A 72,089-nucleotide genomic window follows, 5' to 3' on the forward strand; every position below is an offset into this window, starting at 1 on the left:
GAAAAGTTGAGCAGTCGCATATTGGATTTTGCCCTGTTCAAAGTGGCGCAGCTAGCGAAGTCACACGATAGTGCGGTGAAACCGCCCAGCCGACAGGTTTTTTTTAAAAATAGGCACTTAGATCTACAGTGAGGTTATGCGCCCAGGGTGACACATAAATAGGCGGTAATTATTGATTTCGGAGGCTTAATTACTAAAATTGACTAATTAACTTTTTATTGGCTGCAGTAACCAGATATATTGGGAAGTTAGACGCAATCATATTTCTAGGCAGCTTCAATTGGCAGAATTCTTCTGGTGTATGCGTAGTCCGAGATATCAAACGGCGAATTTTAATTGCCGTTCGCATGATTACGCATGCAAGACAGTCTGCACCGGCGCAAAGCTCCTTCCTTCTGTGACGTGCCTGCTGTGTACGGTGTTTAGTTCGACAAAGGGGTGGAGGCCTAGGAAAAAGTGACAACTGGCACCCATTCATTCTTGGCTGGGGGTATTGCAATCTGCAGTACTCGGAACCGCTATCGAAACAGAACAAAGGGGAGAAGCTATGCGTCGGTCTTGACTTCTAGCATGGGTAATCATGCGAACGGCAATTAAACTTTGCTGCTTCATATCTCGGACTACAAATGCGCTAGAAGGATTCTGGCAATTGAAACTGCGTAGAAACACGATTGCGTATACTTTCCAATACAAACATGCCTGGTTACTGCAGCCACTAAAAAGGTACATAATCAATTTTAGTTAATTAAACCAACTACATAAATAATTACATGCTAATTATGTGTACCCCTGGTGGTCACTGTAGAGGTGGTCTTCGCGTAAACCTAAGAGCTTATTTAAAAAAAAACACGTCCACTTAACTTTGATCACCCTCTATAAACAGAGCTCGTGCGATTAGAACCTGCATACGGTACAAAACACCTCCATTCCTCACGATGTCATCAAGAGCACCGTCAAGTATTTCAGACTTCCTTGCACCCTCCGCTGCGCCTACCACCTGTCCATCAGCAACACTAGACATATCGAGCGTCGTCAGCATCAGTAAATTGAATTTACCTTCCGCGAACCATACCTTGAGACTGAAGTGGAAGCGGGAAATCGAGCCGTAACACGTTTTTGCACCGAACCTTAGTCGCGCAAGGAAATGGCCAGCATAAATGAACTTACCGAACTCTCTTTGTCCGGGCACCGGAAAACGCCGTCGTTCGTCGATCCTTTGCAGCAGTATTTCAGCTTATCCGTAGCCTCACGTGTTTCCAAAGTGGCAAGCAGGATATCCACAATGCTCAAACACATGTCACAAAACAAGAATGAAAGTGCTCCTTTCCAAATATGCCACTAGCAAGCCATTATTTTGACTTCACTATTCATTATCCTTGATTTAGCGTATTCGGTTAATATTTTTGTGTCCTCTTTCAATTGTCCATGAGTGCACATGTATATACAGCACAGTGTTCGGTGGCTGGGCGCGTGTCCACGCATGACCTTCGGAATTCCGGTGATTGGGCACGGGCGGTGCTAGACCTACGACAGACGTCAGCCGTTCACCTTTCGAAGAGCAGGAGCATGCAGATTCATAAGCGGACCAGATAACGCACGTTTCCAAAACAACTTTTGAACAACAGCTGCCCACGGAACACGAGTACTCTAGAACTGGACAAAACCCATTCATCATGTGTACCCCTGCAAGCGGAAACAAAGCGGTCGCCTGGTGGCCGTGCACAAGCTGATCATCTTTTGTAAACCCGCTTTCAAGCAACAAGCGAGTACTCGGCGGCGGGAAACCTGCCGCCTGTCGTTTGATTGAACGTTGCTGGAGCAAGTGCCGTTCATCGCCCGTGGATGATCCGCCAGATAACGTCTGAGTAACTTTCGCCGAGGGGAAACCGTTTTGACGCTTAACGAGCGAAAGCTGACAAACTTAAGAACATTGGATGCCGAAAACGTGCGCAGATGATGGTTGCCGTTTTCAAATCTTTAATCTTAAGTTCAGCGCTGGCCAGTTTGTTGCCGATGGCCGAGCATTCCGCAGAACAGCCGTAGGTTGGCCGGTCAAGAATCGGACTTGCTGTGCTGCCTAGGACAGAGCCCTGCCTCTCAGTACGCTTTGCCCACGCAAAGCCTTCTTCTTCATCTCTCTCAGCCGCTCGTCGAGGTATCCGCCCACCGTTCCCATCACCACCCCCAGGTATCGGTATGTTGTGGCGTAGGGGATCGCCTGCCAATGCACGGTCAGTGGCTCCGTCTGCCCCACCGCATCCTGGTCTCCCCACCGCAGTACCGCGCACTTCCGCGGACTAAACCGAAGCCCAAGGCTGCCCACCTGCCTGGTGCAGATGTCCAACAGCTGCTGCAGGTCAGACTGCGAACCAGCCGTTAGCACCAGATCGTTCGCATACATTAGGCTGCACAGCGTCTGGCGCACCACCTGTCCACCGTCCAAGTATGACAAGTCGACGCCGAGGCCGCGCTCTTCCAGCTCCTTCACTAAGTCGCACAACAGCAGCATTAAAAGCAGCGGTGATAGCGGGCATCCCTGACGCAGACCTCGCTCAAGGGGCACCGAGCTCGATCGCACGCCCTGCCATTCCACCACCACCGCCGCCCCGAGTAGAGCCCCCGCAGATGGTTGACAACCTCATTTGACAGGCCCATTCTACGCAACCGGGTCCAGAGCATGGCATGGCTGACACAGTCGTAGGCCTTCTCCACGTCCATGAAGGCTATTCATAGATCTCTGCCCTGTGCGCGCGTAATCTCCACACACTGTCTGATGACAAAGAGGTTGTCTTCCAGTCGCGCCCACTCGTTAGGCACTGTTCCCGTCCTCAGCATGTCACTCAACATCTTCCGCAGTGCCAGGCGTTGTTGGGGGCCCAGTTTCTTCAGCAATGCTGCAGGAAGACCATCCAGCCCAGTCGCCGTCCCCGCTTGCATGTGACTCAGGGTGTGTTTCTACTCCCATTCGCCAACACAGCCCAACCACTCCTCAAGTTCTGCTGTTTCCTCCTCCTCAGCAGCTCTGGGAAAGTCGTCTGTGTCCGTACTCTGGAACATCTTCCTGACCTGCTCCGCCATTAGGGCGCATCCTTCCTCCACCAGACAGCTGTTGACCGGATTCCTGATGGCGCAGGTCATGTTGAGGCGGTGCATACCTGTGTGCCCGTTGCAGATGCCGCGAGAATTTTCTGGGTGCGTCCCGGCCGCTTCTTCTGAGCTCGTCCAGAAACTGGCGGTTCACTGCCAGAATTTTCTCTGGCATCATGGTTGCTGCCCGATGTTTCCTCACCAAGTACTCCGCCCATCGGCTCTCCCTGACACTTTCAGGCTGTCCCGCTCTGACCGCCTGTCGATGTGCTCGGCACGCCCCTTGTTTTTCCTTCACTGCGGTTTGCACCTCCTGGTCCCACAACCTCTTTAGCCTGTATCTCTGCCGTCGGCCCTTACTACGTGGTTTTTGTCCAGCTCCTTGTGGACCACTCTTACTAGTTGCGCGTATTCCGTCACTGGCGTCGTTTCCACGTTCTCCACAATACGCTCAATGTCTTGTCCAGACAAGCGGTACCTCTGGTTACCCTGGTTATCAGTTGCGCTCCCTCGTTTCCCCCCGAACTCCAGCAGCAGTCTGTTGTGGTCGCTTCCAGCACTACGGTCCCCTAGTTCGTCGATGACCGTGGTTGTGAGCCTGTGATAAAGCACTGGTGACATCACTGCGTAGTCGATAGTAGATCTGCGGTCTCCTGTGCACCATGTAGTCTGCCACACGCATTTGGGTTCTAGGTTACCCAGAACAAGTCCCAGCTTGTCCACCATGTCCAGAAGTTGTCGGCCATTTGCATCCGTGGCCCCATCCAGACTGTCCACATGCGCATTAAAATAACCCATGACGAGAATGTGATGGTCATTTCGTAAAGACTTTATGTCGTCCTGAAGGCACCTCTAGAGGTCCTGGTTCCTCTTGCTCGCCTTTTGCCCAGTCCACATGTATACTATGCCCACCGCCGTCTTCTGGCCTGCGAGTATGCCCGTTACCCACAGGTGCTCTTGGAGATCGGGCCTGTTGCGCACCCACCCACTGTTGGGTGTAAACAGGACTCCGACACCTCCGCCCTTACTCTCTCCTGCAACCCTGTTTGGCCCTCCCAGCACAGGCCTGAATGGCCTGGTGGACCCTCCGCTTAGCGGAGATGAGTCTCCACCACGACGTACAGACCCATCCTCTCCTCTTCCATTGCCTGGTATATCTCTTCCCACTTCCGTTCCGTCCCGCCTCCATTTATGTTGAGGAAGGCGATCTTCTCGCTCCCCTTCATCCTCCTACCTTTCCTCCGTCTGCGTGGGGTCCTTTGGGGTCCAGCTTCTGTGCTTCTCGACAACATGGCTAGACGGGTTTCCCACGGAACGTTCAGGTTTACTGCCACTTTCTGCCTCCCGCGGGGGAGAGGTGCTGTCGGCGGCCCTCTACTAGCCTCTCCATGGCCCTCCATAGGGCTTCCGTACTGGGGTAGCGTCCTGCTCTTCTGTCGTTGGCTATCCGTTTTGCTTGTGGGCGCTGCACCCACAAAAAAGGGGTTACCGCCTCCGCCAACACCCTGGCCACCTGTTGCCCGCCTTCGCTCGAGTAGCGAAGACCATCCTTGGCAAAGCAGCTTGGGCTCACCACCTTCGCCAGGTCCAAAAAGTGGGCCCCGGACTTTTCGCACAACGCATGAACTTGCCCATTTACCAGGACTGCCTTTGCTTGTACCCCCGTACCTTTGGCCGTAACCTCAGGTGCTGAGCACACAATGAGGCTGGTCTCCTTTCCCTTCCACCTGTCCAAACGGGTTATCAGCCCATCCGCCTCTCCGCGCAGCACCTCGTCCAGCCCCACATTGAGCACATACGACCTGGTGACTTCGCGGGCCTGCCTTTCGTATCCTGCAATGAACTCGTGAGCCTGTATCGCCGTCGCTCCCTTGTTGTATAAGAATTCTACGCTGTCTGGGGGCCCGACCTCCTTTACCAACGCTGCTGCCACCCTGCCGACATTTCCATCTCCGACCACTAAGACCTCTCTGAACTCCTTCAGGAGGTCTGATTCTGCTGTGCTACCCTGGGCTACGTCCCGTCGTCTCCTCAGATGACCCTTTCTCCTCCAGCGGTTCCACTCCAACGGGATCCCCACTGACCGGGGCCTGGACTTCCACGTCCGGGGTCCCGCTGTTGCCCTCCCCACCCCTTGCTTCTGGGTTTTCCGAGTTTGCGCCCCCTTCTATCACTAGCGGCGTCATTCCTTTCTTGACTCCTGGGTCTGAACAGCGCCGGTTTTCCTCTGAGCCCGTGTGTCGGTCAGTCGTCGCCCTCCTGGCTTCAATCTGAGCAATTCTCCCCTCCAGCGCAGCAACCTTGTTTTCCAATGCGTGTAGTTTGGCTACGTCGGTCACCTTCTCTTCAAGGTGTCGCACTCTTTGCTCGAGCTGTGCGATCCGTGACTTGTCTTCTGTAGCCCGTTGTATCTCCGCGTGCATGCCGTCGAGTCGGGAGTAGAGCTCTCGTGCCACTTCCTGGCTGGCATTTTGAATTTCGCGCAACCTCAGGCACATACCGCACGTCACTTCCTTACTAGGGTCCACTTCGTCTGTGTTTTCGCTCTCCGTTGACAGCCATCCGAAGATGGCACACTTGGCAATTTGCCCATTGAAATCCATGCTGTCCACTAGCGCCTCCTCTCGTGGAGCGGCAGATTCCGGTCTCGGACTTTGGTCTCCAGTACCGCCACCCAGTGGTGCCAGCCTTGACTGCGGTAGCCTCCGCGTATCCGCCAGGCCTAGCCACTCGTCTCCGCACCGGGCGATGTCACTTCTTACACCCGGGCTCCCTCCCTGCTGCGCCCCACCGCTCCACCGACCCTGCGAACACTCGACCACCCTTGTCCCATTCACTTCACTTCACGCACGAAAACAGCCTTTCCCTACACGCCGCCCACGCACATGTCGCACGACTACCACGCACCACACACCACACACCACACGTCCGCCGCTTGCACAACCTTCCGCTGCCATTCATCCGGCGGCCACCCCCTATCTAGAGGTCCATTGTTGCCAACTTTGTTTCTTCCCGTTCTACCAAATATAGCGGTCTTTCATTCCATTTCTATGTCCACGTTTAGTGTTGCCAAGAGCAATTGAGACAGGCGTCAAGTTAGTTTAGGCATCATAAAATCACTGTACTAATCTCCCACCGTCAACTTACTCGTGATGGTCGACAACAAAATCTGGCCTCATGAAATCACCGTAGGACTCACTCGCCTTTCCGACCGTCTGTATGGGTGGTGTTAAAGCGCAGTGTGCAAAAGGGCGGTGTAGAAAAAACTGGCGCAAGTGACGGTAACTGTGGTGTAGAAAGCGCCGAAAGTGGCAAGGAAGGAGCAGCAGACGACGCCCCGAGACCGATCTCAACTAGGGTGCCTCGATGCGCGCCCGGTGCTTCGATGCGCGCCCGCTCCGCGGAGGGTGGCGCCACTTTTTGAAGGGGTCGCCGCCGCCAAGACCGGTTCTCGGGAGGCGCCGTCACCATTTCCTTGCATCGCGCCCCCGCCGACTCCCGCGCTAGGCGCGCGAAAAGCGGCACTCTTCACAAAGTCTCTTTGCAGAATGCCTGGGTGCTGCGTTCTCTTGTGTTCTAACAGCGCTAAAAATCTCTGGAGCATGTTTTCGTTTCCTAGAGGCCCAAAAAGGCGGCTTCTGTGGACGGTGAAGATCAAGCGGGGCAAGTGGCAGCCCACGAAGCACTCCTGCATATGCAGTGTAAGTACCCGGCTTCTCAGCAGTGCCAAATCCATTTGGGGCTATTGTAAGCATGTCTGTGTGGCTGTTTCTTGATACCAGACGCACGGTTTTACGTGTTTATGTTGGAGGTTTCATCATGCTTTTGCGGCTTTTTTATATTTTGATTGATGCAAACCGGGGGGTCGATATAAAACGTGTGGCGCTTTGCATCTTCAGTCATTTCACTTTGACCGCCGCGGTGGCTCAGTGGCTAAGGCGTTGCGCTGCTGAGCACGAGGTCGCGGGTTCGATTCCCGGCCGCGGCGGCCGCTTTTCTGATGGAGGCGAAACGCAAAAACGCCTGTGTGTACGAGATTTCGGCGCACGATAAAGATCCCCAGGAGGTCAAAACTAATCCGGAGCCCTCCACTACGGCACGCCTCATCGCCTGCGTTGCGTTGGCGCGTTAAACCCCACAATCAATCAATCAATCAAATCATTTCACTTTGTACCACAAAATAAGGCGCTCGCTGTAAAAAGGTGTGCGACCTTTCTCAGCCCCGAAGCGTCATCCCGGCGCATCACGCTTAGTTTACCAAAAGCCCATTTTTTGGCAGTGTGAATGATATATCCCAAAGCGTAAAACTGCATGCGACGCGTTATGGTCGTGTTTCTCCGTGTTGCCTCAACTTAAGGTCTGTTATAAATCTTGTTGTGCGCAAAAATTATAATATTTAGGACATTTATTGTCGCTTACCATGCCATAAAATTAGCGCATGGAGGTGAAAAGAAATGTACCAATACACCTTTATTTTGTGAATCATGTGCGGATGTGAGCCGATACGAGTGGATGCCAGTTTGTTCGATTTGATTGATTTCACGTAAATTATCCTTATTTGTCGGGAGAAAAAGGCACCTAGATTGACAATTTATCGCGCAGGCTCACTTTGAAGGATCCTGTTTTGAACAAAACCGGGCAGATGGATGGTAGGAGCTGAAGCCAAATGCTGTGCCCACGCCTTTCCCAATCAGAGGTCGGCATTTACCATTTCATTCACTGCGTGTTTTCGTATAAGTGCGCACATACTTAAGAAATTGGTCCAAAGCTGCGAAAGCCACCCGGAGACACAACGCAGCCTGAGCCCACATCCAACAATGAAGAGGTGGACATCCCCGGTGAAGAACTTCACGCATCATCAGACAGCGGAAATGCTCCCCGAGTCAACTCACACGGTATCACAAGAGACGTCATCGGAAAACCTCCAACTGAACAGCCCAGGTGTCGAAGCTTTGAATGTTGGAATTCCAAACTCGGCAAATGGAAATCTCACAGCTAGTGAGACACAAAGGGATTGTGCTGAGTTGAAAAAGCAGTTGGCAGACCTGGAAAGAAGATACACCGTACTTCAAGAACATCACACACATGCTAAGAACGCAATTCAAAACCTCAAAAATCAAGTTCGAGAACATTCGAGCGTAATCATCATTACCTGTATTATAACTGCAGTGAAGTGTGTTTGCATGATTTTGTACATAATGTATTATGTATCAGCAGTTGAGGATGTCGTTCGTCACTTTGTAATAGTGTATTTTTGCTTCAAGGTATTAAATGATTATTCCTACATCCGTGTAAGCCTTTATGTTTAGATTGCAGCCCAAGGACTCTGGTTCGATTCTCGGCCGCGGCGGCCGCTTTTCTGATGGAGACGAAGATACAAAACGCCCGTTTCTTCGAGATTTTGGCGCATGTTAAAGATTCCTAGGTGGTCAAAATTAATCCGTATCCCTCCACTACGATGCCTCATCGCCAATGTAGCGTAGGCGCGTTAAACTTCACCCATCAATCAGTCACGTTCAGATTGCACAGTGCATGCATGACGCAGTTTGCCGCCAGGCAATCCTATATATGTAAGTACCGAATAATAGTTTCAGTGGCTGTAAGCGTGCCAGACATTTGCACTTGAATATGCAGCAGTTCCCTTCCTTTGCGTACTCCGCCTACTTTCTGCTATGTTTATATGTAAACGCAACGACAGCAAGTTCACGGCGCTGGTATGACACGACGGCGAGAACTTTCCCGCCGTGTCACCTATCGTAAAAAAAGAAAGGCATTCACCATACCTTCGCTAATCACCTCAATATAGACAATCCTTCACCAAAATCTTACGCTTCTGTTCATCTACCTTAGAAAAAGAATGTATATCAAAAGTAAAGCCAAATCAAGCCCACACTGTTAGCGAGACCAGCACTACAAAGGCGCGTCACGCAGCAAACGCGCGCCCCGAGCCTAGCGGATGCAAGAAAATGGCGATCGCGCTAGCAGACGACGCGGTTGTCCTCACCCTTAGCGGCGCGGGCGCGCATCGAGCGACGCGGGCGCGCATCGAGGCACCCTAATCTCAACACCACCGCAGTGCCACCGCCTGGTCGGCGGGAGCACTGCCTGCCCCGGCGGTACTGAAGGCCGCGCACTTTGCCAACTCGCCTAATCTAAAAACGCTGCACGGCACTCTTGCAACAGTGCGGTGGAGCTAACGTCACACGCACTTCAGGCGTTCCGAAGTGAAACTTCTCTTGTACGATCAGTGATGATCGTGATTGCACTTCCGACGGATGGCCATTTAATGACGGCCTCTGCAACTCATTTGCGGCTTCTTGTAGCCAGTGAAGTAACAAAGCCTGGTCAAGACTCATCAAAAGCAAAAATTGCGGTTCCCAAGCACCTTCGGAGTGTCAGGGTGTGACGCAGTCTACGGGAATGCGCCCACAGTGGCGGCGTCACAGCGGGGTTCGCGATGCATTACATACTATGGGAGATATGCCGCGACCGCTGGCACACAAAATAATAGCCAGGAAAACGCAACAGTGAGGAACGGAACAGTGGGGTTCTACTCTATGCACATTGCGTTCCAAAACTGTACATACTTTCGCATTTTCTTTCTGGAGTCATTATTATTTCTGGATTCACTTAACACAATGTCAGCCCTCAAAGAAATCTCATAAGTATCATATTCGACCAGAGACGAGCTTGCAGTTTTGAACTAAAAGTCGAAAACGCGTTTCACAGGTCTTTCCCTATGGCCTCTGGTCATTCCAAATGTTTAAACTCACTAGCTGTTTTTGTTGCTTGTCTACAACAAATTATGAGTAACAACAACCAAAAATACGCTTAGCAGTACCAGACAAAACACAGACACACAGTAGAAATGCTACGACCGAAGTTACTTGAGAAGTGAAGTTTCAGGGGGCCTTTTGCGTGATATTAGGCTTTTTTAGGAATATTGCGTTCTATCAATGTGGGGCGAACTTCTTTTTAAAATAGTAATCTCAGAAAGGTTGCATGATTCCTCGTGTTGATCATTGTTAACCCTGGCCAGCAGTTGAGAAGGCTCGGGATGTTCTTTCTAGCGGTTCATCTACCGGGGCCATTCGTGTATTGTAGACGCAGAGTAGTGGTGGGTTCAATCTCTGGAGTTTGAAATGCTTCAACGCCTCGCCAGTACCTACCTTTCGAGCGAGGCCGACCTAGCCCACGAAATATACATCGTGACCAAAGTACTTACAAAAACTTCTCTTGTCTTGTAAAGAACGGCCAACTCGTTTCTAATCGCAACCAGTGCTTTTTATCAGCAATTCCGTGGTGTCGGAAGCTGGTACTGTAAAACTTGGATTCTTGTCATTTTATTTTCCCTCTCTCGACAGCGGTGTTTTGTTATTTACAAGATTGTACATTCGGCATATGGAACGCTCTGCACGTAAGATCGTATGTTATCGAATTGACTTGGACTCTAAGATTTGATAATACCTTAGACGCTTTGCTTGATATGCCACCCTTACCCAGGAGAACCAGTGCTCCTGCAGTCAATGTCTGAGCACTTGTGCACGGTTGGGGCACAGACCTGCACCTATCATGCATTGAAGTGAAAAATGCCTGTTTGGGGAGACATTGACACGCGATTATCGGTGACGTCGGCGGGATATGCACTTTCCTCACTCCGGGTGTACCCTGCGCTTTGAATACACAAGGCGTTATATTGACCGCTGCCCGGCATTGCAGTCTTTTCTACGGTACTCAGCTCTCTATCCACGAAATTGGCAAAGGTTTCTGGAAGGTATTAAGTTTTACATGAACGAGGGTTGTTTACTGGAAAAGTAAAATTGACATTGGCACTAAGTGTTGTAAAACTGGAACTTGGTCGTATATATGCAGCTAAACAAACCTTTCACGAGTAAAGAGTAGCCACGCTGGGATCATCATAGAAGGCGAAAAATCATCTGTTAGAGACTTCGTTGCGCTGCCATAGTGTATAAAGCCAGCAATGCGCCCGTGAATTGGCCGTGCATCAGTAGTGTTTCCAATGCATTCGGAACCAACGCCTACTGACAGACCGCAGTGGCATTTCAAATCGCCATGCACTAACGTTGTTTTGCGTTCAACTGCTTAGGTATTATTTTTTACGTTTTGTTGTTTTGGCGGTGCAGTTTTGCGTTTTGCTGAATATTTAAAAAATAAAAAAATGGAACTTTGAAAATTCAATCATAGTCTATATTACTTTAGCAAAGTGTAGGTACGAGCTAGTTGGTAATACATTATAACTTTGTTGACCGCAGCAAAGTTATGGTCATTATTACGTTGGCCATCCTTTAATGCAGCCCAGCAAAGATTTTTAACGTTTTACATCGCCTGATATATTATTTTCTTGAACTGGTGTCATTACGAGCATAATGTCTTATCAGTGGCAGCGCTCCAGCTTTCATATTCAACAACGAATATTTATTATTCCCCATTTCCGTCTCTGCCTCAAAGCGAGGGTCGCTGTGTGTGTGTCTCTTCTATAATGCCGCATATCCAATGTGAAAAATGTCTATAGTAGCCTCAATATTTTTCAACGTTTTTAAGCCAAAAGATATTACTGAGCTCATTCAAAGAACAACGTAAATATATATGCAGCGTAGGTAGTGTGCATAATTAAAAGATGTGCGCTGGATTTGGTCAAGTTCAATTTCAAAAACTGTTAAAAATACAATTGCTCCACGACGCGCAAGGCTAGCGCCTGAGCTGGCGCTACTCTGGCTCCAGCGATATTTCTCAAACGTCCCAACAGACAACCCATTAGTACAAACGCTGCAAATTTGAACTGTGCTAACTTCCAATAAATGGACCGACACCGGAGGGGAACAGCGTGACAGGTGCGCGGGTAAAGCAGGAGAGGCAGTTAGGTAGCAGGGGCTTCGGAAGGCTATCGTCTTCTGACGACATTTGCAATGGTTTGAGAAGATGCGCTGCCATTCATGTTTACGATGTAAGAGGTGATTAAAGGAGACATTGATTACAATACCTAAAACCCCAAGAAATACACACAGCGAATAAAATGGGAGATTGCGTGTTCGTCAATGGCACGAATTCGCCTCTAAGGCATCTCTAATTACTTGGGCAGGCACAGTCGTGGCGGGCGTACTTGCGAGGCCAGGTCACCAGCCGAGGTGCTTGTTGGTACGACGTGTGCGACGAACACGGCATTCTTGGCAGCGCCGCTATGCCCTTCTGAGACCCCCTGATGAGATGACTTACTTGCATTGGAGAGGCCTAGTGCCTGCTTTTGTGGACAACCACTGAGACAGAGGACGGGACCGAATGCCCTACTGTCTTGTTTCCCGGGCACACTCCACAATTCCTACGCTCTCCTATTTTCAGCTCGGGAACACCTCTGCCGCTGTTAAGCTGTCATTGGCCACTCAGTATTGGCCAGCGCCCGGCGTATGCTCGTGTGGTCATTTGCAGAGCGAAGCGCTGAAGGCCACGGGAAATAAACTGACGGCGCGTGCTTTGAGACGTCTGCTATTTCTACTTTACTGTTTTACTTTTCATCGGGCCTTTCTTCTTGTAGCGTGCATTGCTCCTCTTGACAGAAGTGCACTATTTTTCACACAGTTGGGAAGAGGCACTAAGATGGAGGTACAAGCATTGCAGTTCCGAAGGCATGCGTGAGGTCATTACGTTCGCAGCCCCTTGTGTTGCGCATGCAGTTTTCAGAACATAACAGATTTTCAGTTACACATTCGGTAGAACAAACAGAAAGCGCAAGGAGAGTACATAATTACCCGGTGCTGAAGTAATCCGAAAAACAGTGCCACCAGAACTAGCTGAATAGTTCATCCTTAGCTAGGGGTTCGTTTTTCGCGTGCACAGATATTCTAGATTTTCAAACGGTCGCTCACGTGCAATTAAGGTGTCCATTCCATATTCCCCGGACCAACCCTTATTGTATTTAGTCACCACATTTTAAGACAACTATGACTAGTTATAAACTTTGTAAAGTTCAAATCCATGTCCTTGGATCTTGTCGGGTGTAAAATTATAGGAGTTGCTGACGCTAAGCATGTGCGGAAAACAGAAGTGCACAACACTGAACCATAAAAAGGGCATAAAATAACACTGAACCATAAAAAGGGCATAAAATAAGTTTAAAGAGCAGAACCTCACTCCGGATGTTAAAATGGTCAAAGGCACGGGCATAAGGGGCCGCATAAAAGGTTCTGAGACACGTTTTACTCAAGCTCAGGACACCATTTTAAGATAGCGCTCGCTTTTAACGGGATCAGTTGAAGCTCAGAGCGATGGTACTCGAATGACATCGGTGCTCGAATGGAGCTTGGGAGTAGGCAAGATGGGTGAAACATAGCGAGATGTATACCGCTGATAAAGAATAAGTTAGGTATTTCCGAACGCAATAGTTATGTAGGCAGAAGTTTAGGCAAATGTCTATTTTGTTTCTTGCGCCTATATCCTGCCATATTGGCATATTCGCACGAATTAGAGGTTATGACTTGTATACCGATTTTATTGTGCCAAAAAATGTTCATTTTTGTGATTGTGCCTTAATTCTCGCAAAAGCCGATGAATTAACTTTTTCATTACTATTTTTGAAATCGCACCCTATATGCCTACAGGCCTTTACGTATACCATTGGTGTCAACCATGTTTTGTTCGAAGTTGATTTTTAAAAATATCATCAGCCCGGCCACTAGGTTACGGTGTGGAGGTGCAGCACTCACACCGTCTGCACATGGTTGGGTAATACGCGGCCGCCTTGCACAACAAACATTATACATCTTTACATTTCGTACAAAACAATGAGGGAGTGCAGATGTTATGTGTGTTCAGCTGTTTCCACAGCATCACGAACAGAAGCACAGGTTAGTTGCTCCAGTTTGTAGCAACGCCATCACAGATCCCCTTTTGTTTTTCTTGTGTGGTGGCGGCGCCCACGCAATATATTACACGCACCCTTATGATGGATTGGCCAAAAACACAAAAACATTTGAAGTCCTTCCAAAGATGGAACTTTTAAATGGGTCCGGAAAGAACTGTGAACGGTAGTCAGAAGGTCAGGGGAGGTTGTGGAATTGATACATGTAGATAAAACTACATATACCAAGAGCCCACGTTTGTTGCTGTTTTCGATACTGTTGAAAACGATTATTGAGAAAACAAGGGAGGAAATACGGGCCAAGAGGTGGAACAATCGGTAGCTATCCGACACGGGTAGAACGCAGGCCGTTGATGTAGCCTTTTCGATTACAGTGAGGGCTTCCTGTAACTTGAACGCGCTCCAGCGCACCCGTCAAAGTGCACCCGTTCTTACAAGAAGTATTGTACCAACTAGCCCAGGAGCAAGCTCTCATTGACTATAGAATGTAGTACATTGGCCTTTTTAACGAAGCTGCTAGGAAATATTTTATCTTATAAATAATACCAATGCACCGGGATATATCCGTTTGAAGTTTGTCAATATTATGGGACCAACCTAAATATTCATTGAACACAATGCCAAAGAATTTCTGCGAATCAACCTGTTCAATACATTCGCCTCGGAAATTGAGGAAAACCTGTTGCCCTAAACGTTTTGGTGCAAGCTCGAATAATCGTATATTTTGTTTTATTGTGTTTAAATTCAATTTATTGTTACTGAGCCAAATCGACAAATTTTAAAAACATACATTTCTTTGTCTTTCTAGCACAGCTAGATCTCTGCCAGAAAAAAAGACGTTTGTATCATTTGCATACAATATTATATCCAGGATTAAAGGCAAGTTGGCGTTGTCATTGATATACAATAAAAATATTATCGGTCCGAGAATAAATCCCTGTGGCACACCGTACTTAATTTGTCCAAAGCTGGACCTGGCGTGACTAATTTCAGTGTAATAAAAGCGAATATGTAAGAAACTTCTGATTATACTGAGACAGGTTCACCTGATTCAGTATTTCTCAAGTGTCTGAAACAAATCGAAACACTCGGTCATACTGGATCAAGTCCCCAAACTAAGTATGCGCGAAGCCAGCTACAATTACGTAAGGGACTTCCTCGGGGATCCAATGGTGGAACTACACGCGGGGGACCTGAAACTCAAGGAGAAGAAGCTCGGTAGCACAGGAACACCGCAGGGGTCGGTTGTCTCGTCACTGTACTTCAACATCGTTATTACCGGAGTGGCGGAGGCACTGCCACAGAGGAACGTCCGTCACACAATCTACTCCGACAACATCACCCTGTGGGTTGTCCGGGGTAGTGACGCCTATATCGAGAACCACGTGCAGGCGATGGTCACCGCCATCGAGCTGCACCTCAGGGGCACGGGCTTGGTCTGCTCGCCAAATACGAGCAAATACGAGGGCAACATCCCCCCAAAATACTGCGACCGCATCAAGATCGTCACCGCGTCGGGACAGCGAATTCCCGAGGTGGCAAGAATCCGGGTATTGGGAATGCTAATCAGCAGGAACAGCTGTAACGGCAAAACCTTGGCCAAGCTCAGCGGCAAGGCAGCGGAGACAACCCGCCTTATACACCGAGTCTCCATGCGTAGAGCGGGAATGAAAGAGGACAGCCTCGTGCGCCTCGTCCACTCCTTTGTCATAAGTCACATAATGTACGTGGCTGACTACCACAACTGGCGGGTCACTGAACGCAACAAGATCAAAGCGCTAATACGCAAGTATTACAAGACGGCGCTAGGCCTCACGGAGACCACGAGCACGGCACGCTTACTTCAACTAGGCGTGCGCAACACCCTCAAACAGATCGAGGAGGCGCCGCTTATTGCACAGCTAGAGCGCCTCTCAGCAACCAGGAGGAGATGCCATATACTCAAGACCCTGGGTTACAATCCCCGAGCACCGGACCGGCAGTCGAGCGACTTCAGCGAGGATGCACGGGCCCACATACGAGTGGACCCGATCCCCAAGAACGTCCACCCAGAATTCAACAAGGAGTGGCGCGCGGGGCAGGCCAAGACCCCATCGAACAACACGCCAAGGATGAGCCCACGCGTCCCGCCGACGCGATGGCTGTGAAGGCTACCACGGGTACCACGACAGCGGCAGCCAGCGTGCTGTGCACGGGCGCCACGGACGCAGACGAGGCCGCCATCGCTCTGGCGATCTCCGAGGCTGAGTGTCGCACCGTGCTCAGCGACTCAAGAATCGCCGTGCGCAACTTCGCCAAGGGTCGAGTGTGCGCCCAGGCGGCTGCCATCATCGGAAAAACCAAGCTTCAAGACAGAGAAGTCCGTATCAAGTTGTTCCTGGGGCACAGGGGCGAGTGCGGAACTATGCTCAACCATAACGAGATGGCTCACTCGCAGGCGCATGCACTTACCTTCCGCTCCCCCGAGACCAACCGTCCGTGGTGGTTCGAGCGCAAAGACTGCCTAGCAAGCTACACCAAAATCACCAAGGCCTACCACCAACGTCGATGGGTAATGCCACCCCCCCCAACCAAGGACTGAGCCGGGAGGAGGCCGCGTTGATACGGACGCTCCAAACCGGATCCATCGTGCCGGCAACGCTGCACGTGTTACACCCAGGACTTTATTTGAGCGGTCTCTGAAAAGTGTGTAAAGTGGGGTCTGGCAGACCATTGGCACATCTTCTGGGACTGTGTCCGGTTTCCAGGCGACGCGAAATAGAAGAATTGTCCGCCGAAACTCCAAGAAGCACTGCGCAGCAACGACAAGTACGTTCAACTTTGGGCCCTACAGCAGGCTCAAAATAATTGGCCGCGTATCTGCTCCTTTCGTTGCAAATGCCATCAAAAGACAATAGTCTTTGTCGGGTTTTGCGAAATAAATGCCTCTCTTCGCTTTCCCGCTCACCTCTCATGTTACTCCTCTTGCGTCGCGCTTCTCCCAAGGTAAGGACGCCAAATGTTTCCCTAAATCATTTTAAATTTCCCGCGTTCCACTGCTCCAAACCGGGTGTCTCGATTCGAACGCTGCCGTACGGCGAAGACAAGCGTGAATTGAGGCGCCCTACTTCAACGTGTATAGAACCGCGTTTCCCTACTCCACGTGCGTTGCAAGCAGAACGTTAAACCTATCTAGTGGAACCTTGCGTAACTGTTGCCGGTTGATTTCTTAAAATGGCGCCAGAAGCTATAGTGGCGCGGGCGACAGCAGGCGACGGCGGAGTGAATTCTTTTTCTGCAGTTGATGAAGTATTTAATTTCGCAAAATTCAAGCATGTTTGATTTTTTATAAAGGAACACTGCAAATATCACTTCTGTATAGATTTGTTGTCTCATATTTGCGTAATGTCTTGTTCTTCTTCAAAAATGTTGACAAGTATGAACATTGCACCGGACATAGACGGGTAAATTTAGCTGTGACTATATAACACTATTGCGCAGGCATTGTTTTGCTTTGGTCGGGTGGCTGAATCGAGTCACAGACAGACAGACGGACAGACAGACAGACCGAAAAATTCCCCGCATTTCCCCGAGGGGAAGAATGTGAAAGTGCGAATGCACGAGTTGAATTTGCGCGGTTCGGTAATGTTCGCGAAAGAGAGATCACACAAACACACACACACACACACACACACACACACACACACCACAACTACAAAGAAAGAAATATGCATTTATTCACAGACACGTATTTGTGTTGTCGTTGTACTTGATTGCTAGAGCGGATCTCAGCTTTGAAATTTCGTGTCAGTACTCCTTTAGGCAGGTGCATTAGCCCTTCTCACGCCCGATTCTTGGCCAATCCCTCACGTGGGTATGTGCCATGTCAGCGGCCAGGCAGCGCGCGCCCATCTCCACGTCCGCGGACATCGCCGGTGGACGCAGGTTCAGGGTCGCTTAAGAAGTGCATTGCACTTAAAAGTTCTGGGTTTAAGTAGCCTAAGAAAAAATTGGGCCCATCTCCCCATGAGGGGGGCCTCAAGTAAATGCGTCGCGTGGGGGATGGATGGGTGTATTGCGTTAAAACGTTAGTGTTTGGGGGGTGGTGGTGGGGTGGTAGTGAATGTGTTAACTGTTATTGCTTATTACTTTTAATTATTATTATTTCGTTCATATAACAATTAATACTTTCGTGATTTTGCTACTCGAGTCCCCCCTCGTAGAGAGATGGGCCGAATTTTTCTTTTTTTTTGTGACGCAAGAAGTGAAGGCAAGGAGTAGGTTGTTGTAAGTCGTTATTTATTTATTTGTTGCTGTTGTCGTTGTATTGGACGCTGAGAACGACGGCTTTGTGGTCACTGAAGTGTACTGTTAAGGGGTCTTTAAGCAGTGGTCGTGCGTTGCAGCAACTGGTGAAGATGAGATCGATGCAACTGCTGCCGTTTATCAGCAGCTTCTTGACGTAGTTTCAATGAGTCAAGGATATAAGGCGCTTTCGTAGCCTTTGATTCTGTGCCGCTTTTGTGGCGAAGTGGGAAGAGCACCATGTACCTCGCGTTCGGACCACAGGGTCGTGGGATCGAAACCAGGCGCCGAAAACTGTTATGTTTATATAGTGTAGGGGGAGGGGTGCGGACGGACAACAACGCTGCACCTGTTGTTGAGAGCGAGGAGGGTACGGGGGAGAGACGCGCACCTGCGGCTCGCCGCGACGCGCATGCGCAGTGAGCGTGTGGACGCCGCCGCCGACGGTCGAGGGACATCATGCGACTACGAAACGCTCCGCGTTTAAACATTCGCCGCGTATCTGCTCCTTTCGTTGCAAATACCGTCAAAAGACGACAGTCTTTATCTGCTTTTGCGAAGTAAATGCCTCCCTTTGCTTTCCCGATCATCTCTCATGTTGTTCCTTTTGCGTCGCGCTCCTCCCAAGGTAAAGACGCCAAAGATTTGCTTAAATCATTTTAAATTTCCCGCTTTCCACTGCTCCAAACCGGGTGTCTCGATGCGAACGCTGCCGTACGGCGAAGATGCGCGTTAATCGAGGCGCCCTACTTCAACGTTTCTAGAAGCGCGTTTCCCTCCTCCACGTGCGTTGCAGGCAGAACGTATAGCCTATCTAGTGGAACCTTGCGTAACTGTAGCCGGTTGATTTCTTAAAATGGCGCCAGAAGCTATAGTGGCGTGGGCGACAGCAGGCGACGGCGGAGTGAATTCTTTTTCTGCAATTGATGAAGTATTTAATTTCGCAAAATTCAAGCATGTTTGATTTTTTACAAATATCACTTCTGTATTGATTTGTTGTCTCATATTTGCGGAATGTCTTGTTCTTCTTCAACAATGTTGACAAGTATGAACATTACACCTGACATAGACGGGTAGATTTAGCTGTCACTATATAAGACTATTGCGCAGGCATTGTTTTGCTTTGGCCGGGTGGCTGAATCGAGTCACAGACAGCCAGTCGGAGAGACAGACAGACAGACAGACATACAGACAGACCAAAATTTGTGGGTTTGAGTAGCCCAAGAAAGACTATCGTCTTTAAAAACACAGACCAAGCGACCCGGCAATGGGGTGCGTCGGCGCGGTGCAGAGTAACAGCTAACCCTACATCGACGCCACGACCGCGTCGCGGCGAGTAAAAACCGTCGTTTTGCACGCATCAATAAATTTATAGCTAACCTAACCTCACCTATCGTGTTTGATAGAATCGAAAGCCTTTTTAAACTCTTGAAACACTCCAATAGCAAACAATTCTTATTAGAAGTATATATATATATATATATATATCATCATCATCACCAGCCTGTCTACGCCCACTGCAGGGCAAAGGCCTCTCCCATTATTCTCCAATTACCTCGGTCCTGTGCCAACTGTGACCAATTTATCCCCGCAAACTTCTTGATCTCATCTGCCCATCTAACTTTCTGCCGCCCCCTGCAGCGCTTGCCTTCTCTAGGGATCCACTCTGTTACCCTTAATGACCAGCGGTTATCTTGCCTTCGCATTACATGCCCTGCCCAAGTCCATTTCTTCTTCTTAATTTCTACTAATATGTCTTTAACACCAGTTTGCTCCCTGACCCACTCCGCTCTCTTCTTGTCCCTTAATGTTACACCTATCATTTTCCGCTCCATTGCCCGCTGAGTCGTTCTCAATTTAAGTTGAACCCTCTTAGTGAGCCTCCAAGTTTCTGCCCCGTAGGTGAGTACCGGTAAGATGCAGCTGTCATACACTTTCTTCTTCAACGACAATGGTAGGCTGCTATTCATTATCTGATAATGTCTGCCATATGCACCCCACCCCATTCTGATCCTTCTAATTATCTCTGCCTCATGGTTGGGATCTGGGGTCACAACTTGGCCTAAGTATATATATTCGCTTACCACTTCCACTGCCTCGCCATCTATCTCAAACTGCTGTGCTGTCCCGAGGTTATTGATTATTACTTTAGTTTTCTGCATATTAATTTTCCGGTCCACGGTTCTACTCTGTTCATCCAGTGCGGAAAGCATGCTTTGCAATTCGTCCCCCGAGTTACTTAGCAAGGCAACGTCATCAGCAAATCTGAGGTTACTGAGGTATTCTCCATTAACCCTTACTCCCACCTGTTCCCAATCCAACGTTCTGAATACTTCTTGTAAGCATGCTGTGAATAACATTGGAGAGATTGTGTCTCCTTGTCTGACACCCTTCCTTATAGGTATTTTACTGCTCTCCTTATGGAGGATGATGGTAGCTGTAGACTCATTATAGATATCCTCTAGTATTCTTACATAATGCTCATCTACCCCCTGGTTCCGTAATGCCTGAATGACTGCTAGAGTTTCGACCGAGTCAAATGCTTTCTTATAATCTATGAAGGCTATATATAGGGGTTGAGTATACTCAGCGCACTTCTCTATCACCTGATTGATCGTGTGAATATGGTCCATTGTTGAATAACCTTTACGGAACCCTGCTTGTTCTCTAGGTGGATTGAACTCTAAGGTTGCAGAGATTCGGTTAGCGATTACCTTGGTAAATACCTTGTAGACGACTGACAGTAAGCAGATCGGCCTGTAGTTTTTCAAGTCCTTCATGTCGCCTTTCTTATGGATTAGGATGATGTTCGCGTTCTTCCAAGATTCCGGTACCATTGCGGTCATTAGGCATTGCGTATACAGGTTTGCCAGTTTTTCAAGTACAATTTCTCCGCCATCCTTCAAGAGGTCTGCTGTTATCTGATCCTCACCAGGTGCTTTGCCCCCTTTCATTTCTTTCAAAGCCTTCCTTACTTCTTCGGTCGTTACTGGTGGGATGTCTATCTCATCTGAACTACTGTCTCGTTCGGCATTATCCTGTATGTCCCAGCTACTGTACAGATCCCTATAGAACTCCTCCGCCACTGTGACTATTTTATCCCTATTTGTGATGACATTGCCTTGCTTATCCTTAAGTGCATACATCTGATTTTTCCCCACGCCAAGACGTCTCTTTACTGCTTTCAGGCTACCTCCGTTCTTTACAGCGTATTCGATCCTCTCCATATTATTTCCGTATGTCAGCTGTCTAGCGCTTATTGATTAACTTCGAGATATATATATATATATATATATATATATATATATATATATATATATATATATATATATAAGTATATATATACTACAGTATATATATCACAGTATATATATACTATATTTATATATAGTACTGCAATTTCAGTTGATTTTTGTTTTTGGAAGCTGTACTGTTTTTCGGCGATTCTATGGTTTGTGTTATAGAAGCTTAAGATTCGAGTATTGATTGCCTATTCTATTACTTTTGAAAAAATGAGCAGAACTGATACCGGTCGGTAACTATTCTTGCCATTTGGAACCCCACTTTTGAAAATCACGGAAAGTTTGGCATTTTTCAAGACATCAGGAAAATCCCCAGAACGTAGTATCAGTTTGCATATATGTGGCTGACACATATATATAGCGCGACGGCTTTTAACGGCTGTATTTTAAATTCAGCAATCCCACATGCCAAACTGCTGTTTAGTTTTTGAATCAAGCTCCGAGTTTCTGATTCAGTTACGGGGAAAAAAAATATTGTGCCTCCAGTACTAGATGGAATACAATGTTTTTTACTATGATTAACTGTGTGTGTGACCGTAGCAACACCCATTTATAAAAAGTGATTGTTAAACTTATCCGCCAGCAAACTCCCCGTGCACGGTTCTGCGACAATAATAACCTCGGAAATAACTCGTCTCTCGCCTTTCGCCGTGATATTAATGACCAATATTTTTTTTTGAACTTTGAATCGGAACTGCGATCAAAAACTGCAGGTTTAGTATGGAGATTTACAGTTCCTATACGGCTACATGGCGACCGTCGCATGGTTAATCTCTCTTGAAATATACTGCAGCCTTACACATCAAGATGTGTTTTCAGTGCATCAGACCGCTTCGGGTAGTGTTAGATTTTCAGCCCTCTACGGCAAAATGGAAGCGATCAGTCGGAGTGATTGTTTGGTTACTGGTCAAGTATATGAGCGGCTCAATGGTGACGCGTGCTGCTACTAAGGCCATGTAAGTGGGTTCGGTTCGCGGACGCAAGGCCGCTTTTCTGATTAACGCCAAAAGCAAACACTCGCATGCTTTCGAGTTTCGGATCACGTAAGCGATGTCAAGGTGGTCAAAACTATTACTTAGCCCTTCACTAGGCGTGCCCCATCGCTAGAGTGGCCTTGGCGCGTTAAAACACATTATTACTCAACATCGCCGAAGTTGAAAGAAGCACGAAAGCATTGCTACAGAAAAAAAGTGCATAAAATGTTCGTTAAAACCTTCGTTAAAAGTGCGTACAACCTTTGCTCATCGTCCTTTCAGTCGATCGTAAAGGCCTAAAAGACCAAGAACGGCTACGACGAAATAGCCATTGCGACGATTTTTCCCGCCCAAAGTAAACACGTCCACGAGTAGTCGAAATGTATACTGATACGTGCTTTATAATTTGAAGGTGCCATTTTACTCCTACTTCTTGATTGATACGTGTACTGTCGAATCCAGAACCGTTTGCTTTTGCGATTTTCAAGTAACGGTTTTGATAAAATAGAAGCCCGGTTTTATGTATGCGCACTGTGTGTAGAGATTTTAGCAGAGTTATTCGGTACCCATTGGACTTTGGGGAAATATGTCCGTCTTTTGTCTGGACGTCTTCGGCCCCATTAGGAATATTTGCGCTTTAGCGATTTTGGCGTGCAACGCAGTGGCATTGTGGCACCATAACGTGTTTCTCTCGCAAATGTGCATGAACTGGGTGATAAGAAGCATCTGAATTTTCTTTCTGAAAGCCAGATGTGGTCCACGTCATATTTCTTCGCTACCAATAGAAGCACAAGAAGGAAGCAGGAATCACCCATGGTGAGTTGCGGTAGGAACTATAAGAGGTACCTTGTATGGACCTTTTTCCAGTACCGGTCCCTCTAGCGGCCGCCACGGCGAACTAAAAGTGGCAGTAAGGCACACCCCCAAGAAAGTTTGGCTTTCGGAGAACTCGTGCACAAAATATCCTGGTCCTGCTGCCCCTCCCGCACCGACCCGTCACCCGCACCTTTCACATGAATGCCACGGTACGGTAGCAGGCGAAAGTTCTCGTGACTAATCTGCCGTGTTCGAAGCGCCCCCCCCCCTTTTTTCATTTTCGTAACCCCCTCAGTGGCAGCCATGTGCTGGCAGCGTGGTCAGTCTCAAGTGTCTTCGCCCCTTTTCTTAGAAAGCCATTATTGCATGCACGTACGATCCCACCACGAGGAGTCCAAAGAGAGAGAAAAAAAGAAAACGTGCAGATTATAGCCGCTCCCTAAGCAGAAAACCGAGGGGCGTGCTTTTGTTTATTTTGCCCGAGGCGACTGCCAAGAATGGCGGACCGGCAGCCCGCGCATGCGCAGATCGCTACTGGAAAAAGGTCCATTGCACTAGTAGAAGAATCATAATTCTGCTCATTACTCTACATACCGTAAAGGGGTTTGAAGTTGGGCGAGTTGGTAATGATGCATCTCAAAAAACAAACTGAGCGCATATTAGGGGGACAAGAACACATGAAGACAGCACAAGCGAAGAGCCGCAACTGGTTTATTATTGCCCACATGAAAGCCTTGAATTCCCAAGCCGAAATCTGCACCCCTCTCCCCCCCCCCCGCATACGTCCCAGTTCTCGGCGCACTCAGACCGTATGAAAATGGCTAAAGTTAGCGTGATATTTAAAGGCGGCGATAAAAACGAGTTATCTAATTACAGGCCCATATCCGTCCTACCCGTGTTTTCTAAAGGCCTTGAAAAAATAATCACAGGAAGAATGACCACATTCTGCGAAAAACATAGTATAATTACCGATTCCCAATTTGGTTTTAAGAAAGGGTCTTCGACGGAATCAGCGCTACTGGCACAAAAAGAGTTAATTTTAACGTCGTTTGAAAATAAGCTGCTAACGCTAGCGGTGTTTGTAGACTTCTCAAAAGCTTTCGACCGGATTAACCATGTAACTCTGCTCACAAAACTTGAATATTATGGTTTCAGGGGTGTATTCTTAGATCTGCTACGAAGCTATCTGCAGTTTCGGAGCCAGATTGTTGTTATTGATAATAAAATATCTGCTAGTAAACCTCTAAATTCAGGAGTACCCCAAGGAAGCATCCTTGGGCCATTACTGTTCATACTCTACATAAATGACATTGTGAATATTTCCACCTCTGCAAAATTTGTTATTTACGCGGATGACACTACATTATTCTTTACGGCAAAGGAACCTACACGATTGTTGCGTGATTCCAACGATGTGCTGGCAACGCTAAACGCCTGGAGCACAATCAATGCGTTACAAATTAACACCACAAAAACTAAAGCCGTGCTATTTAGGCCAAAAAATTCGCAAGCCTATATTGATGGTTGCCTGCACATCGGAGCATCCGTTGTGAGTACTGTGTCCCACTTTAAAAGTCTCGGTGTTTACTTTGAAGAGACCATGACCTGGAACAAACATGTTGAAAATGTGGTTGGTAAACTTTCGCGTTCTGCTGGGATTCTTACGAAGTTGCGGTTTTTCTTACCCCAAAAAATCAAGCTTTTGATTTACAACTCTCTTTTTTTCTCCCACCTCAATTACTGCTTACTTGTGTGGGGCAACACAACAAATGCCAACATTAGCAAACTCCATTTGATACAGAAGAAAGCTGTGAGAGCAGTAGCGAACTCGACGTATGATGCGCACACAGGACCACTCTTTGAAACTATGAATATCAGTCCCGTTACGCATTTATATAATGAAACACTAACTAAACGGTATCACAAAGAAAGAAAAAAATGCAGTTCTTCTTTTTTACATATTGCAAACTTAACACCCCGCAGTCACAGCCATAATACACGTCATGCAGAACCATGGCTTGTTCCCATCCCGAGAACAAATTATGGCAAACAGCTGCTGTGTTATACTTTGCCTACGTTGCTAAACTCGGAATATAACCTGTGATTTGTAATTTTTGTTCCCTTTCGGTCTTCCTACATATTTGTCTGTATTTTTCTGTATTTCGAACTACGTGATGTCAGTATTTTTCGATTCCTTAGGTGTCATGTCTTATCATTTTGTTTTTCTACCCTGCAGGTTGTCAGTATTAGTGTAATCTTGGGCGGGTGTATTTGTGTTTGCGTTTTTTGCCGCTAAATGCGGTGGTGCTGCGGTGTTGTTGCTAGCTGATTTTATTGTATAAACGCGAATTTTATGCATGCGCAGCTTGTGCTACAATTTGAATGTGCACTTTTACATGACCTGTACATTAAGGGGCACGGACCCCGTCAAGCCACTTTATTGGCTTTTTGTCCGTGCTCCTGGTATCTGTAAGGGTGTAGATGCCAAATAAACAGATTGATTGATTGATTGATTGATAGAAAAAACCGTAACAACACCACAAAGCAAACTTTGGGGCGCGTGGGTGGCAAAAAACTACAAAAATAACCGCATCACACATGGGTTAAGAGCCCCCTCCCACTGCCAAGACGCATTCCCAGAAGAGGTACCAAAATCCCTCTCAATGCGCATCTAACTATGCGACTGCTCGACTAAGCAGCAGGGCGATCGAGGGATGACTGATGCAAACGGAACCAGCTTTTATGATGTGACTGGCTTCTAGAATGTCTCGCGTTTGCTGGTTCTTGTGTCGGAATGGGATGGCTGTGCGCTCAGACACAGGGACACAATCAGGTCTGCATGCGCAGCCATGGGAAGACAAGTGGCTCAGGTCACGTTTTTCTTAGGAATAGTTATATTCTTTAATCCTGACATTTCAACACCATCCCATTTGGCCAATGTATACTTTCCCACAGGCAAGTGGGATCGAATAAACGACAGAACGAACACTTCTTTTGTGATTATTACCATATGTCCACTGACGGTTTCTTGCCTTTTTGTTTTTGTTCACTCTTGGTCCGATCATACCCCGCTTATTAGGAGCCGAAAACACTACCTTCACCTCATACCATCCTGCCACTTTGTTTCATTCCGTGATGAGACATCCTATGAACATAGGGCACCACGCTGAAGTTTTTGGGTTTTTCTGTTGGTATTTCAGCCCCTTGTCAGATTTTGCCCACTTTAGCAGCTTTTTAGCCCTGGCCCTGGCCGTGTGCGCTGAGAACTGTGACGCATGTGGGTCGTGTCGATTGGGCGCTTTGCTATTCAGGGCTTTGATGTGTGCAATAATAAACAAGTTGCGAGTCTGCGCTTGGGCTGTCTACGTGTGTTCTTGTCTCCGTTAATTTGCGCGCAGTTTGTTTTTTAAGATGCAAAATACATACAACCCTCCGGGGCGTTTTAAAACCGGTACATGCAATGTAAAGCGTTTTTATTTGCCTTCATATGATGTCAGTAATGTGATTAGAGCAGTTGGGTTGTGTGCGGATGCTTTTGGGTATACGGATACAACTGACATTATAATTTTTATGTTTGCATGTTGCCAAACATATTACTATGTATACACACTGCGTTCCAAAACTGTACATACTGATGCCTATATCTGCTAAAGTTATTTTCATTCATGGCTGAACTTAGCACAAGATCGCCTTGTAGAGAATGCTCATGCGTATGATATTGTAACATGGCGGCACAGCCAATGACTAGAACGATGGTTGGAGGATGAGCAACAATCTATTTACAGAATTTGGAATGCGGCCATAACCGCGCGCTCTGGGACCGAACCACTTCTTCGTCGCCCTCGTTGTCTTCTCTGATGAGCCGTGGCTGTATGGGGTATCGGCCGCCTAGGTGTCCCGCGACATTACCCCCCCCCCCCCGGTCGAGGGCGACCGTCCCGGTCGAAGTTGCACCGCGGTGACGATGGTGACGCAGATGAGCAATGTGGGAACACGCAAGCCAGGCATCATGCCCCTCACAGCATCGTCGTCATCGCAGATGCTTGTGCGTGACGCCACATGCGGCTGCTGTCTTCATTATCGGTGATGGCATAACATGCCCCTTTCCCCGAAGGGGACCGTCCAGGTCGAGGCCGCTGTAGCAGGATGAGCTCGGTGAAGGTGAACGATGTGATGAGAATAAAGAGTGAAGCTCTTGCCACCACAGATGTAAGTGATGGGATTGGTGAGCTCTGGGCCACAGCAGCGACGCCCACAATGGAATGACGAACCGGTGAGGGCTTGCTACCACGTCGGACCACTGGGCTGGGGACCCGTCGTCGTCGTCGGCAGGTCAAACGTCGTCGTCGGATCGGCTCGTCACGGGCTGGGGACACGGGGCGGGGGGACGTCGTCGAGTTCTTGTAGCGGTGGGGCTGGGGCTGCCCGACGCGGTTCACACACCCTCGATGATTCCACCAATGCCGATGAGGTGCGAAGCTGGGCCGAGGACGGGGATGATGACCACCACTCTCCACCAAATGTAACGTGGCGGCAGAGCCAATGACTAGAACGATGGTTGGAGGATGAGCAACAATCTATTTACAGAATTTGGAATGCGGCCATAACCGCGCGCGCTGGGACCCAACCACTTCTTCGTCGCCCTCGTTGTCTTCTCTGATGAGCCGTGGCTTTATGGGGTATCGGCCGCCTAGGTGTCCCGAGAGACGAACATGCATTTGTCGGACTAGAAGTAAAACCCGCGTTTCACACGTCTTTCCCAATGTTATCTGGTCATTACAAATATTTAAACTCCTGGCTCTTTTCATTGCTTGTCTGCACTAGGTTGTGACGGACAAAAACTCTAAGTACCTTTAGGAATACCAGCCATACACAGACATACACAGCAACAAATATCTTTAGGACTACCAGACATACACAGATATACACGGTAACAAATACAACGACCACAATTACGTGAAAAGTGAAGTTTTGGGGGGCGCTTTGCGGGATATGAGAATATTTGAGAAATGTTGCGTTCTATCAATGTGCGGGGAACTTGTTAAAAAAATCTGAGAGAGGTGACATGATTCTGCGTGGACATATTTGTAGCCCCCGGCCAGAAGCTGAGAAAGGTCGAGGCATGATTTATATTGGTTCATCTATCAGCGCGACTCGATATTGTAGATTCAGAGGAGCGGTGAGGTCACTCTCTGGAGATTTAAACGCTTCCCCGCCTCGAAAGCACACAACTCTTGTGCCAGGCAGACCCAGCCAACGAAATATACATCATGAAGGAAAAGAACTTACCGAGACTTCTTTTCTCTTACAAAGAACGGTCAACGGGCTTACAATTGCCGCCAATGGGTTTTCTCCGCAATTTCCTGGTGTGGGTGGCTGTCTCAGTAAAACTTCAATTTTGGTTAATTTTTTCCCTCTCTCGAAAGGTGTGTTTGGTAAATCACGAGTTTGTTAAGTCTGCATGTGCGAAGCACTGCACGTCAGTTTGTCTTAGCGAATTGACGGGGGACTAATATGGAAGAATACCTTGGAGGCGTTGCTTCACTTGTCCCCCAATCCCAACATTACCCGTGCTGCTGTAGACAGTGTCGAAGCGATTTTGCACGGTTGCTGCACAGACCCCCAAAATTGATCGCCGGAGGGAAAAAGACCTTCTGTTTGAGGAGACATCCACACGCGCTTCGCTCCGACAACGGTGGAGTAATAGCTTTCCTTACGCCGAGTGTACAGTGTGCTTTGAAAACACAAAGCGTCATAATAACCTTTGCGGGGCATTGTACTCTTATCTACGCTACTCTTATCTACGGTACAGTCCACCAAGTTGACAAAGGTTGATCCTGGGTATTAATTTTAAATGATCGAGGGTAGTACGCTGGAGAAGGAACATTGACGTTTTCGCTACTTGTTTCCGGGCCACGCTGGCGGGCGTCGGCCTACAGCTCTCGGTGACAAAGACAGACGCCATGCTTGTGCATCCATACGCCGCCGCCCGTGCACGAGCCCGGCGCCTGACCATCGACGGTGTGGAGCTTCAGTGAAAGACCAGGGTGCGGTACCTGGGACTCACCCTGGACCACCGGCTGAACTTCCCGCAGGCATCCAAGGACCTCCGAGCTAGGGCGCAGCTGGACACCACGGCAGCGCACAAGATGGTGGCCCGGGACCGGGGTTGCTCACAGCGGATGGCTCTCCGGCTGTACAACGCTTCCGCTGTGGGTCTCCTCATGTATGCGCTGCCGCTGGTGAGCCTGCGGAAACTGACCTGGCGGCAGCTGGAAAGGAATAGCCGCAAGGGGTTCTGCGCTTGCCTCGGCCTGCCCCAGAGCTCGCCGTGCGAGAAGACGCTGGCCGGGGCGGGGGCGTGAGCTCTCGAGATTACGCTGACCGGCGGTCACTTGGCCAAATTGACCGGCTGTGGCGCGCCGAGGGGGGCGGCCCGCTGCTGCAGCGACTGAGGGGCCACAACCACTCGCGCCTGGGGCGCATGATCGCACTCTACGAAGAGGTGGTGGCCCCCGTGGATGTGCAACCTGGTGGCCCGGCTCTTGCTCCAACAGCTGACGTTAGGCTGGACATCACAGGTCTGCGCAGCAAGCGGCTGACGCCCCCCTGTGGACAACTGCAGCTGACACGGGGCGTCATCTCGGGCGACCTCGAAAGCCACGCCCTTGTTTCCACGGACGGCTCGGTGCGGCAGCAGCAGGGGTAGGCCGCAGTGGCCGCCGCGCTGGGAGGGGCCACCCGGCAGGCGCGGCTGCCCTATGCCTCATCTTCGGCCACAGCTGAGCTGGTGGGTGTCGGACTGAGCCTGGAGCTGCTGCTGGACGTGCAGCCCTTGCCCGAGCGCTGTGCCCTGCTGTGCGATTCTTGGGGGGCCCTGGCGCGTCTACGGGACGGCGACTCGCACTCCCTGTTGGTGCGGGGCATCCGGTAGAAAGCGGCGCAGCTGTCGGACCGGGGCACTCGGCTGTGCCTATAGTAGGTGCCCGCCCACATCGGGCTGGACGGAAACGAGCGGGCTGGACGAGCTGGCCGCCGTGGCACACGCGCTTCCTCCCTCGGACATGGTGGCCCAGGCGGCAGCGGGCGACGCCCACCTGCTCATCCAGCGACCCCTCCGCACCAGGCATCCAGACCCGCGGCTACGTGTCGCAGGGGGTCTGCCGCCTGTGCGGGCATCACGCCTGCCTCGTCGGCTGCGCTCGGCCGTCCTGCGCCTCCGCGTGGGGGCAGCGTGGACGGCAGAGTGGAAGCACCGACTGGAGCGGTACTTCCACTTCCGCCTGCACTCACGGCCGAGCCGCCGTGCAGTCCCTGCCGCATGTACTGTACGAGTGCCCCAATTTGCGGCAGGGCGGGCGGAGCTTCTGGCCGTGCTCCGATGGGTGCGGCCACTCGATGAACTGCTTTGGCCCCCAGGAAGTGCCAGGGAGCGGGACAAAGTGCTCGAGGCCCTGGGAGCATACCTGGGGGCCTCGGGGCTCCACAATGCACTAAGCTACAACTGTACGTAACTGCCCGGGTCGCAGTGTTGTAGAATCCCTGTGCGTGTATTTGTGTGTGTGTGTGTGTGTGTGTGTGTGTATGTGTGCAGGTGTCCTTTTTGCTACTCATTCGTGTCCCGTATTTTTATATTTATGAAGTATATGTCAAGTGATTCGTTTTTTTGTTTTTGTTTTCTTTCACCAAACGTTGTATATATGTTATTCTTGCCCATTTGTTATATATTTATGTTAGTCCTCTACCCTATCCCCCTATTCCTATGTACTCTTTCCTCCCTATCCCACCTCCCCTACAGAAGCAGGTGTTCCGGTGTCCGCCACTAGGCGAGACAATTTACGCCTGTTGGTGGACCTTCCTTTCTTGCTTTTGTGCAATAAATACATACACGCATACTTGTTGTATAACTGACACTGGGTGGTGCATATGCAACTAAACGAACTTCAGACGAGTACAGAGTAGCGGCATCGGGAACATCAAGGAAGGTTAAAAATCGTCCGTTAGAGACTTCGTTGGGCCAGCCACAGTGCAAAAAGCCTGCAATGCATCGGTTCAGTGGTTGTGCACAACTTGCAGTTAAATCGCATTGGAACTGCACATAAAGCAGTGCAAACAACATTTAGTGACGTTCAACACTGACTGTGCACCATAATAAATTTAGTAAAGCAATAATTTTTTTATGCTTTCCGTGTTCTGAAACTAAGGCTCTTGCGTTGTGCTCTAGTTTGAAAAAAATACAAAAAATAATTTAGACAATAAAACAACTGTTATCTGAACTTTGGTGTGCTACATGCTGCCTTGTAAAACTTTCTTATATCTTTTGACAGTTTGTGTATTTATTTACTGTATACAATTGTAATAAAGAACAAACCCCAAATTCTTATTTAACCACTGAAACACTCATTCCGCCCCCGCCAGAAAAGAACGTCTCTGTATACTGAACCGCAAGGGTTGTGGTGACCGTCCCTTCAATAATGCCGATTGCCAAGGCGAAGTATTTGTTTACAGAATACAATTGTGTATGATAGGCTCCATATGTTTTAAAACAGTGTTGAGCCAAAGATAATACTGAGTTCATTTCAGTGATAATGTAAATACCTATGCAGCGTAGGCAGTGTGTATTAAAGAAAGATGTGCGCTGGATTTTGGCAGATGCAATTTTTAAAACTTAATAAACAATACAATGGCGCCACGACGTGCAAGGCTGGCGGGCGAGCATCTCTCCCGTTGCTTAAAAGGTATTTCTCAACCCTCCCAACAGCAACTCAGGGTCATGGTTTGGGCCTGTTGGTGATGCATAATGGAAACTGAAAGCGCAAAATAGACACGGACAAAGACAACTCAGACAACTCAGCCGTGCGAATTCCGTGAAATTCATATGTTTTAAACTTCAAAGGGTGGACCAAAACAGGAGGGGAACAGCGTGACAGGTGATCCGGTGATACAGGAGAAGCAGTTATGTGGCAGGGGCAGTGGAAGACTATCGTCTTTTGACGACATTTGTAATGGCTTGAGAAGACGCGCTGCCATTTCATGTTTACTGTTGAACAGGTGATTAAAAGAGACATTCATACTAATGCCTAAAGCCCCAAGAAATACACACACACAAACGGACAAAAATTGACTGAAAAATGAAAATTAAGCAATTGCAGGGAGCGGGAAAGTCTACGGACAGAGTGAAGGAAAAGGAAGGTTGCGTGTGCGTCTCTGAGGAATTTCTGCTTCTCTGGGCACGATCGTGGCCGGAGTACTTGCGCTGCCAGGTCACCAGTCGAGGTGCATGGTGGTGCGGCGTGTGTAACGAACCCGGCATTCTTGGAGGCGCCGCTATCCTCTTCCGGGACCATCCCATGCGGCGAGTTGCTTGCAGCGGGGAGTCCTCGTGGCTGCTTGTGTGGACGACCACCGGAACAGAGGTGGGATCCGAATGCCCGACTGCATAGTGTCCCGGGCACACTCCATACTTACTACGTTTCTCCATTTTTTTCACCACGAGATCATCTCTGCCGGTGTTACGCTCTCAATGGCCACTCCATTTTGGCTGTCGCTTGGCTTGTGCTCATGTTTTAACTTGTATCGGTAAGTGCTGCAAAGCACGTGAATAAAAGTGCGGCGCGGGCTTTGCGTCCTCTGATATTTTCCATTTCACATTCTTACTTTTCAGCTGGCCTTTCTTTTTGTGGCAGGCCTTGCTCGTCTTGAAATGTTCCTCGCAAGATAAGATTGCAATTTTTTTGACGGCACTACAGCGGATGTACACGTATTGAAGTTCAGAAGCCATTCATGACCTCGGAATGGCTTGCGTGAGGTTATTGCGTTCCCAGACACTTGAATTGTGAATGCAGTTGTAAAGCCCATCACGCAACATAACGGCACTTGGGTTATACATTTGGTGAGAACAAATACAAAGCGCTAAGGGGGTAAGTAAAGGCCCCGTACTGGAGTAATTCGAACATCAATGACACCAGCACTAGCCACGTGAAATTAAAACATGAGATATGCCGTTGAAAATTTCATCCTTAGCTATAGGGTAGTGCTTTTTGCGCTTGTAAAGCAAATACAGATTTCAGATGGTCACTCGATATTCCATTCGATATTCCCGTGACAAACGCTAGTTTTAGTTAATGACCCCATCGTAAGGCAACCAAGACTATTTATAAACTCTGCTAAAATAAATTTATGTCCTTGGAGCTTCTGGTGTGTCAAATTAAAGGTGTTGCTGCAGCAAAGAAAGTGCTAAAAATATAAATGCATACCGCTGATCTATCATCAAGACAATCATAGTGTAATTCGTGCAGTAACTGCATAGACAACTCTCTAAGAGCCCGTGGTGCTAAGTGTTCTTTCCAATGCCAGAAACATGGAGGCGGATCTCGGGGGTTGCCAGGCACCACAACAGGAGAACGGTGTTGCCGCAGGCGCGTAACTCAACGGAAATACATGGCCATGGACTACTGTTACAATCGCTGTGAAGTCATTACCCTCCTACCCACAGGAAAATAAAAAGCGTACAGCCGACACATCGTTGTGGGGATAAGTACCGAAGAGACTCTTAAGAATTATTGCTAGCGTTCAAAAAGCCATTAGTGTTTTCGGGGAGGCAGGGTACCTAAATGGCAAATAAAGATTCTCGCCGAGCTTAACCCCAACATTTTTGCCAACTCTAGTAGTTGCGGCTTTCGTAGCGACTTCAGGTTCATGCCTGTCTCGAGGGCTGCCAACTGTTACTACCGAAAATCCTTTTTCCCGACGCACCAAAGCAGCCTCGCGTCAAAAGAGTGATACAATTTACTTCTCTCGCTACACTTTGTAAGAGCCTGGTAATCCCTCAAACAGAATCGCTTGGCACTCACCAAACTTTGCAGTCATGCATCCGCGAAGTAGGTCCCGATGCTCTAGAGTCGACCCATGCCTCATGGAGACGATCCTTTCCGCAGTGGAGATGATCTCGCCGTGGTGGAGGTGATCCCACTTACTCCCAACCAGTGTTACGGATCTGGTAGCGTGACCGGTGATGGCGTCCGTTGGTCCAGAGATTTCGCAAACATTGGGGCCGAGTAGCGCGAAGAAAAAAACTCTGTACAGATATTTACACCGCGTTTCACTGAGTGAACTGTTTTTTGAGCTCCTGCGCGTGCAAGATTAAATAACCAGGTTGGGTCCGCCCTCTGTCCCCTTTTTTCCGCTGCCTTTAGGAACTCACAAATCAAGAAAATTCGTGGCACTGAAACTGACGTCCACACACCCACAAAGAGAAGGCACTTTTTGTCTAGCACAGGTAGGCATCCGGCTGACTTATGTGGTGCAACCGTCCTAAAGTCGAAGCCCTGAGGACTATCATCCGAGGTTGAAGCGACCGGAGGACGCCTGGGCGTGGTCTGTAATCCGGCGTCGAGCGCTCGTTGAATAGCGGCGTCGCGGACTCACAACACAGAGGCCCCGCCATGCGCGCCTCGCAGCAGAAGATTGCCGCCGAAAGTTTAATCCTGCATGCCTCTGTCCATTCCCCCCTAAAACATTGTCGTCTGTGGTTTGCCTTGTCGTCTGGCGCTTGGGTTACCCTAAAGTCGCAGAAAGCGGCTTTTCTCCAGCAGCAGAGTCAGTCGACCCTGCGCCCTTGCGCACAAAGCCTTGTTTCTCACCGCGATAAGGGCGGCAAGGGGGGGGGGAGAAGAGGGAACTGTCGAAAACAGGACGACAGAGGATTGGGTGATTGAACCAGACAGTAATGCAGACGGTCGTCGCAATGCCAATACGCCCATCATAGCACTACTGTCAAAGTTAACTTCAAGGCTGGTGCTTGCCCTGGCCCGAAAAATGTTTCGCGCGGGCTCTCGCAATAGGCTTAATACCTTAATATATTGACGCAATTGGCTTAATAATTTACCATCGTCAACACGGTGGACTGCCCTACTCCACTTTATAGTACACATGAACTGTACTCATGGGCTGAGTACACATGAGTACACATGGGCTGGCACAATACAACAGACAGCGTGCACGCGCCCTTACAACCGTTGAAACAGCACATCTCCAGAGTTTAAATGCAGTTAAATGCATTGATGTTGCTGCAATTGTTTAAATCAGTTGCGTATCCCGGGACGTCTATCGGGGGCAGTTGTGGTGAGTTTGTTAGCCTCCTTCCTTGTCCCAACCCATATTGTTGACCCCCTAAAAACTGCTTCTTAATATGTTCGTGAAGACGCCTGCTGGAATCGAAGAGTTTGTTTTATTGACCTAGAGTATCCTTCATAAGCCTTATTCTAGATAGCTGCATCATTGTTTCTACTCCATGAACCAATGTGTATTTACTTTCCAACACCAATTTTCCAACATCATGTGGTTATTGCGAAAAACTGGGTACTCAAAAAATCGATGGAAAGCTTCAGTTCCATATGTTCTTTCCCCAAGTCTTTTTCCAGTGCGGCCAGCATATTTCGAATTTCCTCCCTCAACTCTTTCGTTCGCCATTTCTTGGGGAGGCATGAAGTAGTTTAGGCTGGCAGCAGCAGCTTTAGAAATATCTTCAAAAATAAAAAAATAATAAAAATCAAACAAAACAAAACGAATCATAGTTCGGAGAGTGCGCAGATCAGTTCGGAGAGTGCGCAGTCCCCTGTACTTCAGCTGGCAAGTTCGAATGTCCGGCGTGTAGATTGTTCCGTTCGTAGCCACTTGTAATGGAAGGGCCTTTCAAAAACGGCGCCACAGAACAATGGCAGTTGGGTTAGACATTCGCAAGGAACAAATACAAAACGCCAGTTGCGAGAGAGAGAGAGAGAGAGAGAGAGAGAGAGAGAGAGAAAACATTTATTCCGCAATCACCAAAAAAAGTCCAGGTCAGATAAATATCAAAGGCTGAGGCACCACGGTCTTCATAGTTGTCCACAATATCCTTGAAAATCTTCTCGACATCAAGACAGGGAGCATCCAGGGCCGCTGGAGCCTGTATTCCGGGCGGGGCAACCAGCTAAATCTCCCATGGGTGATGCTCGCCAGAGGAAAAGGGTTTCGGGGGGAGGCATTCCCAGTAGGAATAAGTAATAGAGGAGTATCGCCGCAGTGCGGGCTGGTTGGGGGACCTGAGCACTTACGTAGGCCGTATTTTATTTATTTATTTATTTAAACATACTGCCAATCCCATCAGGGATTTTCGCAGGAAGGGCTTGAGACATAAAGTTACAGAGTAGGTGTACAATAAGACACACACATTAACAATTGAAATCTAGTAACAGAATCGGATTAACAGAACAAAATTGTAACAGGATTCAAACATGTGGGTTACTAACAACGTGCAAGTACAAAGCAAATTCACATACTCGAAAATTGTATGAACTAGTGATAAATGTAACGCCGACAATGATAAGCAAAAGTACTGCATGGGTAAAGAATTCAGTAAGAGAAGTGTAATATAAGTACATAAAGAACATGATCTGAAAACAGAGTATTTGAGCTCAGGAATAATTTTTTAAGTGCAACGTACAATACTGAAGGGTATTTCATCTTAAGCATAACTTAAGAGTACGTAATCAGTGGGGTAAAATATATCCACAAATACACAAACGAATATCACCTAACTGTTTCCCCTTGCATTTTGTTAAGTTCGTTTTCAACCAGTGTTAAAAATTTATCTAATTGAGTACTGCTCGAGAGATTCGGATCTAGTTGATTCCATTCAGTAATTGATGATGATGATGGTTGCATTTTAATGGCGCAATGCCAACTGGGGCAAAGAGCGCCAAAAAAAAGATGGTTAGCTACCACATAATAAAGTCAATACTAGAAGTGAATAGCACCAGAAGTAAAAACAAATAAAGACAATGAGGATGGCTGGTGTAGAGGGCCAGGTTGTGATTATGCATGATACGATATGAGATTCCGAAACTTAACTTCTGACAGATAATTAAAAACACGTTTGATAGTAAACATTGCTTCATCGCCTAAGAAGTGCGATGGGTGGAGTGGGATTTGTTGTCTGTAGATTTCTGGAAAGTGTTTGCGTCGTGTGGTGTGAAGTGCCTTGCATGTTATTAGTATGTGCACTACGGATAGGGCCTCTCCGCACCTGCCGCACTGGGGTCTAGGAGATCCCGTCAGCAGATACGAGTGAGTTGCATGCGTGTGCCCCATCCGTAGCCTAGCCAAGGCGGCTTCTGTGTTTCTGTTGTGTGAGTCAGCTGTGTACCGTCCCAAGTGTGGCTTTATTACATGTAGTTTGTTGTCAGTCTGTTAGTCCCAGTGTGTTTGCCATGTTCTGCGCAGGTGTTGTGTTATGTGTGGCTTGAGGTCTGTATATGGTACGCTTGTTATGTCTACAGTGTTCCTGAGTGCAGCAGCACCGGCCCTCTCGTCTGCCAACTCGTTCCCAGCGATCCCAGCGTGTCCTGGGACCCAGCAGAGAAGCAGCCGATGCTTGTCCGCATACACCGACATGATAGTGTTGAATACAAGATTAACTATGTGGTTTTTGGGGGGTGTATGCGATGACAATGCGCGAACAACACTCAAAGAATCTGTGTAGATGATAGAATTGGGAATTTGATTTTCAAGGATATGTCGTACAATCAGTAAAATTCCGTACGCTTCTGCTGAAAATAATTGTTGTGTGCACGCTCATGGTTCTGGCTGCATTGAAATTCGGACCATGAGCAGCGCACGACACCATAGTGGAGGTTTTAGAAGCGTCACTGTAGAATTCAGCACGTGGGTATTTGAACTGCAAAGAAAGAAAGTGCTGCAGTATTGCAGCTCGCGGTACACGATTTTGTCAAGCTTTATAAAAGAAAGGTCACAGGACACAGGGCGAACTTGCCAAGGCGGTAAAATGTTTAAAGAGGATGACCTGTACACGTCTAAAAACGAAGCACTCAGATCCGAGGCTTGCTCTCTCGCTCGAAGTGAAAAAGGCGGAGTAACGGACGGGCGATTTACAAACAGCACAGATGTGGATATATCGTTAAGGACAGGATAAAAAGGGTGGTTATTCTGAGATGAAATTTTAAAAGCATAAAGTAAGTCCATGTACGTTCGCTGGTTCTCAAGGCTCCACTTATTACATTCAACATATAGACTCTCGACAGGGCTAGTGCGAAAAGCACCCGAAGCAAGCCGTAGCCCCAAGTGTAGAACTGGGCCAAGCATTCGCAATGCTGTTTTACTCGCCGACCCATATACCACACTGCCATAGTCCAAACGAGACCCAACCAAAGCAGTATAGAGCCGTAGTAGGAGTTCTTTGTCAGAACCATACGAATTGTGGGAGAGAACCTTCAGGATATTCATTGTTTTAAGACATTTATGTTTAAGTTTATTGATGTGTGGAATGAATGTGAGTTTCTGGTCAAACAGAACACCTAAAAACTTGTGCTCCTTGTTCACAGGAAGCGACACGCCATTAAGGGTAATGTCTGGGTCTGGAAGGATCCCGCGCTTCCTAGAGAACACAACGCAGGAGCGTTTTGCAGGATTCAATTTAAAACCATTTTTGTCTGCCCAGCTGGCAAGTTTCTTGACGCCGAGCTGGACTTGACGTTCGCATATTGACATATTACAAGATTTAAACGATATCTGCACGTCATCTACATACATAGAGTAAGAAATTGTAGGCGGCAGTGCCTTCCCAAGGGAGTTCATCTTTACTATGTAGAGAATGCAGCTTAGAACTCCACCTTGAGGCACGCCATTTTCCTGCACGTGTACCTTTGGCAGTGCAGAACCAACTCTCACGCGAAAGGTTCTCTCTGACAAATAACTAATAACGGTATTTAACATGTTACCAGAGACACCGAACGACTTAAGGTCAGTAAGTATGCCATAACGCCATGCGGTGTCATAGGCCAAAAAACACCGTAAGACAGAATTGTTTGTGAATGAAGGCATCCTTAATGTATGACTCTAGTGCCACAAGTTGATCGTTTGTGGATCTCCCTGCCCTGAAGCCTGCCTGGCAGCTCTCAAGAAGACCGTTGTACTCCAAAAAGTACACAAGCCTCCGGTTTATCATCTTCTCGAGAAGCTTGCACAGGCAGCTGGTCAGGGCAATGGGTCGATAGCTAGCGGGAGAAGAAGGGTCCTTCCCTTCTTTCAAAAATGCTACAACTATGGCATCCCTCCAAGACTTTGGAATGTGCCCCGAAAGCCATATCTTGTTGAAAAGGTGAAGAAGTGTTACAAGAGTGTCTGTGTGTAAGTTCTGTATCATTGTATATGTAATGTTTTCTGGTCCTGGAGCTGAGGGTTTACACGTGCTCAGAGCAGCCCTCACCTCATGTAGTGAAAACAGGGAGTTGTAAGAAGTCTGTGATTTGTTGTTGTCGTGTAGGGACTTCTTTTCACAAGAGGCTTTATACTTCAGGAAAGTGTTCGTGTAGTGTGCTGAACTGGACACGTGTTGGAAGTGTTGTGCGAGTGTGTCAGCCTGGTTTTCCAGTGTATCCCCTGTTGTACTGACCAGGGGCAGGCTGTGTGTATGTTGTCCTTTGAGTTTGCGTATACGTGTCCATAGCTTGCGTGTGTCTGTGTATGAGTTTATAGATGTTATGAATGAGCGCCAACTCTCTCGTTTTGCCTCATGGCGCACACGTTTTCCTAACGCCTTGGCCCGTTTGAACAAAATGAGGTTACCCGACGTGGGGTACCGACGAAGGACACCCCACGCCTTGTTCTGGGCCTCTCGCGCCCGCCTACAGTCCTCATTCCACCACGGCCTCTGCTGGTTGCGCGGGGCACCAGAGGCGTGGGGAATGGACTTTCCGGCGGCGTTGAGGATGTGCGCCGTGAGGAGTTGTGCGGCTTCATCTACGTGTAGGTGTGCTATGGATGTGTGGTGTAGTTTCGATGACTCTGTAAATGTGTTCCAGTTAGCTCGTGCTTCATTGAACCTATTATGGGAAGATGAACTGCTTGGGCCTTTACCTATATATCTAAGTGAGGTCGGAAAGTGGTCACTACCATATGGGTCAGTTCCCACACCCCACTCGAGAAGAGGAAAGAGAACTGCGGAGCCAATAGCCAAGTCAAGACATGAGTATGTGTTGTGTCCTATGTTATGATATGTAGGCTGTTTATTGTTGAAAAGGCATGCTCCAGAAGATGTCAGGAATTTCTCTATCAGGCGACCTCGGGCATCCGTTCTGGAAGAGCCCCAAAGAGAGTTGTGAGCATTAAGGTCGCCTGTAAGGATGTATGGTTCGGGCAGCTGGTCAACCAGCGCCTCGAAGTCGGAGCTCGTAAGTGCAACATCAGGAGGAATGTATATGGAGCATACCGTTATCAACCTATTAAACATTATTAAGCGTATTGCTACAGCCTCAAGGACGGTGTTCAAGGTGACAGGGTGGCATGCTAAGGATTTGCGGGTGATTATGGCAACACCGCCAGAAGAGTGTGTGCAGCCATCCCTGTCTTTCCTGTATACCATGTAACTATTCAAGAAATTTGTGTGTTTGGAATTCAGATGTGTTTCCTGGACACACATTATACTTGGCTGATTGGCATGCAGAATCTCATAAACGTCGTCAAGATTATTCAGAAGGCCTCTGCAGTTCCATTGAACAATATTTTCTCTTCCCATTATTATGTGTTCAGAGCTACTGGAGTGTGACTATTTATGTAGGGTCTTTCGGGGCTTGGACTCTTGGAAGGGGTTTTCTGGCCTTCTCTACTGACCTGGACGTCGCAGCCCGTTCCTTCCGCTGCGATGAAAGCCGGAAGGGCTCGACGTCCATGTCATCATCTGAAGGCAAGGGGGTGCCCAGCGGACTGGGCCCCCTTGACGTGGTACCCTTTCGGGTGTTCTTTGCCTGTGCTGCCAGTGCCGAAGGCGTGGGGAGCACCACAGATGGCACAGGCAGTGAGGCGGGGGAGGGGTCGCTGCGACTGCCTCCGTCTCCATCTCGTCCGGGCCCTCGCGTGTGCTTCGGGCCGGTAGAGAGGGGGAAACGGTGGGTGCAGCAGCATCCCCACCGGACGTGGATGCCACCACAGCCGCTGCTGGCTCAGCGAGCGGTGCGGAGGCGGGTTGGGCTGCCAGAGGCAACCCAGGGGGGGGGGGGCGGGGGCGGGACCAAGTCCGACTCGCGGTACTGGGTCCCCGCCGAAACCAGACGCCGCTCCGCCCCCCGGCGAGCTGCGTCGGCGTACCTCCCCAGAGGGAAAGAGGCGAACCTCTTCCGCGCCTCTGGGAAAGTGATGTTTTCAGTGACCTTGATGTTAATGATTTCCTTTTCTAATTGAAACTTTTCGCATTTTCTGGAGTAGGCCGCATGTGGACCCTGGCAGTTTACACAAAGAAGTTGTTGCACGTTGCAGTTTTCGGCCGGGTGATCGTGCTGGGCGCATTTTGCGCAGGTAAGTCGGCCGCGACAGGTGTTTGTGCCGTGCCCGAACCGTTGGCACTTGAAGCAGCGCCGTGGGTTCGGGATGTAAGGCCGGACTGAACAACGAATGTAACCTGCGTTGATGAATTCAGGAAGGGTCGCCTTGTCGAAGGTTAGGATGAGGTGCTTTGTCGGTATTTGTTTATCGTCTCTGCGGATGGTTATGCGCCTGACCGCTGTTACGCCCTGACTACGAAGGCCCTCCAGCAGGTCAGCTTCAGATTCATTGATTAGGTCATATTCGGAAATCACGCCCTGGGAGCTGTTTAGGCTGCGGTGGGGTGTGACTCGGATGGCCAGATCGGCGATGCGGGTTTGTGCAAGTAGTTTATCAGCCTGATCCTGGCTACTGACTTCAACAAGGATTTCACCGGTTCTTTGTTTTTTGGCTTTATATGATTCGCCGATGACACCTTCAAGAAATTTGGAGACGAGAAATACTGACTTTGAAGCAAGAGGGTTCAACTGGTCAACTGATTCTATTACTAAGAATTGAGGGTAGTTGTTCGGTTTCGAAATACTCAAGTTGGGAAGTGGTGGGAACGAAGCTTCGGTGCGGCCCCTTTTCGGGCGCCGATCACGTTTGGGGGGGGCGTTTGGAAAATGCCATATGATACATTGGAAAGCAGGGAGACGGGGGTACTTTCTTCTTTGACCTTACCCTGGTAGCCAAAGAGGTCCCGGAGCTCCCTGCCTGGTGAACAGACAGGGAGCCCATCCGCCGGAGCTTGACCTGGGCTCCGACGGCCACCGTTCGTGGTTTCTAACCCTCCACCTATAAACACATCGCCACGGTTAGATCCAGCTTATGTTTGGGGGCTCGGGGTCCGCGGTATCGCCAGTACCGTCACCAAGATTGCTCAAGGTGCCCCGTGCGGGGCCATTCAGTAATTGCTAACGGAAAAAAAAGTACTTAAAGCAATTTGTGTTAAATGAATATTCGTTTAGTCTCATTGAATGTTTTAGGCGTGTCGTTCTACTTTGATCAAACGTAATGTAGGCAGATAAATCAATGTTGAAATGACCGTGAATTAGCTGATGCATAAATTTTACACCTGCCAATCGTGTTCGATTTCTTAAGGTAAGTAAACCAACATTTTTTAGGAGTTCGGTTGGTGAATCTGCAAGTCTGTACCGATTGTATATGAACCTAACCGCTTTTCTTTGTATTCCTTCGAGTTTAGTTATTTGTTGTTTAGTGAAGGGTGACCAAATGATATTACCATATTCTAGTAATGATCGCGCAAGCGAAGTGTATGCCAGGTGCTTCAGTGGAGGCGGCGCCTTGTGGAGCCGATATCAAAGTGTGAACAAGCGCCGCAAGGCAGTTGAAGTTACATAATTTATGTGAGAATCCCATCTTAGTTCTTCAGTTATAATTACTCCAAGATATTTGTGCTGATTTACTCTAGCTATGGGAACGTTGTCAATAGTGTAATGAAAATTTGACTTAGTTTTTTTTTGGCTTACTGACAAAATGGTACACTTGTTTATATTCAGGGACATTTGCCATTTACGACACCAGCGGGAAACGTCTTTTAAAGCTGTATTTAAAGCTGCGTGGTCGTCTGGGCAGTTTATTTCACGATACAGTACGCAATCGTCTGCAAACAGTTTGACTTTCACATTAAGGTTCGTAGGCAGATCATTAATATAAAGAAGAAACAAAACGAGAGCCAGGACGCAGCCTTGCGGGACTCCAGATGTGACGGGGGTAGCATCTGAAGTCTTATTGTTAAATTCCACGTATTGAGAACGGTTAGTCAAATAATTATCGATCCATTTAATAACGGTTGAATTTCCTAGTGCTGCTTTCGAGTTTTTTTAGTAGCTTCTTGTGTGATACTTTATCAAAGGCTTTCGCAAAATCTAAGAAAATCAGGTCTGTTTGCTTTTGATTGTCAATATTATAGGCTACCTCATGTGTTAATTCTAGTAATTGAGTGATGGTTGATAAACCTCGACGAAAGCCATGCTGATAGGGAGATAATATACGCTGTTCTTCTATGTAAACGGTTATGTGTTTAAGGATGATATGCTCCAGGATTTTACAAATTGTACAAGTTAAAGAGATTGGTCTAAAATTAGCAATATCATTTTTGCGCCCTCCCTTATGCACAGGAATTACTTTCGCCTTTTTCCAATCCTCGGGTAGCGAACACGTTAACAGTGGTTTGTTATATGTGAGGCATAGATACTTAGCCAGTAATTCCGCATATCTGACAAGAAAAATGTTGGGAATGTTATCGGGGCCTGCTCCTTTTTTCGTGTCCAAGTTTAGCAATAAGTTAAGCACTCCCGTCTCAGTTACGATGACAGATTCTAGGGTAGCTTTCACGCTAGTGTCGATGGCCGGAATGTTTCCGTCATCTACAGTGAATAGCGATTGAAAGTAGCTGTTCAGAGTGCTTGCATTGATCGGGTTTCCTTCTTCCAGGGGTGCGTTGATCCTATTATTTTTTGCTGGTTTGAGGTAGTTCCAAAATTTGCTAGGGGAACTTTTTAGAAAGTTAGGTAGTGTTTTATTAAAAGAATTCTTCTTAGCTGATTTTACTTTCCTTGTTAAATCCTTCAGTGCCGAGTTAAGATCATTTACTGCTCCTGGTTTCTGCTTAAGTCTCTTTCTTGTTCGCTTTACTTTGCGTTTTGCGTGGATTACCTCGCGCGTTATCCACGGGTTGTGTTTCTTAATTTTTTTACTCGAGTAGGTACATAATCATTAATGCAATCATGAATAATTGTTTTTAATTCATGCCATATTCTTTCGATGGTCGTGGAACTATCGTTTGACAGCACTTCGAAGGGAGAAAAATTGAGAATTAGGTGGTTAACTATGCTGGTATCGTCAGCGGAATTAAAATCTGGGTATGTATTTTTCACGTTTGACGGTTCCTTTTTTTCTTGGAAGGGTACATGCACAATGCAAGCTTGTGATCTGATATGCCATCTATTATTTCTACTTTAGTTTTATTGGCTGGGAAGTGGTTACTTATGAATATAAGATCAAGAATATTTGAAGTTGGGCCCTGAACACGTGTCGGTTGATCTATAACTTGGTGAAGATTAAAGCGCAGCATTGTGTCGATGATAACCTCTGAGCATGCGGAATGAAAATTCGTAGACTGCCAGTCGATATCGGGAAGGTTAAAATCACCCAGCAAAATAAATCTCGTGTTCTGTATGTTTCGTTCAATATAGTTGTAAAGGGATTGCACGGTATCTTCGCCAGAGGTAGGACTGCGATAGCAGCACCCTACAATTATGGTATGAGGGCCAAATATTAGCTTCGAAAATACTGCTTCAAGACCATCGACATCTGGCAGCGCCGTGAACGGTATTCCACGTTTTATCAGTAAGGCCACACCACCGCCTCATGTCGGTCTGTCCTTCCGTATTATGTTGTAGTTTGGGGGTGTTAGTTCACTATCTACAATGTCATTATTTAACCAAGTTTCTGTCAGTGCAGCGAAGTCTGGCTCGATGTCGAGGAGTAGGCATTCAAGAGATTCTAATTTATTCACAATGCTTCGACAATTCACATTTATAAATCTTATTTCTGGCAATTGCGAGAACGTGTCGCCGGTCCTGCGCTTTGGTGGTTTTTTTTATCGTGTGAGCAATTTGTTGTCTGGTTTACTAAAACTTTATCGTCTATGGAATCGTCCCAGCGGTAAAGAGTACGATCTATACTTATTTTGTCGTAAACTAGGTGCACCTTCTGTCCGGATTCCTTGTTTGGTTTGGCCGAGTCCCAGTTTTTTTCTGATAAGGCGTACGCGCTGCGAAAAGTCTTCGCTAATTGATATTTCAGAACCCTTTAGTTTGTGACAATTTTTCAAAATTTTTGTTTTGTCACGATCGTCAAGAAGTTTGAGGATTATCGGCCTGATTTTATTCGGGTTAGGTTTTCCGAGTCGGTGTATCCGTTCTATTGAAACGGGTTCGATTTCTACAATAGTTTCAGCAATTTTGTCATTTATTACTTGTTCTAAAGATTCCTGATTTTCTTGCTCATCTTCAGGAATGCCGTACACAATCAAATTTGATCTTCGCGACCGGTTTTCTTAGTCATCCAGCTTCAGTTCTAAGGCTGACACGGTTTTTTGTAAGGCGGAAACTTTAGTGGTACAATCCATTATTTTTTTATCCATGGCAGCCAAGCGTTCTAGTTTTGCCTCGATAGCCGTTAGTCGTTCTTCTTTGATTTCTTTAATGTCGGTAGCAATTTGCTTCAGTTGTAGAGAAATTTGAGCTAAGTCGAGACCGGGGTTTGTGTCGACATCACCTCCCAGCAACAACAGTTCCTTCAAATACAACGCCAAGTTACACAGTGGTTCACAAAGCGACCGTGGGCACGGCAGCACAATCAAGCAGGGGTAGTCAGACCTAGTGCATTCGCCGTAGCGTTTTCTCACCTGTAGAATATACAGGAACGGATTAGCGTTCTGCATCCTTGCGGTGCCGCCGTGCCCATTGATCGTCGTGGTTTCGGGAGCCGTATTAATGTCCGAAGCTGTCGATGTCAAGTGGGGTACCGCGGGGGCGCTGAAGGCTGCGTCGGCGCAGTACACCGCAGGACCGAGGGGATCCAGCTTGTAGGGCCGACCATCCAGACCAACCGGTGCATTTGGCACGTGGCGGGCTTTATCGTAGTCAGGATTTGCTGTCCACGCTGTCGTCGAGTTGCCCGCTCCTTCACGCCCCGCCGGTATCAGCAGCAGGAAAGTGCCGATCTGTAGAATATACAGGAACGGATTAGCGTTCTGCATCCTTGCGGTGCCGCCGTGCCCATTGATCGTCGTGGTTTCGGGAGACGTATTTATGTCCGAAGCTGTCGATGTCCAGTGGGGTACCGCGGGGGCGCTGAAGGCTGCGTCGGCGCAGTACACCGCAGGACCGAGGGGATCCACCATGTAGGGCCGACCATCCAGACCAACCGGTGCATTTGGCACGTGGCGGGCTTTATCGTAGTCAGGATTTGCTGTCCACGCTGTCGTCGAGTTGCCCGCTCCTTCACGCCCCGCCGGTATCAGCAGCAGGAAAGTGCCGATCTGTAGAATATACAGGAACGGATTAGCGTTCTGCATCCTTGCGGTGCCGCCGTGCCCAAATGTGCTGTGATGGGAGGGAGTGAGTATGAGCCTGGCGGAAAAATAGGTTTCATCGTGAGTGAGACGTGGGTCTGGAAAAGCATAGGTATGGGCGAGGTAGCAGGAGAGTAAAGTGAATTTACGGGTAGCGGGATCGCGGAGACGAATTGAAGGAGGCCGGTATGAGCTTCGCCAGAGCATAGGTGGACTCGGGGATAGGTTTCGGGAAAGCGCGTTTCCTCTTTCGTTGCGTCAATTTGGCCTGGCCAGGTACCCATACCAGGACTTTAGTGAAGTGAAAAGGATAATTCTTGAGAGTGTCAGCTACCAGGTTAGAAGAGAAGGGTTTGAGGGTAACGCGTAAATAATTTGAATTGCGGATGGTTAGTCTGTGAAGATGTAAAAGGGGCTGTCGGGGCACATTGTTAGAGGGATATACTCTGTGGCCGGAATGATGCAGTGCTCTCCCAAGGTAGTGGAATCTGGCTGGCTGATAAAGGTCGTTTTTGCGTAATCCAGTGACTAGTGTCATAGGAAGGCCTCGGTTCCTGTTTTCGTAAAGAAAAAATAATCGGCTTCTATAACTATACCGCCGATCCCTGCTTTTCTAAGAAGGGGGCACGTTCGGTAAGAGATTTTTATCGTATAAATTGATGGATTGCTTGCCAGGAGGAGTTCATATTCTTATGTAGAGGTTTTATGACGAGACGAGGGAACCTGGTGCAAAAAGTGGGCGTTGTATGAGTAGCGACGTAGAACTGTAGGACAATATCTGCAAGAGTTCCCGTCCCTGGTGAGATGTCTGAAGGCGCCTAAGTTGGGCTTCTTTGTCTATCCCAATGCATTTTTCAATAGTGCGATACGTGCCGGTCTCTATAAAATTGTTTGTAATTCTGCAGACGCATAAATATACCATGCTTGAGCTTTCCAAACGACAATGACAATAGCACAACTGCCTAGAATTGAAGCTCTGTTTTGCCGGTGGCATATTCTCACTTAGCTAGGATCGTGTTATCTGCGCTTGCACGGCAATTCATGACGGCAAATGGCCAGGCAAGCAGAAAAAAGATGGCAATTCAAAATTTCCTGGGACGACTTTTTAACGCACAGTATTCTTTGCCGCCTTGCTCCCTCAGCAAGCACCGTGTGAAAAACTTCATCACCACAAAACTGCAGATATGGCGGAGGTTCACGTGTAAGCACTATAATAGCTTAAACGAACGTACATTGTCAAAACAAGGCTTCAAAAATAAAATTAGGAAAATAGCAAATTATTACGAAAATTTGCGAACTGTTTAGCACCCTACACCTCCACAAAAATTTATATATGCCGGTAGTTCACCTGTATGCATTCTTTAGCGAAGCTGAAGATAAAATGTTTAACAAAATTTTGAAAAACAAACAATCATGAGAAATATAATAAAATTACGGACAATGACGAACCTTGTAATGGCCTGAATCCCCACAATAAATTTTTCGGAGATGTTTTACCCGTACGTCTTACAAAAGCGTGAATAAGACTGATCGGTCGAAGGAAGTGTTGAAAAACTAACATGAAGAAAAATATAAAAAAATAAATGCATAATGGTGAACCGTGTAATGCTCTCCATTTCCACCATAATGCAGATTTAGCGGAAGTCTCAGCTGTAAGCGTTACATTAGTGTAAAGGGAGATATCTGATCCAGTCATATTTTAAAAAGTAAAAGATAAAAAAATATAAAAAGCTTTCGGAAATTGCTGAACTGTGTAACGCCCTCTATTTCCACACTAATGCAGCTTTTACAGAGGTTCTACGTGCAATCTTTATATTAGCGTAAATAGAGGTAATTGGTTGAACAGAATTTTGAAGAACTATAAAACAAAACAATAGCCTAAAAATATCGGCAAAGGCCAGCCGTGCAATGTATTTAATTTACAAAATAATGCAGATATAGAAAAAGTAACACACTTAATCGTAACCTGTAAGCTGAAAGAAACCTGTAATCGATATCAGAATCCCTTCCAACCAGCTGCACTGGAGATGTAGGAGATTTGTTCCTCTACTACGTGATTCTATCACGGTGCTCCGCGCCAGCGACTGACCGCGGACAAAACTTCCTCTGGCGAGAAGTGGACGAAATACTCCACTGCTGGCCACAACTCGCAAACTTACGCATTCCTACTACCCTTATACCAACGGTCCTACGGAGAGCCTTAAGGAAGTTTAACAGATATTCTTTCTATGCACGGTTCTTATGAGCATCCAGACGGGGACTTTGCTGTACCTTATATCAGTTTTAGATATAATTTCTCGCGTAACGATAATGCCAGATTATCTCCTTTGTTAGAGAGCCGACTCTACTCCGAGATCCCTTACTTAAACAAAAAAAAACCCCTTATGTATATACATCAGACGCCATCACCCGGCCTCTCATTTCTCGCTACATACATCGTACCAGGTTCACGTCATACAAGAATTTTCAAAATATCCGTTATACCAGTTAATAATCTAGTTAACTGGGATCATAACTACATGCTACAAATTAGTCAATAGAAATTTAAATTTGTGCTATTTAATGCTCATCAACAAAACACTGTTTCATTAAATCAAAATAAAATTTCAGAGGACCCCGTAGCACCAACCAACAACTTACATTTTGAGGTGTTCACTTTATAAAAAGATTTTAAGAATTTCCGATGCAGTTATAATCTAGTTTACTGGGGTCATAACAACGTGCTACATAATGCTACATATCAGTCGTATAAATCTAAACTTGTTCTGTATATGCTAATCAACACAATACTGCTTCATTTCTTTAAAATAACGTTTCAGAGCACCCCGTAACAGCAACCAACAGCTTAACATTTTAAGGTGTTCAATTCTTCTCTAACTTGAAGTATGCCCTACATATTCCTTACGTTAAAACGAAAATGTCACATGGCATACGTGCCATCATCGCAGCCCGATTATATTTGAGTAGCCAGAAAGTCAGCACACTTTATCATTCCTTGGTTCACTGTAAAATTATTAATAGCACCAGTTCTTCGGGCAATGCATGCAAAGGGTATCTCTCGTCTTTCCAAACAATTAAGAAACAAGCGCTTAGAATCATCACATGGAGTACATTCCTTTTGAATGCCCAGCCTTTACTGGAAAACTACTGTATTTTACTGTTGGGGATCTCGTCATTTATAGTTTCCGTTTAAGTTTCAGTTTATTTTGCATTTCTTACATACCAAAAAATATGCAGGGAGAGGGGACAGAAATCTGATGCTGTATCAGCTTGACTGGGTCCCATCCCCCCTTACAAGGCAGTGAGCTAGGGCAGAGTGCAGCTCTTAACGAAATGAAAAACACTCTGTACAGTAGAGCAACAGGCTCTGCAACGTTACTAAAAACAGCAATAATAGAAAACATCAACTACAGGAATGCGGAAAAAACACGGTAAAAACACTGCTAATTTACATATTTCTAAGAAATTACTGCAGTGACACAAATTAGGAGAGAAAGAAAGAATTCAACTACGCAAAGAAAAAGAAATAATCAAGTAGTCCAAACTATTGAAACATAGGACAACACTATTATGATTAAGTGCGAAATACGAACCTTATTACGTTCAACGAGAAATTATGGGACAGGTGTATGCGACTTAGTGAAATAAAGCTATGAATTGAAAAAGAAACCCGAGCAGAAACACAAAAAAATTTGGGCACATGCATTTATTCACGTGTCACTACGCTTTTAACCACAATGTTTATGTATAATTCAAGAACGGCGATTTAAAAAATATTGCTTTATTTCAGATATGGAAATTCTGTCTATGTTAACACCTCCTAAAATCAAGTCATTTAATAGTTTAGATATAGGGTTCTCTATGTTATCTAGCCCATGATTTGTTCTACAGATAGGAACCGACCAAGTGGCTTCATTTGGAAGTGTATGTCCTGTATCAGGAACCTTTCTCTGGTTGCGTAGTGATAGAAATGCGGTAATGTTGCTTTTCGAGTTCGTTTTATCAGTAGCCAGCAAAATAAAAGTGTACAATTGTGGGACGGGTACGATATTAAGGGAATTATATTCGTGAAATGACATCGTAGGAAACGTTTGCCACTTTTCTAAGCGCTGTCTTTTGAATGTAGAATGTGCTGTCCATATTATTCTTCGATTTTGTGCCCAAAACCAAACCACAGTAATTGATTTTGGTAGAGAAAAACACGTTTTTATTTTTATGGGCAAAATATGTCAAAATTTTTACAGAATACCGTAAAATCTTTGGCAGACTGCTCAGTACCCGCTTTACCTCCGTATTCCATAGTAAGTACTGGTTAAAAATAATGCCTAAAGTTTTGACTGTCGAAACTACCTCAATCCTATTATTACCAATATGCTGGATAAAATTGTAGTCGACATGTTTCTGATAAGGCGTAAATACAACAGCTTTTGTTTTCATACAATGAATTTGCAAGGAATTGACAGTAGTCCAGCAGTTTAGTTTTGCTAGCGTAGTATTTTCCCTAAAACACAGTCTTTGGGGTTATCAGATTGTACAAAAAGGCTTGTGTCATCGGCGTACATTATGAAGGAAGTTTTATCTGTTATGTTTACAATATCGTTAATGTGTAAATTAAATAATATTGGTCCACGTATGCTGCCTTGACGCACCCCAGCAGTCAAATTTTTGAAACTACAGAAGAAAGTAGGAATTTCGACACACTGTTTTCTGTCAGATAGATACGAATTCAAACGTTTCAGTGCAACACCACAAAATCCATAATACTCCAATTTTTCTGAGAGGGTGCTGTGGTTTATCGAGTCGAATGCTTTTGGGAAGTCGACAAAAATGCCCATAATTAGTTTCTTGCTTTCAAAGAATTTAATAATGATACTTTTTGGGTTAACAGGGCAAGCTCTGTAGACATTCCCTTACGGAAGCCAAACTGACATGGGGATAATATGGAATGGTTTTCGCAGAAAGATATTAATCTTGCAGACATGACCTTTTCTAACGCTTTTGAAAATATTCGCAGTAGAGAAATCGGTCTATAATTCAAAAAATTATTTTTGTCACCACATTTGTGTATAACTATTACCTTGGCTCGTTTCATGTTTTCTTGGAACACACCGGAGCTCAAAGAGAGGTTGAAGATATGGTTTCAGGACAGGTGAAAGACAATCTATAACAAATTTTATTGGCTTCTTCCTAAGACCATCAATATCTCGCACATTTCTGTTGTCTATCAATGAAAAAAGTGTGTGTATTTTGTACCTCTGTATCGTGCTGTATATTTGTATCGTGCTATTAGTAACTTACTTCCTGCGGTCAATTCTCCCGCCCCATCCCTATCGAAATACATCCTTAAGATATTTTTGGCCAATGGTAATTATTTCCTGAGTAAATTTTGAACAAACTAGTAGAGCAGACACCACAGGTGAATGCAGTGATCATATAGAATTTCTTCCCAAGAAAATTAACGATCATAAAGCACTGCATTCTTTCAAAAGGGTGTTGAAATCCAAAACTCCTGAAACAGAATTCGCACTTTTTTCTAATATTTATCGTATTGACCGAGATACGAAAAGCACTGGATGTAAAAACACCACTTCCACTCATTTTCACTTCCAGGTGAAGTGTTTCTACTCTTTCTCTGTTTCACGCACAGTCGAAATTGATACTCTTTGTTTCATATTTCATTTCTGGAGATATTCGGTCCTGGGTTATTTATTTTACATTTCGGTTCCCCCGCATTTTATAAAGCTTAACAACTACAATATTGCTATTATGAGCAAAGTTGTCTAGATATATATGCTTAAAAATGGCTGCGTATCTGTTCCTTTCGTTGCAAATGTCGTCAAAAGACGATAGACTTTGTAGAGATTTGCCAAGGAAATTCCCCCCTTTGCTTTCCCGCTCACCTCTCATGCTGTTCCTGTACCGTCGCGCTCCTCTCAAGGTAAACACACTAAAGGTTTCCGCAAGGCGATTTGAATTTACCGCGTTCCACTGCTACAGGTCGGGTTCTTGGATGCCAGCGCTGCAGTATGGCGGAGACGCGCGTGAATCGAGGCGGCCGTCTAAAAGGTTTATAGAACCGCGTAGCCGTGCTCCACGTGCGTTCCAAGCAGAACGTGGAACCTAGCTAGTGGAACCTTTCGTTGCTGTTCCCGCGTGATTTTTCATATGCCGCCAGGAGGCGGCGGTTTTCTGCAGTAGATGTAGATTATCATTTGCTATCGAAAAACCAGGCATCCAAGAGTTTTTTAATAAAGGAACACTATGAATATCCCTTGTGTACTAATTTCTTGTCTTATATGTGCGTAATTTCTTGTTCTTGTTCAACAAAGTTGACAAGTATGAGTATATAAACCGGGTTTACACGTTTACATTTGGCTGTGACTATTGCGCAATACATTTGGCTAGGGCTATTGCGCTATATCAATTTTACTTTGGCCGGGTGGCGGAGACGAGCCACAGAGAGACGGACAGACAGACACACAGACAGACCAAAATTGCTGGGTTAAGTATCCCAAAGAAGGCTATCGTCTTTAAAACACCCTTTTCCTCGAATCTACTGTTTGGAGAACTTTGATTGATTGATTGTAGGGTTTAACGCGCCGACGCAACGCAGGCGATGAGGCGCGCCGTAGTGGAGGGCTCCGGATTAATTTTGACCACCTGGGGATCTTTATCGTGCGCCGAAATCTCGTACACACGGGCGTTTTTGCTTTTCGCCTCCATCAGAAAAGCGGCCACCGCGGCCGGGAATCGAACCCGTGACCTCGTGCTCAGCAGCGCAACGCCTTAGCCACTGAGGTTTGGAGAACTTTATCAACACACATATAAGAATTTGTATAGGAGGTCCAGTGCAAGGGTCTCACTTTGGGATCGGCTTTCGTACATCCTAAGCATATATTTAATAAACTGTTTATTGAAAATTTCTTTTTTTACTTAACTTGACTCGACCGGCGCCAGCGTGTCCTCTACTTTATGCTAGCATCATTCTTGCTGGTCTGGTGACCTGCAACCCAAGCTGGCGCCGTGAGAACCTTCTCGCCCGTTAGTTCGACAATGGACGCAGGTAAACAACCAAATCGGCCCTGTCGTTCCTCCTGACATTTTCCTTTCTGTGTAAACTGACGTCGCTCCTGTCGTGCGTCTTAGGCCCTACAGTTCACGGCCTGCACTTCTACACTGACGAGCACCGAGACTGCACCCTCGTCGGCTGGGGGATCTGTTAGGATGCATTCTATAAATGAACTATAAAGATTATGCTAGAAACGCTGTGCCGAATTGAGATCATCATCGTGGAAGGAAGATGATGAAGACAGTGCACGTGACGCCTGTGTTGTACGGTTTGCTTGCGAGGCGCTCTCTTCCACCTTGCCTTCTCTAACCAACAACCTTGAAATAATACTATAAATACGTTTCTGTAAATACCGCTCTATCACAATTCAATGGCCATGAAACAACACAAAACCCGCACCCTTGCTCGCATGGGTAGTGAAGTATTTTTTATATTCTTGCTCGAGGTAACTCCCGAAAGAAGTGTTGTTTACCCAAAACACACTAATGTCTCGCACTGTTCTGCTTGAATATTTTTACTAGATATGCATTGCCGTGATTTCATCAATTTCGCCCAAATAAAGAAGCATCATCCCTGCATTGGAGTGTTTGTAGTGAGTAGTTGTAATTATTTAGGACTACCAGTACTCGCAAAATCCTTGCCAGTGTCCCATAACACCAACGGTCTAACGATGGGAACCTGCACAACTGGGGAGGACAACGCGTTTAATTACTCCTTTGGTGCCAACCGGGGCTTTGGTCGGCGGTAATTTCAAGAAAAGCTCATCATCGCATCCAAGAGGTGAATGTCGTTAATAAGCGAGAGTCTCTAACGAAACACATAGAGGTTTAGTTTATATGATGTTTAACACGCCATCGCTGCCAAGGTGATGAGGCGCACCGCAGTAGCGGGCTCTTGATTAATTTTCACCAGCTGCAGACCTCTAACTTCTGCCTGATGTCGACCACACGAGCGTTTTCGCTTTTCGCCTCGAACCAAAAAGCGGCCATCGCGGCTGGGAATCGACCCCGGATCCTTGGGCAATGCCTTAGACCTTAACCCACCGTGGAGAGTCAAGACGCAGAGGTGACGGAAACTAGTTCAGAAGTATTAACAAACTATTTTTTCCTGAACATTGACGGTAGTGACCCTTAAGAAACACGTGTGCAGTGGTAGCCGTTTCAACTTAATATTCGTGAAAACGTTAGCTTTAATTCAATGTGTTTTTCACCCGTTAAAAGAAAACTCGAAACTTCCTGGAGTATGTCCATCCCTTATTAGGGTTACTTTACCTCCTTCTTTGGTTGCCTTCATGCTTTCCAGAGGGGTTCGTTGCGTGTGCAGCAACGGACACCAAGCGCCGCATGTTTTTTGCAGAAGGGCCACCATGGCGGTGTGTTCTCCAAATGCGATGTAACTATGTACTGAATTGGCCGTGTTGAAGCATAAAGGGACAAACACTGTATCCCAAACACAGGGACAAACGCTGGGCTATATAGAACGCCTTATGCTGTAGAGGACCTTCGCGGAGAGAAAAAAGCCATATAAGATTTTGTTGCCGGACAAAAAATATAGATGGATCTCTAGCAATAAATTCTGTAGGTCTATGATTCCGTCAGGTATAATTCTCTTAATATACACTTAAATATTTTCAGTTGCAAGTTTACGCCTTGCTGTGGCAATATCCATAATACCAGTGGGATTATCGCAGGGTTGGTCACAGAGGACATGTCCCTAATAGCCAGAAACTTGAGGAGAACGCGATTTAGCTATATGATGATGGTTGGATGTTTATGGCGCAAGGCCAACTGGGGCAAAGAGCGCCAAAACAATAGTCATATATGAGGGGTGAAACCTTAAAAACTAAGTAAAGTCAGCAAAAACAAAAGTGAAATTACAAAACGACAATGAGCATGGCTGGTGTATAGGGCCAGATTTCATGATGCGTGATAGGAAATGAGGTTTAAAAACTTGACGCCTAACTTGAGGTGATTTAGCTATAGAAAAAAGCCGAAAGCGTAAAGGGGTGCGACGTTACCTGAGATTTGACATTGTCTCCGAAATAACCACAAGAGATCCAACTGTTTGTGTGACTTCTCCATCCTATTTAGGTACCTTATTACCGGTTGTTTTGTCTGATAAGGCCTGTGCGAGGGCGCCGCCATATGATTGTTCAACGCAGCGACAAGAAATGAGGCGTCAAAGTAAAAAGCGATGAAAACAAAGTATTGAGTTTATTATGCAAGCGATGTTTCATGGCGATGTTCGCAATAAACATTTTGTTGGGTCGACTACTCTTTGCCTTGCTTGATTTGAATATATTTGTTTAATAGCAAAGCACAAATTTTACCCGCCATATTGGTAAGTGTTGAGCAATTGTTAGAAAAAAGGCAACACTATTGCTGTATTTAAATAAAGCAAAAGTACACTTTTAAGAGGTTATGTAGGTTCTTTTAAAAAGTTGCTCTTTTTTTGCGGGTTCCCTCGTATTCATAGTCCTTTTGAGACTTTAAAGTTTAACTTGTTGCTCTTAATACTACAGCTATCACTTGAAGCTTGGATGTATGAGTGTAGATAATCATAATGGCGGTTTGTGAGATCGTGTCGGTTACTGTTTGTACGACTGGGAGAGCCGCGGGCGTCACAGCACCGCCATGCTTTTGGTGGACTTTTGCGGTGCACCGCTCCAACAACAACACGGGCTCTCGGGGTCCTCAGAGGACAAAATTCTTGGCGGTCGCTTCTCGTCCACCGGTCCCTCTCCTAGCATTTGGCACGGAGGTCTGAATAGGCTCCAAATGACGGCCCGAAACTTTGAACCACTCAACTGCCCAGTGGCCTCTCCCGCCAAGGTCATGCGGCCTGTCCCGTTCACGCTGCGGCGCTACATCGCCTCTACTGTGTCCGAGTCTGTGCGACCCAAACTGGAGTGTGAGCGCAATGTATTCCGTTTTCTCTCAGTCGGGAAGCTGAACATGATTAAAGGCAGGTCTTAGAACTGCCCTGGAGTAAACGAGGGCCCAGCCTCACAGAGGTGGGCGTACTGCCGACAGCACTGCGCGTGATATGGACTTGGGTGGCACAGGCTCTGACATGCCTATGACGAACTGTCTCGCTTCGTATTTGCGCAACACGCGTTTGCTGTTGTTCGCGCAAAGCTCCCGCCACAATAGCGTTGCTCGAGCGTGAACACCGTAGTAGTTTGGTAATAGTACAGCCAACGCCCATTTTAGCATTGAGCATTTCGTTCGGGACATTGCCTTGTATGGCATTCCACTGAAAGCGTTGGCGGAACTGCCGTCCCAGAGCCTTCCTCCTCGCGTGCTGCAGTACTCGCTTGCAACACAAAATCCTGTTTGCAAACTCATCCTGACAGATTTTCTTAAAACCAGCAGGGCATCTGTTGAGTGGGTTTTTCCGCGTGAGAACCTTCCTTTCTTTTCCAGATACTCCGGTGCTAATGTATGATTGGGACTGCCGCACCGCTAACTTCACTGTTTTTTCTGCAGTGCGCGTATTCACAACACACATCTTCCAGGACTACAATTCCACAGGCTTTCCATGTGAAATTGCGGGACCTCTTTCAACTTCCCGGCATAACCTAAGCGATTCCCGGGATTCTCAATGCGTTGCCACGGAAGCAGTGAGCCAGGGTGTTTTGCTACTCGTAGAGTGTTCATATCAGGTTTGGCTGTGCCTTGCGTTGCTGCTTACCCTGACCAGCGGCCAGGCCTCCACGGAGCGCTTGCCAAATGCAGAAGGAGCTTTCGTTCCTCCTGCAAAGAGAGCAGCGACGGATCTGGCCTGAGCACTTCGTATTCACGTTGTGTCCATCGGCGCTTATAATCGAGGAAGTCGAGGTTGGGGGAAACATCTTTCCCTTCTTTGTTTACAGGGTGTCTAGCGGTGGGTATGTCGTGTATTCTGGGATAACTCTCCGCCTGGAACGCCGTGTCACTCTGGCTGTGACGGAGACGGTCGTCTTTCCTCGGGGTGGGGTGTCACGGGACAGGCGACAATGCCCCAAGGCGCCGTAGCACGGCGTCGAAGCAGACGAGGAAAAGATGGGCGCGCATACTAAGCACACTCTGCCACGGCCGCTTCTAAATAGTTTATATAGATCGTTCCTAACCATTCATTGTAATACTCGTGCGTATATTCACGTTGTAAATACCCACCACAGCCACAGGTTTTTCTGTGTTAATTTCTTCTAGGTAAGGCCCAGTGAATTCTTGGCCATTGCTGTTATTGCATAGCTTGTAGAGCTCCCTCAGCCGTGTTTTGACCTGCGTCTTGCCTGTCGAAGAAAGCGCAAATTACCGGTTGCTCCTGCATGTGTGCACAAAGAATGGAGTGGAGGGAATTCGTACACACAAGCAGGGTTAACCCGCACGCCGTTGACGTACCCCGTTCCTCTGGGGCGAGATTTCCACGTGGACGGCTCACTGATCAATGCGACCTGACTGCTGTTTACCGCAAACGAGCGCTGTTGGTTGGTGTGTGCTTCTCACACCTGACAGTACAAAGCCGACGAAGTTGGAGGGAAACGGACTGGCCCATGAATGTCCCCAAGAGGAAACATGTAATCCAACCAGATTGTATTCAACGAATTTGCTAGAACGTGTATTGAATCGCGAAGTAGAATCAATAGATGTTTTATTTCGTAGCATTTTTGCAGTGCCTTAAGCTTCGGTCGTCCGCTTCTTCACCGAATGGAAAGACACTGATTTTTTCCGCCATTTTTTGCCGACGTATTGTGGTTTCGCCTATCGATTGTTCGTTTCTGCGGCGATGTACACTGAACATGCGAGGTGGAAATAAACACTTCCCACTACCGCGTAATATAGAAAAGGAGAATGGAAACAGCACAACCAACGTGTGGCGTTCATCATTTCTGATGGTAGGGTGCGCACTGCATCAGACAGGCAAGCGGTAACGAATAAATAGCAGAAAACGATGGATAGTTGGTTTCCATGCGCTCGCACGGTAACCTAAAATTCGATTCCGACAGTAGCTGTTCATATACCAAACCTGTTTTAACTACTGGAGCATCAACGCTACCCATATGGCTTAATCGGAATCTATACTCGCCTTCCTTATTAAGGCATCATGTTTCGCAAGGTTTAGTACATTTTCTTAATTAAGTTTTTTTTTTCATAAACGTGTGCCTAACAAATCCCAGAAGCTTCTATCAATGCTTTTTTTGCGCATAATTATGGCAGCGGGAAGAAGGAACGTAAGTGCAATAGCCCGTATCACCCTTCTGTGATTGAAACCACTATACAGCAGACGCAGCGGCTACTTCTAGTATTGGATTTACCGCACTACAATCCATTTACTCTGGCCAATGGGTTTTCGGAACAAGATGCTCTTTAATGAAAGCAAATGAAGGCTATAAAAACCACATCCAATAGCACCGCAACACAAGTGCAGGAAGACACCACAGTATGCTTCACACCTGAAATGGCCATACGCAGGCTCGGATAGGGCATCAGTTATTGAGGCCCCAAATTTTGAATACGCAAATGAGTCCCCGTCAGAGTGTGGCGCAAGATTATGCTGGCTCAAGCGTGGGTTCTATCATCCCACCTGGCGCACAAAGTTCCGTACCACGCAGCGCGGCTGCTTCGCCTTATCAAAGGCCATCTCATTCATTCATTCTGAAGGTGATGGGGAGGATGCACTGGACGAATATATTGCCTGGCTCACAAGGCACGGAATTGGACAGATAAGCTGCGCCTCACGAAGAGCATTTTTGAGCCCATGAGGGAAGGTGTCCAGGCTGTTGTATGGGCCCTGCTCTAGCGCCACCTTCGCTTACGCTAAGGACGTACCATCTGTTTGCAATGCGTGGATAAGGGTACATAATAGTTCTTCGATAAGGATGCGACGAGTGACATGCCCGTCCTCTGTGTTTTCAAGCGAGTCGGTTCCTGTGCACACGAAGCGCCACATAGCGGCTTATTTAGAACAATATTTTTATTCTTTTAGTCAACTTGTACAAGTACTCCGCTGTTATGCGTCAGCAGCCAACTGGTAGAATCGTATCTTATGGAGCGGGCGCCCTTGGTCTAGGTCTAGGTGCAAAAATATGAACTTTTAAACAATCTATGTAATTTACTGGAACACGTTCTCTTTGCTGAATTCTTCGGATTCTTTTCATATATCAGGCTGATTAGTGTTTTATGTTAATTCATGTGTGGCGCGTTGCAAACAAACAAGTTTAATTACTGTTCTGCACCTCTCTGGAAGTGCGGGGCTTGTTCCTTTCATGGAACGGAATATCGAACGTTCCCAATACCGCTTCGGGTAATACGTGACTCGCCCGTCAAACAAACATGTAACAGCTTTCGCTATAATACGTTGCAGTGAAGGCAGCAGCTCGTTCCGATAGGCGGCATTTCGTAGAAAAAGAATGGGGCAGTACCGCTGTGATCTGAGGAGACGTGCTGCGACGCGGTACGGTTATAACCATAGGTTTCTTGTTTCAGTTCGGAACAACAGCTCCACAAAGCCCTTGTTTTCTCTCCGTCGTAAAGGCGGCAACGACATAAATTTGGCCAAGGCAAAATGAATATTTGTAAGAATTCCAAAAAGACGAAATACTTTATAGAGGCCAGAACCAACACTGAACGGTATCCAGAAGACCGGTGAAGGTAACTGCATAGATTAGGTAGATAAAAATAAAACCCCTTAAGGGCTCACTGTTGCTGTTGTTCTTGTGGTTCTTTTTCTTCTCGCTGTTGCTGCTGTTGGTGCTACTGTTTTTGTTGTAATTGACTTCGTTTCATGACAAAAGAGGAAAGGATAATCCACCAAGAAGTGGACAAATGGGGTTGATTCTACACCGGCCGAACAAGGGCCGTTGCAGCAGTCTTCACCCGAAGAATCAGGGTCTGCTCTTCTTGGAGCGGAATGCAGAGCACCACTCGTTCTGATTAACAAAAACTCAGCGAGCGGTGTCAAAAATTGACCAGGAAATACGAACGGCCACGGATCCTTTTGTACATACGGGGGGGAGGGCGGAGGGAGGTGGGGCAGAATATGATAATATACTGTGGTGTATTTAAAAACAAACGCTCTTGAATGATCCTGGGGTTCAACTTTTAGGTGGCCGCGGTAGTTTTATTGCCTGATAAAGCATACTATCGCAGTTTTCTATTCTTCTAAGTTCGGGTTTAAATCGCTTTCTTCAATTAATGAGCGCCAACGTTACTGAGGCGTACTAGTTGGTTCCGAACGTGCCATTTGTAACATTTTCGTATAACCACACGGCTAAATTAGAGGTAGAAGAAAGACATCTCATGGGTGGTCATGTAGAAGTAACTTAAGATAGCACACCTATCAAAGGCCTCACTCCGCAAGCCGTAGGCAGCAGTTGCTCAGTTTTGCTGCTGCCAACTGGGGAAAGGGACCATCTTTATGATCCTGCGTAACGTGTTTACTTGCAGTTGCACGCAGTTTTCACATAGTTCACAGCTTTCACACCGTTCTACTGGAAATCCACTGCCGCACCCATATGTATTATAATCGAAACTGACTTTAAGGAAAACCTTTGTAGATGCATCGCGCCATACAACCTCTTTGCCCCATGCCAGCATGGGAAGGTTTTTAATGTTGTTGTTTCTAAATTTTATTGTTGTTGTTTCTAAGGTTTCTAAATGTTGTTGTAGCCAACTAAAACACAAAATCAGCAATGTTTTCTATAAAATGTTGCATCCTAAGCATGATGCTTTCAACATAGGTCAGAAAATTCTCAAAACAAATTTTGCGTTTGAAACCTTCTGGCGTAGTTTGGATTTTTACAGTTAGTTGTTCCCAACGCGGCGAATCGGGCATGGCTAATCTCTCTCGACTTCGGCATAAACCTTCAGCGGGGTACATGTGTTCAGTGCAACAGAATTGTTCGACAAGTGTGCTTAGGTTTCCAGCCCTTAGGGCTCCACTGGCAGCCGACTGTACGTAAGATTGTGTGGTTGCGGGAGAAGTATGTGATCATCCCTGGCTAACCTACTATTTTGTGCACGAATATAAACCAGGCAGTCCGCAAGAAAGAACCTGATACTCCTTTTAATGGTAGATGACACAAAGCACCATCCGTTCTAACACAGAATTGCATCAAAATGTGCGTGAAAACCTTTGTTAAAAGTTCTATAACTTCCGTTCAATTAATCGCCGAGACTCGAAAAACCGATATCGAGAATATTCAATTGTATTTTATGAAGGAATATAAACAAGGCATTCCGCAAGAAGGAACCTAATACTCAATTTAGAGAGGTTGACACAAAGGACTAAGCTTTCTAACATAGTACTGCGTGAATCCGCGTCAAAACGTGTGCTAAAAGTCGCTTAACGTCCGTTCAATTCATCGCCAAGACTTGAAAGACCGATATGGAAAAGAAAAACAAACCCTCGCGACAATTTTCCACGTCCACAGAAAACGCGTCTACGAATAGTATAAATGTATGCCGATATATGCTTTGCGGCATAACGGTATACTTATGTACTCCTTCGTCATGATCGATGCGTGTGCCTTCATATATTATTCCTTCATCGAGACTTTTAGGTGACCATTTTCGCAGAATGCAAGCCCGATTTCACGCAGGTGCTCTGTGACCAGAGATATTGTCACAGCTGTTCGTTCCACCAACCGGTCTATAGGAAAATAGATTAGCTTTTTCAGAGGACGCTATCTGTCCCACTAAAAATATTTCGCTTAACAAGTTTCAGTGTACCATGCCTCATTGGCATCACCATGAATTTTTTCTCGCGAACACGTGGGTACTGAACGATGGGGACTGTGCTATTTTTAACCGTATAGTGTTTTATTCCGCGATTCATGAAGGCTCATTGAATGTTCATTAGGTTCACTGATGTCATATCACTCATGGAAGTGGCGCCAAAACAAAGAAGCAAGTGGCCCGAAAAGTGGTGCACTACTTCACACAAGGCGTTTTTGCGGGGAGGAAACCTTTATCGCTAAAGAGTACGTTATACTTCGGGTTGTTCGTTTTCGGGTTTTATATTATAACTGGAAAGAGTTTTATGCCGGGATACACCAAAGGTTTCACTGACGTTATATCCGTTATGAAAATGGCGCCAGTACACCTTTGCCGAAGCGACCCGCCAGCAGAACGTTGCTCGCCATGCGCACCCATAAGACAGCCGCCCAACCGCACATCTTCAGCTGCATATTTCGCTGCACATTTCACTTTCGTGTTTTACCGATTCCTATGACAGAGTAATCAGCCAATTCCCCTTGAAAGGTGGGTTTGGGTCAACATATTCTTCTTTCACACGGTGCTATGAAGGGACGGAAACAGGAATGCATTATGATGAGGTATGGTTAGAATTTTGAGGTGATGCAAAGTCGTACTGTTTTTCGTGAGTAAGCATCTTTCTGATCATTACACTACAAACCATCCTCTGCGCCTGTCAGAATGAGACAAGCAATTTAATACCTGTTCATTGCTACAAATAGAATGTCAGTGATGTGGTGAGGGCACTTGGGGCAGTGTCTGGATTCTTTCGAGTTTACAGATACACCTGGTCTCATGTTTTCTGTGTTTCCATGTTACCAAACGTTTACGATGCACCCATTCCACCCGTTTAAAGGCATCTGTCACAATATGCCTAGGGCTTATACATCTTTTCCCGGACTCATTTTCTTTTCAGTTAACAGTTCACTCTAAACTTTTTTTCCACCCATATACTTCCTAGAGGTTCTTTTTCGCCTGTCCTCTAGTGATCCTCCTTGTAGGAGTTTTTTTTACTACATGGAACAGGGAGGTTTTGTTTACCTCCTCAAAACAGGGTGTTTTTAGGTGATAGAAAGGAGGTAGTTAGGGAGTGTTAAGAAATGTTAGGGAGAATTTAAGGAAATCAAAATGGAGTATTCTTTACTTCCTCAAGGCGTTTTTAAGTGATGTTTATGGACTTTTTAGGCGGTTGAATAGGAGCCTATTATGGCTCCCTTGGGAAGTACTTATGTTATTTTAGGGGCGTTTTGAGGGGGTTCAAGGGAAGCATTTACTTCTCTTGCATGGAGTTTTACGTTTTGTAGGCCTCGCGAGGGGAGTTTTTAGGAGGTTCAAGGGAAGCATATATTTCTTTCGAATGGAGTTTTGCAAAGTTGGGGCGGTTTTGTAGGCCTTCCGAAAGGAGTTTTTTCAAGGCCACAAGGTCGAGTTTCTAGTTCCCTGCGGGAGTACTGATTTCACACGGTTTTTCTCGGTTTCAGGTTTATTTCAAACGAACTTTCGCATACAAGTTTACATGGTACATGGTGTACACAAGGAGGCTCCGAAATAAAAACTTAGGGCGACCTCCTATAAGAAAGCAAAAATGGTAAATTGCTAAAAACACGCCAGTTAGGAATGGAAGACAGCAATAGAATGCTAGTTGAACAAACCGTAGAATTAATATTACTACAAGAACTGGCAATACGCGAAAAACAAAGATAGGCGCAAACACAACCACATGGTAAGTGAAATCATTATATAATAATAGCGAATCGAGAACGCGTCAGTACTTATCAGAACTTATCAGAACGCATCAGCACTCAGTACACAAAGTGAAAAAAAATGGTTGCAGTGGTTTACAACAACAAAAAATTTTCAGTTGGTGGTGAAATGAGCGATCTGTGTGCTAGTTGAACAAACTGTAGAAACAATATTACTACAAGAACTGGAAATACGCGAAAAACATATAGGCACAAACACAACGGCATGGTAAGTGACATCATTATATAATACTAGAGGATTGAGAACGCGTGAGTACTTATCAGTAGGCATCAGTACTCAGTACACAAAGTGAAAAAAATGGTTGCAGTGGTTTAAAACAACAAAAACATTTTTCAATTGGTGGTGAAATGTGCGAGAGCTGTGTAACGATTTGATATTGAAAGGTAACGAGCACTTTGTAGATGGTAAAGGCACAAGAGATAAATTATGTAGGAGACAGACAGCAATGAGATGGCTATGGATAAATGAGTAATATAAAGAACGAGAAATATGCTGCGGAAAATACCAGTGCGTTTTGATAAAGACACAAATGCGCCAAGAAAAGTGACCCAGACTGAGGGGTTAATTGCAAGGATATAGAACAGAATGGGTGGTATCGCGACAGCTTCTTCAGAGTGAGAAGAAAAAGCCATGTAATTCGTGTTTTTCCGATAATTTTGAGTTGATTCATTTGGCACCAGTTGCCAACATTATTTAGATAATTGTTTCAAGTTATATTAGTTGGTTAATATTATTGCTTCACTAAAAGATAGCTGTATTATCAGCATACAGAAGGGCCCATCAAATATCCGCTGTTCAGTAAAAAAAAAGAAAACGTCAGAAACATAATACGTAATACGAAATTCTTTAAACTACTATCCAATGATTACAGGAATTGAAAACAAGTATTAGTGAGCGATATTGATGCGATAAAAGTTCATTAGTTCTAAATCCTTCACACGTGGTTTGGTGCTGGCAAGGTCCAAAAAGGCATGTTCCACAAACGTTAGAGCTCTGTGTGCCTTCTTGGGATATTGAATGTTGAAAACCCAGAACGATGCAAACAGACTACACAGTCCTCCCAGTAAAGATGATGCAGTCAAGACACTCTGGCCATCGATGCGGAGGCTAATTTCCCCGTTCGCGGAATGCAGGCAGGGAGTCAAAGGAACATCTACCTGAAAAAGCAAAAAATAAAAAAAAATGCCCCACACGTAAAATTCAAAACAGACACTATGGTTAAATGAACTTAATAATTCGGTACAGTAATAAAATTGTTATGCCAGGTTCCCTGCGAAGATTCAGTACTTAAATTAGGAATGCAAAGGCTTCATAAAACCAAGTGCCAGTACATTAACCATCGTGGCTTTTGCAGCAATAAAAAAGATATTATTTCCGCACAATATACTCGAGCACAACTTTAAATGACAGTGAAGTTAAAATGCACGTCTCTCTAGGTTGATAGATTAGCTCACGGAGAACACTATTATACCCCTCTTACACGTGGCATTTTTTTTAAATATGGTTGAAACTAGCAAAAACACGTTTTCACCGGAAGGGCTTAAGTGGCCTGACGCGCACAACTTCTTTCTTGGCTGCCGCTGGATGGTGCTACTCGTCCATACTTGGGGTGGCAGTACCGCTTTCCAAGGGAGCATGCGAGCTACGCATGAGAAAATCGTTCGACGCCAAAACTTGCGCGGCCTCAAAAGGCCAATGTTTTTCTTCAGTGAAGCGTAAATACTGATCACAGGTCCAATGGAGAAACATTTTGCTTAGTGGCCTCGAACGGCAAATGACAGGGGAGTTTGGGGAAGCATGAGCGAATTGACCGGAACTGACCAAACTGCTTGGTACGTGGTAATGTTGTATTCAGTTGCTTGTATACTGCTATTAATCACCGCTGCTTCACTTGCTTCCCGTTTATCCTGATGCAAACAACGACTGCAGTCGTGTTTGCGTCACGTTTGATGAGCAGTTGAACAGCGATTTCTCAGCACTTAGGGCATCTTGGCACTAAATCAATGCTGAAATGGCTATGCGGAGGTCCGACTTCCGTTTGAAATCAACTTGCTGGTTGTCTTCAATGACCCTTTAACAACAAGTTACCCTTACGCCTCATCACTGCAACCGATTGTTCCTCCGTGTGGTGCAAAGTGTGTTACTGTGATTATTTTCAACGTGAAACGAACCGTTTCTGTGATTTGTAGGACTGATTCTGCTATTAATTACTGCAGTGACAACAAGCAATGAAAGAAAATTCCGCCATCTCCACGAAGTGAATGATGATGAGAGGGGCGAATCTAAAATGCTTATCAGCAGACAATGTGACGCATTAAGTGCAAGCTGCTTTCATAGTGTGTGCATTGACGTTAGGATATGGCCCCCTGGCCGAATAATGCGCTGCGTAAGATTTTGCCGTACCTAAAAGGACAGGCAACTCATTTTTGCGGAGTATAGGATCTGTAAAAGGGTTGCGAGTTGGGCGAGTTTGTAATTATGCGTAGCGAAAAATAAACTGCGCACAAATTAACGAGGACAAGAACACATGAAGACGGCACAAGCGCACACTCGCAACTAGTTTATTATTGCACAATTCAAAGCTTTATATGCCCAAGCGCCCAATTGCCGCGCCCCCAATGCGTCACAGTTCTCGGCGCACTCAGCCGAAAATACTAAAAAACCGTAACAACAAAACCACAAAACGAACTTTGAGGCGCACGAAAGGCGAAAAATCAGCAAAGATAACCGCATCATACATGGATTAAGACCCCCCTCCCACCCCAACACGCATTCCCAGAAGAAGCACCGAAATAGCGCTCAATGTGCGTCTAAATATGCGACTTCTCGATTAAGCAGGGCGATAGAGGGATGACTGATACGTTCGGGACCAGCTTTTCTGATGTGGCTGGCTTCTACAATTTCTCGCGTTTGCTGGTTCTTATGTCGCAAAAGGATGGCTGTGCGCTCAAACACAGGGACACAATCAGGTCTGCATGCGCGGTAATGAGAAGATAAGTGGCTCAGGTCACGTTGAAAAATGAAAAAAAAAAATATACGGTACTTTTAGACGTCGTACGCTCGAGTTTGTGACAACGTACCCGTGTGCGGCTCTGTCCTGAAGTTCGGAGAAATGCAGGCGGGTTGTGTTATATTTCTCGTCTTGCATTACGCTTTCTTTTATATATTAGCGCCCTCTTTCCCGATCTCTCTACCTTCCTTCCCGCTTCCGTCTGACTGCGCTGATTTTCGCCACCACGAAGTAACCGTCACGTTGCTTTGAAACGACGCCGCGCGCGACAAACGATTTTATCTCGAATGCCCCGTTACAAACCGGCCTACAAAAGAATGCGAACGCATACCCCAAAACACACAAACAAGTAAAATAATACGAGTGTGCGCTTTTTTCTTTGCCCGTGCGTGTACGAGCTGTGAGCGGCACGGGTATTCAGGTACTTCGCTGTTAACCCTATCCAAACGTTTGACAAACGCATCGACTGATGAAAGACCACTTACCAGCGAGCTGTCCACACCTGTCGCCGTATCCAAATGCCGTTTGCGGCCGTTCCTCGTGTGACAGGGGCACATGAAAATCTTTCCACCAAATGGCACTACTAGTCCTTCACAAATACGAAAAAACGACGGCCCAAGGCGAGGCTTGAAACTCCGGCCGCGCCGAGTCACCGGCCGCGCTGCGTTGAAAGCACAGAGGTTGTTCACATCCGGGCAGCCAGTCGTGCCGCCAGGGCAAGTTGAGTCGCTGCAGTCGGGTGCGTTGGCGCGCTGGCACGAGAATTTAAATCGTCTATGTATGCGCAAGCAAGTGAAGCAGATGAACATTGCAATTGTTTGCAACGGCGAGAACTGCCTCTTCGTTAGCAGCAGAGTTTGACAACACCTATCGCCAAAATAAACAGATTGAGACAACACGGCCGCGCTCTCTGCCTGTGATCGCGCTGGTTGAAGCATCTATACGGGTATACGTACGGTATTGGTTTTGTAGCGGCGTGCAACCGTCGCGTCCTGCTCACTCGTTCTAATTAGCATTAGGCCACGGTTGAAGTGCTGGTGCACGGAGACAACAGAAGACTAACATGGCGACCGCCCGCTTGAGATGATTACCTCAGATAGGGCGTTTATTGTGGACGTGGTAGTATACAAGGAATGGAACGCCATCTCACAAATGGTGTTAAGTAGTTCTAAATCTTCCCTTTTGCTACCCGGATGGGCAAAGGTACTACCATGGAGCTTCGTCCACTTCTTTAGATCATGCCTAGGGAGTACATTTTTTGCTATAGGTACTTTTCAGGGCACATTACTTGATTAAAACTCCATTTCCGGCTAGTTTGCGTTTACAGTGTTGGCACGATCATCGCCGTGTAGGGAAGTGCTCATTATATAATAGGCGTCCATGGAGATGAACACGCAGTTTGTGCACAAAAAGTAAGAAACGCATTTCACACGTTGTGGCTACTGGTGTCTGGTGATTCTGAGTACTTTACCTCACAGTGTGTTTTTTTTTTGTCATCTGCCATGAGTATGGACTCCGATAAACAGATAAATTTAGGAGTACCAGTTCCAACATAGAAAAATGTAGTAATTGAGATTCAATTACAAAAAACTGAAGTTTAATGGGTCTCCGCGTGAGATGACGATAGGTTAGGTGATTGCGTTCAATGAATTTGGAGATTAAGTTGTTTATAAAAAAGGAAACCTCTGATAGTTTGGATTATTTTTCACGGTCGCTTTTGCCCCGGTCATGATACAAAACGGCCTCGACAGCATATGCGAAGGTACACGGCTGGCTTTCTCGTATAGTCGCATATTAGAGACGAAAATGCGCTGTGGGTTCAGCGTTCCAAGTTCCAAATGCGTCCACACCGCACCAGCGCCCCATCTTTTTGCCAAGCAGATCTAGCCAACGAAACCGAGCTCCTGGCGATAACGAACTTACCATCACGGGTTTTTAATACAAAACCCGGCCAACAGGTTTGTAAATGCTGCCAATGCTCTTTCTCTGCATGACTACGGTATCGGCGGCTGCCTCTGTAAAATTGAGATTCCCCTCTATTCTTCGTACATATTTGTAACGCATGACAATGTGAATCGCGGGCTTGTTTGTTCTCCATATGAAGCGCGCTGCAAGTGAATTTATGCCAGTGAAATTGCTGTGGCGCAGAAATTTCCCACAACCTTGCAGACGTTACTCCCTCCACCAAAAAAAGTCAAATGCTCCTGCAGACACCGTCGGAGCGCCTGTGCACGATTGCGGCACGAAACGCACTACCGCGAACTGGCGTGAGAAAGGAAAGCACCCGTGTTGAGTCATCCACAGGCGCTCCTCAGTCACGGTGCTGTTGGGGGTATGCGCTCCCATTACACAGAGAGAGCATGGCGCTTTAAATACTCCGAGTTACGTAAATGTCCCTGCAGGGCATTGCATTTTTTTCTGCTTTACTCAGCCCATTAGTCTGCGAAAGTGAAGTTGCTGCCCGCATTCATGTTAAAGGAGTACTGACACTAAATTTGTCACTTTCAGTTTTTAGGCTGTAAAGAATACCTATTGGCCCAGTAATTACGAAAATCGAACCAAAAGCCGTCAGCCACCAACATAGAAATAATTATAGCACGTTTATTGCAACCAGTTTCAAATTCGGTCACCGCGTGGGAAAATGGCCGTTCGAAGGCCAGCCTGCAAGCGGGCCAGTCTCACGTCACGATCTCGCCCGTGACATCAGGCAAGTAGGCCGCATAGTCTGCTACGATTGCACATGGTCCGCGCTCGTCCGCGCAGTCGACATGTCATCTGAATCGTCAGACTCGGGTGAGTCGCTCCCACCCGACAGACAGACAGACAGACAGACAGACAGACAGACAGACAGACAGACAGAACAACTTTATTTGGCCAGGCATTAGGCTGGCGATGTCTTAGCCATCGTCCGTTTTTTATAACACTGCGGCTCGAACCGGCGCAGACCGTGATAGCAACAGCTTGTAGCCACTCTTATAATCACTCTGATCACAAAAAAGAAGTTCCACATGCGAGAAAGTAGACGTTAGTGGGGTGAAAAATTGAGCTAGGGGTTGTTATCAGCGCTGAATTTAAAAGTGGCGTTCAGTTATTAGCCGCGATGGTAAGCCTACGCTGACCGGCAGCGGAGGTTCGACGCTCCGACCCAGCACTGCCGGCACCGCGGTGCGGCGAGCGGCCTAAAGATGGCGCCACCTGCACGCTGGAATCAAAACGCCACGGCAGATGTCTTGGTCACCGATCGCTGAAACGGGAGTGATCGCCAAAATAAAGCTCCATATGCGAAAAGGGGATGATAGTGTGGGGAAAAGCTGTGTAAGGGATGGTCATTCGCAGTTGTACAGATACTGGGGATCAAATATTCGCCATGATACTAAGCCTAAAGTTCCCAACACCCAAGTTGACCCAAGCAACGCCGAGCCCGCTGGCTTGGGCGACAGTTCTTGCGGCCGCCGCCGCATATGAACTCAGTCCTCGTTTAGCACTGCGTGCAGTCGCGTGGAAAATAATACATCTTCGCGTAGTCGTCGATTTGCTCAGACAAGCTTCCACGAGCAGTCCTTCGCATTCCGCCAGCTTGCCATAGCACAACCTGGGCGAGATCAGCGACGCCCACCATGCGTGTCGACGTTGCGCACAGCGCGGTGCCGGCACCGCCCAGTTTTTGGCACTAGTGCAAGGGAACACCATGCGCCGGCCGCGAACTGAAGAGCAAAGACGTCGAACACGCAAAGTGCGCAAAGTTCACAAGCATTGCACACACAGGTACACCCATGTCTCCTGCCCAAGCGAATACCACCGACGACAGCAGCGCAGGATATCATTTCCGGTTCCGAAAACGACTATATGACGTCACCCTGAACCAGTCAGTCACGCCGGCCAATCTTTCGTCACACCGAAAGCGATTTCGCTAGTGCTGCCGTTTGGTGGAAGCTCGCGGCCGGGACAATCAAAATCGATTTAGATGTGACTACGGCCTCGGACCACTGCAAACATTTCTGTGAGGAATCTGTACAAACTACTCAAGCCAATTATATCATCTTTTAGGCGTCAAAATTTGCTGTCAGTACTCCCTTAAAACGCGCGGGTTTGGAGAGGGAACATCGAAGTTGGTGTTGCGTGTTGTTGCAAATTATGTTCTTGCGTTTATAGACGATAGACGTTGCTCCGCGTAGCCATGTCGGGTAAATAGTACCGGCATTGTGACCATCAAAGGAAAGTGAAAAATCGCGAGTTCGAGTTATTGTTGGCGCCACTAAAGTGTATGAATCCTGCAATTCTCAAGTCCATTCCTTCCGCACCACCTGCGTTTTCGAGACATTTGAAATGAACGTAATCCGGCTCCAATAACAGACGACATAGTTACGTCGAAAACTGGTGATGACTAACATTAGGTTGGTGGCAACTCAACCATTAACATCTCTCCGTGTATTGCACCAGCGCTTTAATTTTGGCGTTCTGCTTATGCAAGAATTAAATAAAAATTATATGTAGCGTTTCAGTTAAGCAACACTGTATTCCTTTTTTTAGATTTTCTTGCAAAGAACGTGGACGTTTTTGGTGGAAATTTCATCGGATGCTCTATTGTTGCCCTGTAAATTGTTATATGGAAAATATTTCTCATTATTTTTCCACACCTTTTCTTGTTGTCCCATAATGCGTAATTGTTTTCAAATGCTAATAGAGACCTAAGGAGGTGCTTGCTATATAC

General features: G+C 46.7%; 1 pseudogene; it reads right to left on the reverse strand.

Annotated features, from left to right (window-relative positions):
* Positions 1–16,229: 16,229 nt before the first annotated feature.
* LOC144177946 (uncharacterized) lies at positions 16,230–46,800 on the reverse strand (annotated as a pseudogene).
* Between the last annotated feature and the right edge of the window lie 25,289 nt (positions 46,801–72,089).

The sequence above is a fragment of the Haemaphysalis longicornis genome, unplaced genomic scaffold (genome assembly GCF_048455015.1).
Source record: "Haemaphysalis longicornis isolate Haplotype H1 unplaced genomic scaffold, Haemaphysalis longicornis Haplotype H1 scaffold_35, whole genome shotgun sequence".
Taxonomy (NCBI): domain Eukaryota; kingdom Metazoa; phylum Arthropoda; class Arachnida; order Ixodida; family Ixodidae; genus Haemaphysalis; species Haemaphysalis longicornis.